This window comes from Lygodium microphyllum, chromosome 27, assembly GCF_053477565.2.
Source record: "Lygodium microphyllum isolate KBCC chromosome 27, Lygodium_microphyllum_v1.1.10, whole genome shotgun sequence".
NCBI lineage: Eukaryota > Viridiplantae > Streptophyta > Polypodiopsida > Schizaeales > Lygodiaceae > Lygodium > Lygodium microphyllum.
Window position 1 is genome coordinate 30,222,022 of NC_141161.1, and position 72,089 is coordinate 30,294,110.

A 72,089-nucleotide genomic window follows, 5' to 3' on the forward strand; every position below is an offset into this window, starting at 1 on the left:
TGGTGGAATAGTGGACATCGTATCAGTGCCACAGAAGCTTATATCATCATTAGTCTTATCATATGTCTTATCCTAAAAGATAAGAAGATTGGCATTAAGGTGATATGTAATGGTGGGGAAGATACTGGAACGTTGCTCTTGAGGAGAAGGAAACAAATGTAGTATGAAGGAAAAAGAAGATAGAGAAGCTGCTATGCTGAAGTTGGAGGAACTGGTGTGCTTATTATGCAGGCTTGTATTTGGGTTGCTATCTATGTGTTTTCAAAAAGGATTATTGTTTGAAGCTGATGAAGATTCCAAAACATGAGCTAGCTACAATATGCCAAGTTCTAGCATGCCTTTCAATGAAGGACCGACAGAATAGATGAGCTTATGAAGGAGCTCTCTACCACCTCACAAAGCCTATTGGAAGCAACTGAGCCTAGGGAGAAAATTGCAAGAGAAGGAGCAGCAATGTTGGCTTCCAAAGAAGCTGATCTTGAGGAGATCATGGAGGCTACCAGCAATGCGAGAGGTGAAATAGAGAGCTTGAAGGAGGACTTGGCAATAGCTAAGAAGTCGGTTTTGGCTTCCAATGCGTAAGCTTTAGAAGTGATGCTGCCAGAGGAGCTAAGACAAAGCTGGCGACTGCTGAAATTACGGGGGAGGGGGGAGGGAAGGATGATGCACACATTGACGTGAAATTGCCGAGAGAGGAGAATAGCTTTGTTAAAAGCTTTTCAAAGTCTTAAGCTTTTTTTGAAGAAAAATCTCCATGATTTTTGGGTAGTCGCGTGGACCCGCAGATTGGACAAGGGTTGATATGGGCGGGATGCAACCAGTTGGAGGAGGAGACGATCTCGCAGGAGGGGTAAAGACACTCGACTGTCGTTTTGGCTTTTGCGGTGCTTAGCGTTCGAAATTTCCAACGACATTCAGCAGCTTTAACTAATAATCATCACATTACAGCTCAAGATCATACCATATGCGGCTGCCATTTCTGCGCCGTCCCTGTTATTGTACCCTGGCCTTCCCTCGTACGTACGGCCGTCACTTGCACCGTTCATGCTTTGTCAAAGCGAGAAATCTCGGTCTCGGTTTGTGAAATTTGCAGAGCTAGGCCCTTGTTCGAGTCGTGTGTTGCTACATGGAGTTTATATTCATACGGCCTGCAACCTGCATTGCTTAGTGCTTACCAAAGTTGAAAATTTAGTCTCACTTTGCATAAATTTGCTGAGGCATGAGTGTTGTTTCCCTACTTGGAGTTTTAGCACATTTGATTTTTGGCCACAATGGTTTCATGGAGTAGAGTTGGCATCCTCCATCTTCTTATGATCATCTTACTTCAAGATTTCAACAAAAACGCTTTGTCAAGAAAAAGTTGGATTGGTCATCTTATGCCCATCAAACATGTCTTTTTCATCATTCGTCTTGTATGGTAAAGGCTCACCAACATTACACGTGTCTTTGAAGATTATATCATCTTTCTTCCCAAATATTCTATCCTCATGGATTCTGTAATCAGAGAGCTTGCCACCATCTTATATTTCATTCTTGAACAAACATGGAGAAAAACATGCCTCCATAATGAAAACACTCTAAGAGTTGGCCTTCAAATATCTATTGACAAAGTTGAATGATGTGTGAGAAGTCTTCATTCTTGGTCCATTGAGCGTAAGTACAAAATCAACTTGAAAGAAGGTGATGTATGATCTCACTGCCTTCACTTTGCTCCCAATCATCATCAACAACAATCAAAACATCTTCTTCATTATGGTCCTCAACATGTACAACAAATATACAATATCCTACTTTGAGCTAGCTTGTAGAACATCTCTCGATTGTGTTTCCAACATATCCTCATGACATCACTTACACCTTGAACTCTTCATACGTAAGTATGAACATATTCATCTAAATTGAAATGATGTATTGTGAAGATTGTAATCCTTGTATCCCCACCTTGCCTTACCTTGCCCACATATGTATTCGACTGAATGTGAAATCTAACCAATCTTCTTACTCCATGAATTTATCTTGAGTTGAATACTCTTCATCATTCTTTGCTCCCATCTTGCAAAGCATCCATGCGGCGAGCGACTTTCACGAACTCATGCGCGTATTCCATTCAACACCGTGAGTAGTACTAACCAAAGAAACTGGATTAACCTTTGACACAAAGGAAGCGAGGGAGGTAGTTGAAATATTAGATTTAGTAGAAAAAGTGGATGATGATGTACCGTATGGGGCTGAAGGTAAGGAACTACCTGACATTCTTCTTAAGTTGATTCTACATAAACAAGGGCTCCTACATTAAAGGTCGATGAAGGATGTGTGAGATAGAGACAGCTGCTAAGTATAAAAGAGAATGAGTGAAAGACAAAAACTTGCACGGTACGAGAAAGCAAGAAGAAGATTGGAAAAGAGAACTAAAAGGATAGTGGAGAAGTTAGAAAATTTGAACATTGAGTTACAAAATACCTTGAAAGTAAGTTAGATTTTGTAACGTGTCCACTTGTAACTTCAGGACACGTCTTAGCAATCCATCAGAAAGGATATCTAGAAAGCTCCGTTCGGCACTCCAATGGAATGTTACGGGGTTTGCGATCTAGGGCTTTCCGCGTCTGCCACGTAGCGGAAGTATTCCGGCCATTCCCATTTAGGATCGACCTGAATTAGGGTTTTCCTTATTGGTCATTTCCTAACGGTAACTAGCGTCAGACCCAAGTGAACTACTTTACGCAGATACGCCAGGTCCGAAGCGGATTCACACTGCACTTGGTTCAAGGAGAATGGGAAATGAGAGGGATGCAAAGCTCAACCTCTTTGCCATAAGGCATAGTCCCATTCCGTTCCCCTAAAACAGCGTAAATCAGGTTCAATCATAACTCTAGGTCAATGCTTTTGTTGTTCGTGTTCTTTGACGATCTTCCTGCTGTCCATCGTGATTTGAGAAAAGTTCCCGACCAACCAGGACCACCCATCCGTAGGACGGACCTATGGCCCATCCTCCGCACTTTCCTCAAGTTGTTTTAGTTATTTAATTACCTAACACATTAGTTGGACATGTAACAACCAGCTTCTTTAATTAACTTGTTAGGCACTGGTTCCTTCACATAATCTTATCACTTGACATAGAAAAACAATATCAAACAAGTTCCTTATTAACAGGTTATCATATTTATCTTTGAAATACAAAAAAGTCCAGCCCGTAGGCTTATCCACAATCCGCCCGAAGGCTATCGAGCAATCCACAGGGATCACTAATCCAAGTTTCCACCCATAGACTAGTATGCGGGCCTCGAGATCCAATCCCGAGTCACGTTACCCTCTTGTGCAGGGCCCGGAAGGCGAGGGATTTACATCCAGAGCCCCCTCTAGCACCCAAGCATCCTCCTGCTCCAAGTAGCGCTCAACGGAGAGACCTCTCGTGGCGGTTTTGGTCCACATGCCCGGTGCGGTTAACAACCCCCTTGGTTAGGGTCAGGCAGGCAGTCGGGTGTAACTGAAGCTGCCTCTCCCTTCAGGCCTTCAACCTGAAGTATAGATATCCATTTATCTTTTAATTCATTGATCAAACAAAGCCAAACAGTGCTCTAAAATCTGTAGCAAGCACAAACATTTCCATTGATCGTTTTTGTTGGCAAACTGCTAAGGAATGAATCCTTCCTTTCGAATGCATCCAGCACTCGATCTGGGATGACTTGCAACTTGGCAAGATCCCCTATATCCTGGGTTAGGGCGTACCCTATTAACCCGACTTGGTCAAACCTTAAGTTTATCACTTATTTCAGTTTATCGGCTGGTCTTTAGTTTCCAATCAATCTTCTTTACTCAAGAAAGATACTAAATTAGAATGATTATTCATCCTCTTGCAAGATAACTTGCGTAAGGACCTGCCAACCTTGTTGCGAGAATTTGGCCATTCCCTTGTGATCCAATCACAAGATCATATGACTCCACACTTGTCGCGCAAGTGTTGCATCGAACTATGAGACTTATTCTACTCATTGAATGGAGTCACCAAACAATATGTTCCTGATTATGTTAGGCTGACGTCGTTAGTCCTAGAGTTCCAAGTTCCATCTCGTAAGATTCTTAGGGACAAACCCTAGCTCACTTTCAAAATATGTTTCACTGTCCCTATGTTTCGGTAAAAGTGGGCAAGTATTTAGGGTATAGGAGTTTCAATTTTAGCAACATGTAGCGATTAGGTTACGTATTAATTCCTAGTGAATTTATTGGAATTTAACTTGTTCTAAACGAGTACTCCGCGGTTTAGGTGTTTTAGATTTATGCCAATTTGTTTAACTCTAGAAGATAATTTCGAGATGATTTCCACATGACTCGTTGTCTATGCGTAAATTACTTTTTTCAACCCTAACTTATCGATTTGAGGTCAGGCATATGTTAGGTTAATTTCAACTAATATCCCTTTACTTTGCGAACAAAATTCATGCTAAACAAGCAACCTTTTACTTGATAATTTATGCAATTGACAAACAATAATTTCCTAGAGTTTATGCATCGTAAGAATCATTTCATGCTTTGGACTTTCTATGATGATTCATTGTGAAGAGGATATGGGTTAATAGTGCGATATGAAGTTTATCCATCTAGGCTTAAACAAAGTATACTATTTTAATGGACAATAATCTAATTTTTAATTAATTTCAATGCATAAAGCTATTTTCTAGAAATGCATTTATGATTTCTTTATTTTGCATGTTTCATTAAAAGTATTAATGACTAAGTTTCTCCGTCGTGAACATCTAGGATAAAAATATATCCGATATCCTACAATTAACCTTGGATGATTGAATTACAACAATACCAAATAAAAATTAGGAAGGAAAACCTGGGCTTGGGGTGAGATGTCCACGTGGATGCTGGGAGACGACCCTCCCGTGGCTGCACCTTGGACTTTCTTAGGAGGCATCGCAATTGTAGTCTTTTCGACGTGGAAGAAGCTTTACAACTCCTTTTTTGAAATTCCACCGTGGCTCCCTTTGGCAAAAACTTGCACCATCCGTCAGAAGCAGTTTTAGAAGGCTCCCTCCTTGAAGTAGTGATTTCCAAAGAAGGGGTGTTTCAAAATCATTTGTGGATAAGACCCATTAAAGCCATGCGAAGGGCCTAATGGCCTTGTAATGACTTGCACAAACGAGGAATGAAAAGGTGTGGAATCCCTTACGAGGGTTTTTGCGTGGGGAAGTGTCAAAAGACCCTCAACACTCTCTTTTCATTTACGAGTGGGGGGGGGGGGGGGGGGGGGGAAACAAAGCTCCAACGGTAAAAAGGGCTAAGGGTTCTAAACACGGGGGGGGGGGGGGAGTGATTCCAAAGTCCAAGGGAAAGGCTTAAGGGTTTAAACACGGGGAGGCGGGGTGATTCAAAAGCCAAGGGAAAGGGTGCTAACAATTTTTTTTTAAAAGCATGGGGAGGGGGGGGTGGGGAGTAATCCCAAAGTCCAAGGGAAAAGGCTTAAGGGTTTAAACACGCCGGGGGGGGGAAGGTAGTTTGAAGATGCCCAAGGGAAGGGGGGGACTAAGGGAATTTAAAACACAGGAGGGGGGGATAATAAGACCTTTAAGCCCTTAGTTCTTTGGGGGGGGGGGAAAGGGGGCTTACAAAGCCCCCTTAGAAGCTTCCCCTCAAAAGCTTCTACAGCTTCTTTAAGACATGTGGCAGGACGAGGAAATCAAAACCAATGCCGAAGGCGGCGTTCTGACAGCTGGGTGTGGCCTGACAGCAGCAGAGGCGATGTCGTCCAGGCCTTTGGCGTCCATCAGCGCCTCACCTCCACTTCCCGGAAGCAGCAGCGAGTCCGTCCTCGATTTCTCTCTCCCCTCAGGATACTATAGAGTGTCCCTCTCTTCTCCTTTTTCCCCTCCCTCCTAGCGATTCCCCCCCAGTTTATATAGGTAAGGGGGAGGGAATCCTTCCTTCCCTATGTGCCTGCGTCATGGCGACTAGTAGCAGTGAGATCCACCGAGGAGCTTTATCATGCATTCTATTCCCCTCCCCTTCCAGCACGACAGTCGGCTGGGGAGGGGAATAAGGAAAACAAATTTGACATTAACCTGGTAATTTATCACAATGCAATATTATCATCCCCATTACTTAAAAAGGGGGTTCATGTGTATAGTATTCGGTATTTTACATTCTCTCCCCCTTAGAGGAATCGAGATGTCCTCATCTCGAGATAAACTGGGGATATTGATGGTTGAGAGTGCCTTTATCTATCCAAGTGGCATCCTCTTCGGGATAATCTTTCCACTGGACGAGGCATTCTCTCAAGGTTCTGGATCTCAGTTGTCTCTCCCTAACATCCAAGATCCTGTCAGGCCTTAGTTCAAGGACTCCTTGACTAGGCATTACAACTTGTTGGTCATCAAGTACATGGTTAGGATTAGGTGTATACTTTTTCAATAGGCTGATATGGAATACATTATGAACCTTTAGGTTCTCAGGGAGTTGCAGTTTATAAGCACTAGGTCCTAGGCACTTGAGGATCTTGTACGGTCCACAATAGCTTGGACTTAGCTTCTTGCAATCTCCTAAAGATAGGGAACTCTTTTTAGGGCGTACGCGAATGAAGACCATGTCTCCTTCTTTGAAGTTTCTATCTTAATGCTTCAAATCCGCGTATGCCTTCTGTCTATCCTTGGCAGCTTGGATGTCCTGTCTTATTGACTTTACTTGGTCATCCATCTCTTCCAACATCTGCCTTGAAGCATTAACCCTTAAGGTTGTATCTGAGAAGTTTAGGGAAGTTCGACAGTCATGACCATACAATGCTTGGAAAGGGGTCATCTGAATGCTTTGTTGGTAAGAAGCATTGTAGGTAAATTCAATCAAAGCCAAGTATTGAATCCACCTCTTTGGCTCACGACAACAGTATGCCCTAAGCATATCCTCGATGACTTGATTTACTTGCTCAGTTTGGCCATCCGTTTGGGGATGGTAAGAGGTGCTAAAGCAGAGGTGAGTCCCAATAGCTTCAAAGATAGCTCTCTAGAAGTGTGACGTGAAGAGAGAATCACGATCACTAATGATTCTTCTGGGTAAACCATGTAGCTTGAATATCTCCTCAATAAACAATCTTGCAATGTCTGAGGCTTTATAGTTTGTCTTTACTGGAATACGGTGTGCAACCTTAGTAAGCATGTCAACCACAACCATGATGGAGTTGTATCCTCCTTGGACTTGGGGTAGGCCTACAACAAAATCCATATTAATGAATTCCCATTTCATTAGGGGGATGTCAAGCGGTTGCAGCTTTCCTGGCATCTTGACATGTTTGGCTTTGATACGTTGACAAGGCAAACACTCCGTGACATATTTGAGAACGTCACCTTTAAGCCTCTCCCAATGGTAGCTCTTCCTAACTTCATTAAGAGTTTTGGCATAGCCAGGATATCCTGCGAAAGGGGAATCATGAGCTTCCCACAATATCTTCTACTTAAGTGATTGGCCTGCTGGTATACACAGCCTTGTTCTATAGTAGATAAGCCCATTATTAATTGAGAATTCATGATACTTAGCCTGCAGCTTTTGGTTCTGATCCTTGATAGAGATCTCCCTTAGCATTGTTTGGTAGGCCAGATCATGGCATGCATCCTTTCTAGCTAACTCAAGTATAGGGTTGTTTGGTATAGATACTTTCGTAGCTAGAGATCTGGCTATTGATGGATTCTGCAAGATTAGGGAATTAAGGAATGCCTTGTGACTAAGTGCATCGGCAACTACATTCTCTTTTCCTAGTCGATACTTGATTTCAAAGTCATACTCCTCCAGTACTTCTATCCACCGACGTTGCCTCATGTTGAGTTCGTTCTGGGTAAAGATCCATTTGAGACTCTTATGCTCAGTTACTAGAGTAAAATTGTTACCCAATAGGTAGTGTCTCCAAAGCTTTAGAGCATGGATGATAGCTAGCAATTCTAGATCATGGGTAGCATAATTCTTCTCATGACTCTTCAATTTCCTTGAAGAGTATGCTACAGGATGACCTTCCTGCATGAGTACACATCCCAAGGCAAGTATGCTAGCATCAGTTACTACCTCGAACTCTTTATTGAAGTCTGGAAGTTTTAGAATAAGTGCCGATACCAAACTTTGCTTTAATCTGTCGAAGCAATTTTGTTCGAGAGTTGACCATGCAATGGTTGTTTGCTTCTTTAGTAAGTCCGTCAGACGTGCTGCAAAATCAAAGCATAGTTTTTTATGAAGACTAGTATACCACCCTGTCAATCCAAGAAAGCTACGTATTTCTTTGACAGAAGTATGTATTGCCCATTTTAGCACATCTCTGATCTTGGCTTGGTCCACTGAGATTCCTTCCGCTGATACTATGAATCCCAGATATTCCATCTGACGTTTGAAGAATGCACACTTCTTCATCTTAGCATACAGCTTATGCGCACTCATTGTCTCAAGGACAATCGGAAGTTGGGGTTCATGATCTTCTTCATGTTTAGAATAGACTAAAGTGCCATCGAAGAAGAGGAGCACGAAGTCATCAAGATATGGCCTAAAGATATCTTGCATTAACCTGTTGAAGGTGGCAGGTGCATTCATAAGTCCAAATGACATAACTAGGAACTCAAAGTGCCCATATCTTGTATTGAAGGCTATCTTTGGGATATCTTCTTCCTTGATCCTTATTTGATAATAACCTGACCTAAGATCAATCTTGGAGAAGATCTTTGCACCTTGAAGATGATCAAGAAGCTCATCTATTCTAGGAATAGGGTACTTGTTCTTGACCATTGATTCATTCAATCCTCGGTAATCAATACATAGTCGAAGTATTCCATCTTTCTTTTTCTGGAACAGTACTGGAGCTCCCCACGGTGAAGTGCTAGGCCGGATGTAGCCCTGATCTAGTAGTTGCTTGAGTTGTTCCTTCAGCTCAAATGCTTCTGGTATGGACATTCTATAAGGTCTCTTTGCAATTGGCGCAACTCCTGATGCTAACTTAATCTCATGATCCACTTCTCTTTGAGGCGGGAGTTCTGTCAACTCTTCAGGGAATACATCCACGTATTCCTTTAGCCAAGAAGGTCCTTCATTAGACTCTTGCTTCTGATCTAACTTGTTGAGCCTAATTAAGTAGACAGGTAATCCTTTTCTAACTCCTTTTATGATCCGAGATACTTTGGCACTCCTTTTCTAACTCCTTTTCTAACTCCTTTTATGATTCTTGGCACTCCAGCCTCACCTTGAGTTGTGACTAATTCCCTTTCAGAGTTTCCAAAGGAAACTTGACCCTTTCCACAGTGAACGTGGGAGTCATTAGGCTTAAGCCAATCCATTCCGAGTAGACACTCATGGATACCTAAATTCATGACTCTGAATTTGACCAAAGTCTTCTTTTCTCCCAAAAAGAATTCCACCTTAGCAGTTTTCCTTGTACAAGTAACCTCACAACCATTTGCCAATTCCATAAGCAAGGTAAGTGCTTCTACTGTGGCTATTCCTAATCTTTTTGCACATGCTGGTGGATAAAGGAATGTGTACTGCCACAATCAATCAAGGTCTTGAAACTTTTACCTTGATAGTCCCACGATGTCTGAATCACCAAGAATTGGTGATTTGGGCCTTTCTTATGTAGAGCGGCATGGATTGTCGCCCTTTCGAACTCTACTTCCATGGTCGGATCTTCTTCTTCTCCTTCTTCGCACATTTGCCTATTGGCAACGCAGGCAGTTCTTCCTCTGCCTTGAGTAGCGGCTCCTTGACCACGGCCTCTTCTTTGGAAAGGCGCCTGGCGATGTCCTCCACCAAGCTTGGGACATTGCCTCTTGAAGTGACCGGGTTCGTTGCAGTGGAAACAACACAGGTTTCGGCCATTGCTTTGAGTAGGAACAAAGTTGTTGACATTGTTAGTCCTTGCTTTCTTTCTTTATCCCTAATTACGACCTTGAACTCTCTTCATTTGAGGTCTGAATGCGCCTCTGTTGGGGTCATTATAACACCAAGTTTTGTTACCCCTTGGTCTAGACTGTACCTCCTGAATTATAGGCGCTGCTCGAATGAGTGCGTCTTGAAGATCTAATGGACGCATAGATTCGAGACAGATATTTACTGGTGGATTCAAACCAGCGCAAAATTAAGACACCTGCTATGTCATGTCCATCTATGGTGCATACTTAAGAAGTGAGACAAATTTAGAATAGTATGCGTCAAGCGTGAGCCCCACCTGTTTTAGCTCGTAGAACTCATTCATTTTCTACGTGTGATATGCAGGTGGTAAGTATCTTCCCTACACGGCTTTCTTTAGCTTCTCCCAGGTAACGGATCCCTCCACGATCCCTTGATCCTTGCACCATTGCTTCCGCCAAAGGCTGGCTTCGCCGGTGAGCTTTAGCTTGGCGAGCATAGCCTGATTAGCGGGTACATTACCCACTACTTCGAAGTAATCCTCCATGGATTCAATCCAAATTTCAGCATCAGCTTGGATGGACCTGCCTCTCCCGTCAAACTCGGGTGGCTTGATCTGCTTGAGAAGAAACTTCTTCTCCTAGATTACAGCAGTACTTGATGTAAGAGGCAAACTAGGAACCTGTACCTAGGGTTGTGCCTGGATAAAGGTTTCTTAACGTCATTATACAATAAACGATATTGATTTATATTACATCTTCAGTTCCACTATCATTCAGGCAATCTAACCACTTAACTTTTTATCAATTCTAATGCACAATTAGACATTGATAGAAAGAAGTCTTATTTGTATTTATATGGGTATAGCCCTTTCAGAATACAACATTTCTTGCGATGATAAACCACTGCTACATTTAATTTGGGGAGAAGAACGTTGTATTACATTTATCTATAGGAACTGTATAATAGTATGGTTTCGGGTCATTGATCTTCAGGAACCAGTAAGTCATTGGAAGTTCAGGGCATCCTTTTCTTTGGAACCCATTCCTTTCATGTCGCCCCAACACTTTAATCCTGTCGATGGGGATTACACGGGTTACTTCCTCATATACAAATGAGTTCATCTCAACCATTCGACCTGGAATGATGTGTGAGAAGTCTTCATTCTTGGTCCATTGAGCGTAAGTACAAAATCAGCTTGAAAGAAGGTGATGTATGATCTCACTGCCTTCACTTTGCTCCCAATCATCATCAACAATAATCAAAACATCTTCTTCATTATGGTCCTCAACATGTACAACAAATATACAATATCCTACTTTGAGCTAGCTTGTAGAACATCTCTCGATTGTGTTTCCAACATATCCTCATGACATCACTTACACCTTGAACTCTTCATACCTAAGCATGAACATATTCATCTAAATTGAAATGATATATTGTGAAGATTGTAATCCTTGTATCCCCACTTTGCCTTACCTTGCCCACATATGTATTCGATTGAATGTGAAATCTAATCAATCTTCTTACTCCATGAATTTATCTTGAGTTGAATACTCTTCATCATCCTTCACTCCCATCTCACAAAGCGTCCATGTGGCAAGTGACTTTCATGAACTCCTACACGTATTCCATTCAACACTGTGAGTAGTACTAACCAAAGAAACTGGATTAACCTTTGACACAAAGGAAGCGAGGGAGGTAGTTGAAATATTAGATTTAGTAGAAAAAGTGGATGATGATGTACCCTATGGGGCTGAAGGTAAGGAATTACCTGACATTCTTCTTAAATTGATTCTACATAAACAAGGGCTCCTACATTAAAGGTCGATGAAGGATGTGTGAGATAGAGAAAGCTGCTAAGTATAAAAGTGAATGAGTGAAAGACAAAAACTTGCACGGTACGAGAAAGCAAGAAGAAGATTGGAACAGAGAATTGAAAGGATAGTGGAGAAGTTAGAAAATTTGAACATTGAGTTACAAAATACCTTGAAAGTGAGTTAGATTTTGTAGCGTATCCACTTGTATCTTCAGGACACGTCTTAGAAGTCCATCGGAAAGGATATCTAGAAAGCTCCGCCCGGCATTCCCATGGAATGTTAGGGGGTTTGCGATCTAGGCTTTCCGCGTTTGCCACGTAGCGAAAGTATTCCGGTCATTCCCACTTAGGATGGACCTGAATTAGGGTTTTCCTTATTGGTCATTTCCTAACAGCAACTAGCATCGGACCCAAGCGAACTACTTTACGTAGAAATGCCAGGTCCGAAGCAGATGCACGCTGCACTTGGTTCAAGGAGAATGGTAAACGAGAGGGATGCAAAGCTCAACCTCTCTACCATAAGGCATAGTCCCATTCCGTTCCCCTAAAACAGCATAAATCGGGTTCAATCATAACTCTAGGTCAACGCTTGTGTTGTTCGTGTTCTTTGACGATCTTCCTACTCTCCATCGTGATTTGAGAAAAGTTCTTGGCTAACCGGGACCACCCATCCATAGGATGGACCTATGGCCCATCCTCCGCACTTTCCTCAGGTTGTTTTAGTTATTTAATTACCTAACACATTAGTTGGACATGTAACAACCAGCTTCTTTAATTAACCCGTTAGGCACTGGTTCCTTCACATAATCTTATCACTTGACATAGAAAAACAATATCAGACAAGTTCCTTATTAACAGGTTATCATATTTATCTTTGAAATACAAAAAAGTCCAGCCCATAGGCTTATCCACACTCTGCCCGAATTCTATCCAGCAATCCACAGGGATCACTAATCCAAGTTTCTGCCCATAAACTAGTATGGGGCCTCGAGATCCAATCCCGAGTCACGTTAGCCTCTTATGCAGGGCCCGGAAGGTGAGGGATTTACGGCCAAAGCACCCTCTAGTACCCAAGCGTCCTCCTTCTCCAAGTAGCGCTCAACAGAGAGACCTCTCGCGGCGGTTTCAGTCCAGATGCTCGGCACGGTTAACAACCCCCTTGGTTAGGGTCAGGTAAGCAGTCGGGGGTCACTGAATCTTCCTTTCCCTTCACGCCTTCAACCTGAAGTATAGATATCTATTTATCTTTTAATTCATTGATCAAACAAAGCCAAACAGTGCTCTAAAATACATAGCAAGCACAAACATTTCCATTGATCGTTTTTGTTGGCAAATTGCTAAGGAATGAATCCTTCCTTTCGAATGCATCTAGCACTCGATCCGGGATGACTTGCAACTTGGCAAGATCCCCTATATCCTGGGTTAGGGCGTACCCTATTAACCCGACTTGGTCAAACCTTAAGTTCATCAGTTATTTCAGTTTATCGGCTGGTCTTTAGTTTCCAATCAATTTTCTTTACTCAAGAAAGATACGAAATTAGGATGATTATTCATCCTCTTGCAAAATAACTTGCCTAAGGACCTGCCAACCTTGTTGCGAGAATTTGGCCATTCCCTTGTGATCCAATCACAAGATCATATGACTCCACACTTGCCGCGCAAGTGTCGCATCAAACTATGAGACTTATTCTACTCATTGAACGGAGTCATGAAACAATCTATTCTTGATTACGTTAGGCTGACGTCGTCAGTCCTAGAGTTCCAAGTTCCATCTCATAAGATTCTTAGGGATAAGCCCTAGCTCACTTTCAAAATATGTTTTACTGTCCCTACGTTTCGGTGAAAGTGGGCAAGTATTTAGGGTATAGGAGTTTCAATTTTAGCAATACGTAGCAATTAGCTTACGTATTAATTCGTAGTGAATTTATTGGAATTTAACTTGTTCTAAACGAGTACTCCGCGGTTTAGGTGTTTTAGATTTATGCCAATTTGTTTAACTCTAGAAGATAATTTCGAGATCATTTCCACATGACTCGTTGTCTATGCGTAAATTGTTTTTTTTCAACCCTAACTTATCGATTTGAGGTCAGGCACATAGGTTAGGTTAATTCCAACTAATCTTGCTTTACTTTGCGAACAAAACTCATGCTAAACAAGCAACCTTTTACTTGATAATTTATGCAGTTGACAAACAATAATTACCTAGAGTTTATGCATCGTAAGAATCATTTCATGCTTTGCACTTTCTATGATGATTCATTGCGAAGAGGATATGGGTTAATAGTGCGATATGAAGTTTATCCATCTAGGCTTAAATGAAGTATACTATTTTAATGGACAATAATCTAATTTTTAATTCATTTCAATGCATAAAGCTATTTGCTAGAAATGCATTTATGCTTTCTTTATTTTGCATGCTTCATTAAAAGTATTAATGACTAAGCTCCTCCGTCGTGAACATCTAGGATAAAAATATATCCTATATCCAACAATTAACCTTGCATGATTGAATTACAACAATACCAAATGAAAATTAGGAAGGAAAACCTGGGCTTGGGGTGAGATGTCCACGTGGGTGTTGGGAGATGACCCTCCCGCGGTTGCGCCTTGGACTTTCTTAGGAGGCATCGCAATTGTAGTCTTTCGGACGTGGAAGAAGCTTTGAAACTCCTTTTTTGAAATTCCACCGTGGCTCCCTTTTGCAAAAACTTGCACCATCTATCGGAAGCAGTTTTAGAAGGCTCCCTCCTTGAAGTAGTGATTTCCAAAGAAGGGGTGTTTCAAAATCATTTGCAGATAAGACCCATTAAAGCCATGGGAAGGGCTTAATGGCCTTGTAATGACTCGCACAAATGAGGAATGAAAAGGTGTGGAATCCCTTAAGAGGGTTTTTGCGTGGGGAAGTGTCAAAAGACCCTCAACACTCTCTTTTCATTTACGAGTGGGGGAAAAAAAAAACAAAGCTCCAACGGTAAAAAGGGCTAAGGGTTTAAAACACGGGGGAGGTGGGAAGTGATTCCAAAGTCCAAGGGAAAGGCTTAAGGATTTAAACACGGGGAAGGGGGGGGGGGTGCGATTCCAAAGCCAAGGGAAAGGGGGCTAAGAATTTTTCTTTTAAAGCACGAGGAGGGGGGTGGGGAGTAATCCCAAAGTCCAAGGGAAAAGGCTTAAGGGTTTAAACACGACGGGGGGGGGGGGGTTTCAAGATGCCCAAGGGCAAGGGGGGACTAAGGAAATTAAAAACACAGGAGGGGGGAAAAAAATTAGACCTTTAAGGCCTTAGTTCTTTGGGGGGGGAAAAGGGGGCTTATGAAGCCCCCTTAAAAGCTTCCCCTCAGAAGCTTCTACAGCTTCTTTAAGACACGTGGCAGGATGGGGAAATCAAAACCAACGCCGAAGGCGGCGTTCTGACGGCTGGGCACGGCCCGACAGCAGAGGAGACGTCCTCCAGGCCTTTGGCGTACATTAGCGCCTCACCTCCACTTCCCGGAAGCAGCAGCGAGTCCGTCCTCGATTTCTCTCTCCCCTCAGGATACTATAGAGTGTCCCTCTCTTCTCCTTTTTCCCCTCCCTCCTAGCGATTCCCCCCCAGTTTATATAGGTAAGGGGGAGGGAATCCTTCCTTCCCTATGTGCCTGCGTCATGGCGACTAGTAGCAGTGAGATCCACCGAGGAGCTTTATCATGCATTCTATTCCCCTCCCCTTCCAGCACGACAGTCGGCTGGGGAGAGGAATAAGGAAAACAAATTTGACATTAACCTGGTAATTTATCACAATGCAATATTATCATCCCCATTACTTAAAAAGGGGGTTCATGTGTATAGTATTCGGTATTTTGCATTCTCTCCCCCTTAGAGGAATCGAGATGTCCTCATCTCGAGATAAACTGGGGATATTGATGGTTGAGAGTGCCTTTATCTATCCAAGTGGCATCCTCTTCGGGATAATCTTTCCACTGGACGAGGCATTCTCTCAAGGTTCTGGATCTCAGTTGTCTCTCCCTAACATCCAAGATCCTGTCAGGCCTTAGTTCAAGGACTCCTTGACTAGGCATTACAACTTGTTGGTCATCAAGTACATGGTTAGGATTAGGTACATACTTTTTCAATAGGCTGATATGGAATACATTATGAACCTTTAGGTTCTTAGGGAGTTGCAGTTTATAAGCATTAGGTCCTAGGCACTTGAGGATCTTGTACAGTCCACAATACCTTGGACTTAGCTTGTTGCAATCTCCTAAAGATAGGGAACTCTTCTTAGGGCGTACGCGAATGAAGACCATGTCTCCTTCTTCGAAGATTCTATCTTGATGCTTTGAATCTGCCTATGCCTTCTGTCTGTCCTTGGCATCTTGGATGTCCTGTCTTATTGACTTTACTTGGTCATCCATCTCTTGCAACATCTGCCTTGAAGCTTCAACCCTTAAGGTTGGATCTGAGAAGTTTAGGGGACTTCGACAGTCATGACCATACAATGCTTGGAAAGGGGTCATCTGAATGCTTTGTTGGTAAGAAGCATTGTAGGCAAATTCAATCAAAGCCAAGTATTGAATCCACCTCTTCGGCTCACGACAGCAGTATGCCCTAAGCATATCCTCGATGACTTGATTTACTTGCTCAATTTGGCCATCCGTTTGGGGATGGTAAGCGGTGCTAAAGGAGAGATGAGTCCCAATAGCTTCAAAGATAGCTCTCCAGAAGTGTGACATGAAGAGAGAATCACGATCACTAATGATTCTTCTGGGTAAACCATGTAGCTTGAATATCTCCTTGATTAACAATCTTGGAATGTCTGAGGCTTTATAGTTTGTCTTTACTGGATATTGATGGTTGAGGGTGCCTTCATCTATCCAAGTGGCATCCTCTTCGGGATAATCTTTCCACTGGACGAGGCATTCTCTCAAGGTTCTGGATCTCAATTGTCTCTCCCTAACATCCAAGATCTTGTCAGGCTTTAGTTCAAGGACTCCTTGACTAGGCATTACAACTTGTTGGTCATCAAGTACATGGTTCGGATTAGGAACATACTTTTTCAATAGGCTGATATGGAATACATTATGAACCTTTAGGTTCTCAGGGAGTTGCAGTTTATAAACATTAGGTCCTAGGCACTTGAGGATCTTGTACGGTCAACAATACCTTGGACTTAGCTTCTTGCAATCTCCTAAAGATAGGGAACTCTTCTTAGGGCGTACGTGAATGAAGACCATATCTCCTTCTTCGAAGATTCTATCTTAATGCTTCAAATCCGTGTATGCCTTCTGTCTATCCTTGGCAGCTTGGATGTCCTGTCTTATTGACTTTACTTGTTTATCCATCTCTTCCAACATCCGCCTTGAAGCATCAACCCTTAAGGTTGGATCTGAGAAGTTTAGGGGAGTTCGACAGTCATGACCATACAATGCTTGGAAAGGGGTCATCTGAATGCTTTGTTGGTAAGAAGCATTGTAGGCAAATTCAATCAAAGCCAAGTATTGAATCCACCTCTTCGGCTCACGATAGCAGTATACCCTAAGCATATCCTCAATGACTTGATTTACTTGCTCAGTTTGGCCATCCGTTTGGGGATGGTAAGAGGTGCTAAAGCAGAGGTGAGTCCCAATAGCTTCAAAGATAGCTCTCCAAAAGTGTGACATGAAGAGAGAATCACGATCACTAATGATTCTTCTGGGTAAACCATGTAGCTTGAATATCTCCTCAATAAACAATCTTGCAATGTCTGAGGCTTTATAGTTTGTCTTTACTGGAATACGGTGTGCAACCTTAGTAAGCATGTCAACCACAACCATGATGGAGTTGTATCCTCCTTGGACTTGGGGTAGGCCTACAACAAAATCCATATTAATGAATTCCCATTTCATTAGGGGGATGTCAAGCGGTTGCAGCTTTCCTGGCATCTTGACATGTTTGGCTTTGATACGTTGACAAGGCAAACACTCCGTGACATATTTGAGAACGTCACCTTTAAGCCTCTCCCAATGGTAGCTCTTCCTAACTTCATTAAGAGTTTTGGCATAGCCAGGATATCCTGCGAAAAGGGAATCATGAGCTTCCCACAATATCTTCTACTTAAGTGATTGGCCTGCTGGTATACACAGCCTTGTTCTATAGTAGACAAGCCCATTATTATTTGAGAATTCATGATACTTAGCCTGCAGCTTTTGGTTCTGATCCTTGATAGAGATCTCCCTTAGCATTGTTCGGTAGGCCAGATCATGGCATGCATCCTCTCTAGCTAACTCAAGTATAGGGTTGTTTGGTATAGATACTTTCGTAGCTAGAGATCTGGCTGTTGATGGATTCTGCAAGATTAGGGAATTAAGGAATGCCTTGTCACTAAGTGCATCGGCAACTACATTCTCTTTTCCTAGTCAGTACTTGATTTCAAAGTCATACTCCTCCAGTACTTCTATCCACCGACGTTGCCTCATATTGAGTTCGTTCTGGGTAAATATCCATTTGAGACTCTTATGGTCAGTTACTAGAGTAAAATTGTTACCCAATAGGTAGTGTCTCCAAAGCTTTAGAGAATGGATGATAGCTAGCAATTCTAGATCATGGGTAGCATAATTCTTCTCATGACTCTTCAATTTCCTTGAAGAGTATGCTATAGGATAACCTTCCTGCATGAGTACACACCCCAAGGCAAGTATGCTAGCATCAGTTACTACCTCGAACTCTTTATTGAAGCGTGGAAGTTTTAGAATAGGTGCCGATACCAAACTTTGCTTTAATCTGTCGAAGCAATTTTGTTCGAGAGTTGACCATGCAATGGTTGATTGCTTCTTTAGTAAGTCCGTCAGGAGTGCTGCAAAATGAAAGCATTGTTTTTTATGAAGACTAGTATACCACCCTGTCAATCCAAGAAAGCTGCGTATTTCTTTGACAGATGTATGTATTGGCCATTCTAGCATATCTCTGACCTTGGCTTGGTCCACTGAGATTCCTTCCGCTGATACTATGAATCCAGATATTCAATCTGACGTTTGAAGAATGCACACTTCTTCATCTTAGCATACAGCTTATGCGCCCTCATTGTCTCAAGGACAATCCGAAGTTGGGGTTCATGATCTTCTTCATGTTTAGAATAGACTAAAGTGTCATCGAAGAAGAGGAGCATGAAGTCATCAAGATATGGCCTAAAGATATCTTGCATTAACCTGTTGAAGGTGGCAAGTGCATTCGTAAGTCCAAATGACATAACTAGGAACTCAAAGTGCCCATATCTTGTATTGAAGGCCGTCTTTGGGATATCTTCTTTCTTGATCCTTATTTGATAATAACCTGACCTGAGATCAATCTTGGAGAAGATCTTTGCACCTTGAAGACCATCAAGAAGCTCATCTATTCTAGGAATAGGGTACTTGTTCTTGACCGTTGATTGATTCAATCCTCGGTAATCAATACATAGTCGAAGTTTTCCATCTTTCTTTTTCTGGAACAGTACTGGAGCTCCCCATGATGAACTGCTAGGCCGGATGTAGCCCTGATCTAGTAGTTGCTTGAGTTGTTCCTTCAGCTCAAATGCTTCTGGTATGGACATTCTATAAGGTCTCTTTGCAATTGGCGCAACTCCTGGTGCTAACTTAATCTCATGATCCACTTCTCTTTGAGGCGGGAGTTCTGTCAACTCTTCAAGGAATACGTCCACGTATTCCTTTAGCCAAGAAGGTCCTTCATTAAACTCTTGCTTCTGATCTAACTTGTTGAGCCTAATTAAGTAGACAGGTAATCCTTTTCTAACTCCTTTTATGATCCGAGATACTTTGGCCAATTGGATTCTTGGCACTCCAGCCTCACCTTGAGTTGTGACTAATTCCCTTTCAGAGTTTCCAAAGGAAACTTGACCCTTTCCTTAAGCCAATCCATTCCGAGTAGACACTCATGGATACCTAAATTCATGACTCTGAATTTGACCAAAGTCTTCTTTTCTCCCAAAACGAATTCCACCTTAGCAGTTTGCCTGGTACAAGTAACCTCACGACCATTTGCCAATTCCACAAGCAAGGTAGGTGCTTCTACTATGGCTATTCCTAATCTTTTTGCACATGCTAGTGAGATAAAGGAATGTGTACTGCCACAATCAATCAAGGTCTTGAAACTTTTACCTTAATAGTCCGACGGTGTCTGAATCAACGAGAATTGGCAATTTGGGCCTTTCTTGTGTAGAGCGGCATGGACTGTCGCCCTTTCGAACTCTACTTCCATGGTCGGATCTTCTTCTTCTTCTTCTTCACACATTTGCCTATTGGCAACGCAGGCAGTTCTTCCTCTGCCTCGGGTAGCGGCTCCTTCACCACGGCGTGTTCCTTGGAAAGGCGCTTGGCAATGTCCTCCACCAAGCTTGGGACATTGCCTCTTGAAGTGACCGGTTCGTTGCAGTGGAAACAACAGAAGTTTCGGCCATTGCTTTGAGTAGGAACAAAGTTGTTGACATTATTAGTCCTTGCTTTCTTTCTTTGTCCCTGATTATGACCTTGAACTCTCTTCATTTGAGGTCTGAATGTGCCTCTGTTGGGGTCATTATAAGACCAATTTTTGTTACCCCTTGGTCTAGACTATACCTCCTGAATTATAGGCGCCGCTCGAATGAGTGCGTCCTAAAGATCTGATGGACGCATAGATTCGAGACAGGTATTTACTGGTGGATTCAAACCAGCACAAAATTTGGGCACCTACTATGTCATGTCCATCTGTGGTGCATACTTAAGAAGTGAGACAAATTTAGAATAGTATGCGTCAAGCATGAGCCCCACCTATTTTAGCTCGTAGAACTCATTCATTTTCTACGTGCGATATGCAGGTGGTAAGTATCTTCCCTGCATGGCTTTCTTCAACTTCTCCCAGGTAACGGATCCCTCCGTGCACCCTTGATCCCTGCACCATTGCTTCCACCAAAGCCTGGCTTCGCCGGTGAGCTTTAGCTTGGCGAGCATAGCCTGATTGGTGAGTGCAGTACCAACTGCTTCGAAGTAATCCTCCATGGATTCAATCCAAATTTCAGCATCAGCTTGGACGGACCTGCCTCTTCCGTCAAACTCGGGTGGCTTGATCTACTTGAGAAGAAACTTCTTCGTCTGGATTACAACAGTACTTGCTGTAGGAGGCGAACTAGGAACCTGTACCTGGGGTTGTGCCTGGATAAAGGTTTCTTAACGTCATTATACGATAAATGTTATTGATTTATATTACATCTTCAGTTCCGCTATCACCCAGGCAATCTAACCACTTAACTTTTTATCAATTCTAATGAACAATTAGACATTGATAGAAAGAAGTCTTATTTGTATTTATATGGGCATAGCCCTTTCGGAATACAACATTTCTTGCGATGATAAGCCAATTGTTACATTTAATTTGGGGAGAACAACATTGTATTACATTTATCTACAAGAACTGTATAATAGTATGGTTTCGGGTCATGGATCTTCAGGAACCAGTAAGTCATTGGAAGTTCAAGGTATCTTTTTCTTTGGAACCCATTCCTTTCAAGGCGCCCCAACACTTTAAACCTGTCGGCGAAGATTATACAGGTTACTTCCTCATATACAAGTACAAAAGCAGCCTGAAAGAAGGTGATGTATGATCTCACTGCCTTCACTTTGCTCCCAATCATCATCAACAACAATCAAAACATATTCTTCATTATGGTCCTCAACATGTACAACAAATATACAATATCCTACTTTGAGCTAGCTTGTAGAACATCTCTCGATTGTGTTTCCAACATATCCTCATGACATCACTTACACCTTGAACTCTTCATACCTAAGCATGAACATATTCATCTAAATTGAAATGATGTATTGTGAAGATTGTAATCCTTGTATCCCCACTTTGCCTTACCTTGCCCACATATGTATTCAATTGAATGTGAAATCTAATCAATATTCTTACTCCATGAATTTATCTTGAGTTGAATACTCTTCAACATCCTTTGCTCCCGTCTCGCAAAGCATCCATGTGGCAAGCGAATTTCACGAACTCCTGCACGTATTCCATTCAACACAGTGAGTAGTACTAACCAAAGAAATTGGATTAACCTTTGACACAAAGGAAGCGAGGGAGATAGTTGAAATATTAGATTTAGTAGAAAAAGTGGATGATGATGTACCCTATGTGGCTGAAGGTAAGGAACTACCTAACATTCTTCTTAAGTTGATTCTACATAAACAAGGGCTCCTACATTAAAGGTCGATGAAGGATGTGTGAGATAAAGAAAGCTGTTAAGTATAAAAGTGAATGAGTGAAAGACAAAAACTTGCACGGTACGAGAAAGCAAGAAGAAGATTTGAAAAGAGAACTGAAAGGATAGTGGAGAAGTTAGAAAATTTGAACATTGAGTTACAAAATGCATTGAAAGCGAGTTAGATTTTGTAACGTGTCCACTTGTATCTTCAAGACACGTCTTAACAGTCCATCGGAAAGGATGTCTAGAAAGCTCCGCCCGGCACTCCCATGGAATGTTACGGGATTTGCGATCTAGGGCTTTCTTTGTCTGCCACGTAGCGGAAGTATTCCGGCCATTCCCACTTAGGATCAACCTGAATTAGGGTTTTCCTTATTGGTCATTTCCTGACGGCAACTAGCGTCGGACCCAAGTGAACTACTTTATGCAGAAACGCCAAGTCCGAAGGGGATTCACGCTGCACTTGGTTCAAGGAGAATGGGAAACGAGAGGGATGCAAAGCTCAACCTCTCTACCATAAGGCATAGTCCCATTCCGTTTCCCTAAAATAGCGTAAATCGGGTTCAATCATAACTCTAGGTCAACGCTTTTGTTGTTCGTGTTCTTTGACGATCTTCCTGCTGTCCATCGTGATTTGAGAAAAGTTCCTAGCCAATCGGGACCACCCATCTGTAGGACGGACCTATGGCCCATCCTCCGCACTTTCCTCAGGTTGTTTTAGTTATTTAATTACCTAACACATTAGTTGGACATGTAACAACCAGCTTCTTTAATTAACTTGTTAGGCACTGGTTCCTTCACATAATCTTATCACTTGACATAGAAAAACAATATCAAACAAGTTCCTTATTAACAGGTTATCATATTTATCTTTGAAATACAAAAAAGTCCAGCCCGTAGGCTTATCCACAATCCGCTCGAAGGCTATCGAGCAATCCACAGGGATCACTAATCCAAGTTTCCGCCCATAGACTAGTATGCGGGCCTCGAGATCCAATCCCGAGTCACGTTACCCTCTTGTGCAGGGCCCGGAAGGCGAGGGATTTACATCCAGAGCCCCCTCTAGCACCCAAGCATCCTCCTGCTCCAAGTAGCGCTCAACGGAAAGACCTCTCGTGGCGGTTTTGGTCCACATGCCTAGTGCGGTTAACAACCCCCTTGGTTAGGGTCAGGCAGGCAGTCGGGTGTAACTGAAGCTGCCTCTCCCTTCAGGCCTTCAACCTGAAGTATAGATATCCATTTATCTTTTAATTCATTGATCAAACAAAGCCAAACAGTGCTCTAAAATCTGTAGCAAGCACAAACATTTCCATTGATCGTTTTTGTTGGCAAACTGCTAAGGAATGAATCCTTCCTTTCGAATGCATCCAGCACTCGATCTGGGATGACTTGCAACTTGGCAAGATCCCCTATATCTTGGGTTAGGGCGTACCCTATTAACCCGACTTGGTCAAACCTTAAGTTTATCACTTATTTCAATTTATCGGCTGGTCTTTAGTTTCCAATCAATCTTCTTTACTCAAGAAAGATACTAAATTAGAATGATTATTCATCCTCTTGCAAGATAACTTGCGTAAGGACCTGCCAACCTTGTTGCGAGAATTTGGCCATTCCCTTATGATCCAATCACAAGATCATATGAGTCCACACTTGTCGCGCAAGTGTCGCATCGAACTATGAGACTTATTCTACTCATTGAACGGAGTCACGAAACAATCTGTTTCTGATTATGTTAGGCTGACGTTGTCAGTCCTAGAGTTCCAAGTTCCATCTCGTAAGATTCTTAGGGAAAAACCCTCGCTCACTTTCAAAATATGTTTCATTGTCCCTACGTTTCGGTGAAAGTGGGCAAGTATTTAGGGTATAAGAGTTTCAATGTTAGCAATATGTCACGATTAGGTTACGTATTAATTCCTAGTGAATTTATTGGAATTTAACTCGTTCTAAACGAGTAATCCGCGGTTTAGGTGTTTTAGATTTATGCCAATTTGTTTAACTCTAGAAGATAATTTCGAGATGATTTCCACATGACTCATTGTCTATGCGTAAATTGCTTTTTTCAACCCTAACTTATCGATTTGAGGTCAGGCATAGGTTAGGTTAATTTCAACTAATATCCCTTTACTTTGCAAACAAAATTCATGCTAAACAAGCAATCTTTTACTTGATAATTTATGCAATTGACAAACAATAATTTCCTAGAGTTTATGCATCGTAAGAATCATTTCATGCTTTGGACTTTCTATGATGATTCATTGTGAAGAGGATATGGGTTAATAGTGCGATATGAAGTTTATCCATCTAGGCTTAAATGAAGTATACTATTTTAATGGACAATAATCTAATTTTTAATTCATTTCAATGCATAAAGCTATTTGCTAGAAATGAATTTATGATTTCTTTATTTTGCATGTTTCATTAAAAGTATTAATGACTAAGTTCCTCCGTCGTGAACATCTAGGATAAAAATATATCCTATATCCAACAATTAACCTTGCATGATTGAATTACAACAATACCAAATAAAAATTAGGAAGGAAAACCTGGGCTTGGGGCGAGATGTCCAGGTGGATGCTGGGAGATGACCCTCCCGCGATGCGCCTTGGACTTTCTTAGGAGGCATCGCAATTGTAGTCTTTTGAATGTGGAAGAAGCTTTATAACTCCTTTTTTGAAATTCCACCATGGCTCCCTTTTGCAAAAACTTGCACCGTCCATCGGAAGCAGTTTTAGAAGGCTCCCTCCTTGAAATAGTGATTTCCAAAGAAGGGGTGTTTCAAAATCATTTGCGGATAAGACCCATTAAAGCCATGGGAAGGGCTTAATGGCCTTGTAATGACTCGCACAAACGAGGAATGAAAAGGTGTGGAATCCCTTACGAGGGCTTTTGCTTGGGAAAGAGTCAAAAGACCCTCAACACTCTCTTTTCATTTACGAGTGGGGGAAAAAAAAAACAAAGCTCCAACGGTAAAAAGGGCTAAGGGTTTTAAACATGGGGGGGTGGGGAGTGATTCCAAAGTCCAAGGGAAAGGCTTAAGGGTATAAACACGGGGCGGGGGGGGGGGGATGATTCCAAAGCCAAGGAAAAGGGGGCTAAGAATTTTTTTTGTAAAGCACGGGAAGGAGGGGGTGGGGAGTAATCCCAAAGTCCAAGGGAAAAGGCTTAAGGGTTTAAACACGAGGGGAGGGGGGGGAGGGGGAGTGGTTTCAAGATGCCCAAGGGCAGGGGGGGACTAAGGGAATTTAAAACACAGGAGTGGGGGATAATAAGACCTTTAAGGCCTTAGTTCTTTGGGGGGGGGAAAGGGGGCTTATAAAGCCCCCTTAGAAGCTTCCCCTCAAAAGCTTCTACAGCTTCTTTAAGACATGTGGCAGGAGGGGCAAATCAAAACCAACGCCGAAGGCGGCGTTCTGACAGCTGGGTGTAGCGCGACAATAGCAGAGGCGACATTGTCCAGGCCTTTGGCGTACATCAGCGCCTCACCTCCACTTCCCGAAAGCAGCAGTGAGTCCGTCCTCGATTTCTCTCTCCCCTCAGGATGCTACAGAGTGTCCGTCTCTTCTCCTTTTTCCCCTCCCTCCTGGCGATTTCCCCCCCAGTTTATATAGGTAAGGGGGAGGGAATCCTTCCTCCCCTACGTGTATGCGTCATGGTGACTAGTAGCAGCGAGATCCACCGAGGAGCTTTATCATGCATTCTATTCCCCTCCCCTTCCAGCACGACAGTCGGTTGGGGAGGGGAATAATGAAAACAAATTTGACATTAACCTGGTAATTTATCACAATGCAATATTATCATCCCCATTACTTAAAAAGGGGGTTCATGTGTATAGTGTTCGGTATTTTACATTCTCTCCCCCTTAGAGGAATCGAGATGTCCTCATCTCGAGATAAACTGGGGATATTGATGGTTGAGTGCCTTCATCTATCCAAGTGGCATCCTCTTCGGGATAATATTTCCACTGGACGAGGCATTCTCTCAAGGTTGTGGATCTCAGTTGTCTCTCCCTAACATCCAAGATCCTGTCAGGCCTTAGTTCAAGGACTCCTTGACTAGGCATTACAACTTGTTGGTCATCAAGTACATGGTTAGGATTAGGTACATACTTTTTCAATAGGCTGATATGGAATACATTATGAACCTTTAGGTTCTCACGGAGTTGCAGTTTCTCAGCATTAGGTCATAGGCACTTGAGGATCTTCTACGGTCCACAATACCTTGGACTTAGCTTCTTGCAATCTCCTAAAGATAGGGAACTCTTCTTAGGGCGTACGTGAATGAAGACCATGTCTCCTTCCTCGAAGATTCTATCTTGATGCTCCAAATCCACGTATGCCTTCTGTCTATCCTTGGCAGCTTGGATGTCGTGTCTTATTGACTTTACTTGGTCATCCATCTCTTCCAACATCTGCCTTGAGGCTTCAACCCTTAAGGTTGGATCTGAGAAGTTTAGGGGACTTCCATAGTCATGATCATACAATGCTTGGAAAGGGGTCATCTGAATGCTTTGTTGGTAAGAAGTATTGTAGGCAAATTCAATCAAAGCCAAGTATTGAATCCACCTCTTCGGCTCATGACAGCAGTATGCCCTAAGCATATCCTCGATGACTTGATTTACTCGCTCAGTTTGGCCATCCGTTTGGAGATGGTAAGTGGTGCTAAAGGAGAGCTGAGTCCCAATAGCTTCAAAGATAGCTCTCCAGAAGTGTGACGTGAAGAGAGAATCACGATCACTAATGATTCTTCTAGGTAAACCATGTAGCTTGAATATCTCCTTGATAAACAATCTTGCAATGTCTGAGGCTGTATAGTTTGTCTTTACTGGAATAAGGTGTGCAACCTTAGTAAGCATGTCAACCACAACGATGATGGAGTTGTATCCTCCCTGGACCTAGGGTAGGCCTACAACAAAATCCATACTGATGAATTCCCATTTCATTTGGGGGATGTCAAGCGGTTGCAGCTTTCCTTGCATCTTGACATGTTCGGCTTTGATACGTTGACAAGACAAACACTCGGTGACATATTTGAGAACGTCACCTTTAAGCCTCTCCCAATGGTAGCTCTTCCTAACTTCATTAAGAGTTTTGGCATAGCTAGGATGTCCTGCGAAAGGGGAATCATGAGTTTCCCACAATATCTTCTGCTTAAGTGACTGGCTTGCTGGTATACACAGTCTTGTTCTATAGTAGACAAGCCCATTATTAATTGAGAATTCATGATACTTAGCCTGCAGCTTTTGGTTCTGATCCTTGATAGAGATCTCCCTTAGCATTGTTTGGTAGGCCAGATCATGGCATGCATCCTCTCTAGCTAACTCAAGTATAGGGTTGTTTGGCATAGATACTTTTGTATCTAGAGATCTGGTTGTTGATGGATTCTGCAAGATTAGGGAATTAAGGAATGCCTTGCGACTAAGTGCATCAGCAACTACATTCTCTTTTCATGGTCCGTGCTTGATTTCAAAGTCATACTCCTCCAGTACTTCTATCCACCGACGTTGCCTCATGTTGAGCTCGTTCTGGGTAAAGATCCATTTGAGACTCTTATGGTCAGTTACTAGAGTAAACTTGTTACCCAATAGGTAGCGTCTCCAAAGCTTTAAAGCATGGATGACAACTAGCAATTCTAGATCATGGGTAGCATAATTCTCATGACTCTTCAATTTCCTTGAAGAGTATGCTACAGGATGACCTTCCTGCATGAGTACACACCCCAAGGCAAGTATGCTAGCATCAGTTACTACCTCGAACTCTTTATTGAAGTCTGGAAGTTTGAGAATAGGTGCTGATACCAAACTTTGCTTTAATCTGTTGAAGCTATTTTGTTCAATAGTTGACCATGCAATGGCTGTTTGCTTCTTTAGTAAGTCCGTCAGAGGTGCTGCAATCAAAGTATAGTTTTTTATGAAGACCCTATACCACCCTGTCAATCCAAGAAAGCTGCGTATTTCTTTGACAGATGTTGGTATTGCCCATTCTGGCACATCTCTAACCTTGGCTTGGTCCATTGAGATTCCTTCCGCTGATACTATGAATCCCAGATATTCAATCTGACGTTTGAAGAATGCACACTTCTTCATCTTAGCATACAGCTTATGCGCCCTCATTGTCTCAAGGACAATCCAAAGTTGGGGTTTATGATCTTCTTCATGTTTAGAATAGACTAAAGTGTCATCGAAGAAGAGGAGCATGAAGTCATCAAGATATGGCCTAAAGATATCTTGCATTAACCAGTTGAAGGTGGCAGGTGCATTCGTAAGTCCAAATGACATAACTAGGAACTCAAAGTGCTCATATCTTCTATTGAAGGCCATCTTTGGGATATCTTCTTCCTTGATCCTTATTTGATAATAAAATGACCTGAGATCAATCTTGGAGAAGATCTTTAAACCTTGAAGACGATCAAGAAGCTCATCTATCCTAGGAATAGGGTACTTGTTCTTGACCGTTGATTGATTCAATCCTCGGTAATCAATACATAGTCGAAGTGTTCCATCTTTCTTTTTCTGGAACAGTATTGGAGGTCCCCATGGTGAACTACTAGACCAAATGTAGCCTCCTAGAAAGAATTCCACCTTAGCAGTTTTCCTGGTACAAGTAACCTCACGACCATTTGCCCATTCCACAAGCAAGGTAGGTGCTTCTACTATGGCTATTCCTAATCTTTTTGCACATGCTGGTGAGATCAAGGAATATGTACGGCCACAATCAATCAAGGTCTTGAAACTTTTACCTTGATAGTCCGACGGTGTCTGAATCACCAAGAATTGACGATTCGGGCCTTTCTTGTGTAGAGCGGCATGGACTGTCGCCCTTTCGAACTCTACTTCCATGGTCGGCGGATCTTCTTCTTTGCACATTTGCCTATTCACAACGCAGGCGGTTCTTCCTCTGCCTCGGGTAGCGGCTCCTTGACCACGGCCTGTTCTTTGGAAAGCCGCTTGGCGATTGTCCTTCACCCAGCTTGGGACATTGCCTCTTGAAGTGACCGGTTCATTGCAGTGGAAACAACGGAGGTTTCGGCCATTGCTTTGAGTAGGAACAAAGTTGTTGACATTGTTAGTCCTTGCTTTCTTTCTTTGTCCCTGCGTATGACCTTGAACTCTCTTCATTTGGGGTTTGAATGCGCCTCTGTTCGGGTCATTATAAGACCAAGTTTTGCTACCCCTTGGTCTAGACTGTACCTCCTAAATTATGGACACCGCACGAATGAGTGCGTCCTGAAGATCTGATGGATGCATAGATTCGAGACAGGTATTTATTGGTGGATTCAAACCAGCACAAAATTTGGACACCTGGTATGTCATATCCATCTGTGGTGCATACTTAAGAAGTGAGACAAATTTAGAATAGTATGTGTCAAGTTTGAGCCCCAGCTCTTTTAGCTCGTAGAACTCATTCATTTTCTGCATGCGATATGCAGGTGGTAAGTGTCTTCCCTGCATGGCTTTCTTCAACTTCTCCCAGGTAACGGATCCCTCCGCGATCCCCTGATCCCTGCACCATTGCTTCCACCAAAGCCTGGCTCCACCGGTGAGCTTTAGCTTGGCGAGCATAGCCTGATTGGCGGGTGCAGTACCGGCTGCTTCGAAGTAATCCTCCATGGATTCAATCCAAATTTCAGTATCAGCTTGGATAGACCTGCCTCTCCCATTAAACTCGGGTGGCTTGATCTGCTTGAGAAGAAACTTCTTCTCCTAGATTACAACAGTACTTGATGTAGGAGGCGAACTAGGAACCTGTACCTGGGGTTGTGCCTGGATAAAGGTTTCTTAACGTCATTATACAATAAACATTATTGATTTATATTACATCTTCAGTTCCGCTATCACCCAGGCAATCTAACCACTTAACTTTTTATCAATTCTAATGCACAATTAGACATTGATAGAAAGAAGTCTTATTTGTATTTATATGGGCATAGCCCTTTCGGAATACAACATTTTTTGCGATGATAAGCCAACTGTTACATTTAATTTGGGGAGAACAACGTTGTATTATATTTATCTACAGGAACTGTATAATAGTATGGTTTTGAGTCATGGATCTTCAGGAACCAGTAAGTCATTAGAAGTTTAGGGTATCCTTTTCTTTGGAACCCATTCCATTCATGGCGCCCCAACACTTTAATCCTGTCGGCGGGGATTATACAGGTTACTTCCTCATATACAAATGAGTTCATCTCAACCATTCGACCTCGAATGATGTGTGAGAAGTCTTCATTCTTGGTCCATTGAGCGTAAGTACAAAAGCAGCTTGAAAGAAGGTGATGTATGATCTCACTGCCTTCACTTTGCTCCCAATCATCATCAACAACAATCAAAACATCTTCTTCATTATGGTCCTCAACATGTACAACAAATATACAATATCCTACTTTGAGCTAGCTTGTAGAACATCTCTCGATTGTGTTTCCAACATATCCTCATGACATCACTTACACCTTGAACTCTTCATACCTAAGCATGAACATATTCATCTAAATTGAAATGATGTATTGTGAAGATTGTAATCCTTATATCCCCACTTTGCCTTACATTGCCCACATATGTATTCGATTGAATGTGAAATCTAATCAATCTTCTTACTCCATGAATTTATCTTGAGTTGAATACTCTTCAACATCCTTTTCTCCCATCTCGCAAAGCATCCATGTGGCGAGCGAATTTCACGAACTCCTACGCGTATTCCATTCAACACCGTGAGTAGTACTAACCAAAGAAACTGGATTAACCTTTGACACAAAGGAAGCGAGGGAGGTAGTTGAAATATTAGATTTAGTAGAAAGAGTGGATGATGATGTACCCTATGGGGCTGAAGGTAAGGAACTACCTGACATTCTTCTTAAGTTGATTCTACATAAACAAGGGCTCCTACATTAAAGGTCGATGAAGGATGTGTGAGATAGAGACAGCTGCTAAGTATAAAAGAGAATGAGTGAAAGACAAAAACTTGCACGGTACGAGAAAGCAAGAAGAAGATTGGAAAAGAGAACTAAAAGGATAGTGGAGAAGTTAGAAAATTTGAACATTGAGTTACAAAATACCTTGAAAGCAAGTTAGATTTTGTAACGTGTCCACTTGTAACTTCAGGACACGTATTAGCAATCCATCAGAAAGGATATCTAGAAAGCTCCGTTCGGCACTCCAATGGAATGTTACGGGGTTTGCGATCTAGGGCTTTCCGCGTCTGCCACGTAGCGGAAGTATTCCGGCCATTCCCATTTAGGATCGACCTGAATTAGGGTTTTCCTTATTGGTCATTTCCTAACGGCAACTAGCGTCGAACCCAAGCGAACTATCTTATGCAGAAACGTCAGGTCCGAAGCGGATTCATGCTGCACTTGGTTCAAGGAGAATGGGAAATGAGAGGGATGCAAAGCTCAACCTCTCTACCATAAGGCATAGTCCCATTCCGTTCCCCTAAAACAGCGTAAATCGGGTTCAATCATAACTCTAGGTCAACGCTTTTCTTGTTCATGTTCTTTGACGATCTTCCTGCTGTTCATCGTGATTTGAGAAAAGTTCCCGGCCAACCAAGACCACCCATCCGTAGGATGGACTTATGGCCCATCCTCCACACTTTCCTCAGGTTGTTTTAGTTATTTAATTACCTAACACATTAGTTGGACATGTAACAACTAGCTTCTTTAATTAACTCGTTAGGCACTGGTTCCTTCACATAATCTTATCACTTGACATAGAAAAACAATATCGGACAAGTTCCTTATTAACAGGTTATCATATTTATCTTTGAAATACAAAAAATTCCAGCCCGTAGGCTTATCCACAATCCACCCGAAGGCTATCCAGCAATCCACAAGGATCACTAATCCAAGTTTCTGCCTGTAGACTAGTATGCGGGCCTCAAGATCCAATCTTGACTCATGTTAGCCTCTTGTGCAAGGCCCGAAAGGCGAGGGATTTACGGCCAGAGCCTCCTCTGGCACCCAAGCATCCTCCTGCTCCAAGTAGCGCTCAATGGAGAGACCTCTCGCGGTGGTTTCGGTCCACATGTCCGGCGCGGTTAACAACCCCCTTGGTTAGGGTTAGGCAGGCAGTCCGGGGTAACTGAAGTTGCCTCTCCCTTCAGGCCTTCAACCTAAAGTATAGATATCCATTTATCTTTTAATTAATTGATCAAACAAAGCCAAACAGTGCTCTAAAATCTGTAGCAAGCACAAACATTTCCATTGATCATTTTTGTTGGCAAACTGCTAAGGAATGAATCCTTCCTTTCGAAGGCATCCAGCACTCGATCCGGGTTGACTTGCAACTTGGCAAGATCCCCTATATCCTGGGTTAGGGCGTACCCTATTAACATGACTTGGTCAAACCTTAAGTTCATCAGTTATTTCAGTTTATTGGCTGGTCTTTAGTTTCCAATCAATCTTCTTCACTCAAGAAAGATACTAAATTAGGATGATTATTCATCCTCTTGCAAGATAACTTGCGTAAGGACCTGCCAACCTTGTTGCGAGAATTTGGCCATTCCCTTGTGATCCAATCACAAGATCATATGACTCCACACTTGCTGCGCAAGTGTCACATCGAACTATGAGACTTATTCTACTCATTGAACGGAGTCACGAAAAAATCTATTCCTTATTACATTAGGCTGACGTCGTCAGTCCTAGAGTTCCAAGTTTCATCTCGTAAGATTCTTAGGGACAAACCCTAGCTCACTTTCAAAATATGTTTCACTATCCCTACGTTTCGGTGAAAGTGGGCAAGTATTTAGGGTACAGGAGTTTCAATTTTAGCAATATGTAGCGATTAGGTTACGTGTTAATTCCTAGTGAATTTATTGGAATTTAACTCGTTCTAAACGAGTACTCCACGGTTTAGGTGTTTTAGATTTATGCCAATTTGTTTAACTCTAGAAGATAATTTCGAGATCATTTTCACATGACTTGTTGTCTATGCGTAAATTGTTTTTTTTCAACCCTAACTTATCGATTTGAGGTCAAGCATAGGTTAGGTTAATTCCAACTAATCTTCCTTTACTTTGCGAACAAAATTCATGCTAAACAAGCAATCTTTTACTTGATAATTTATGCAGTTAACAAATGATAATTTCCTAGAGTTTATGCATCGTAAGAATCATTTCATGCTTTGCACTTTCTATGATGATTCATTGCGAAGAGGATATGGGTTCATAGTGCGATATGAAGTTTATCCATCTAGGCTTAAACGAAGTATACTATTTTAATGGACAATAATCTAATTTTTAATTCATTTCAATGCATAAAGCTATTTGCTAGAAATGCATCATGCTTTCTTTATTTTGCATGTTTCATTAAAAGTATTAATGACTAAGTTCCTCTGTCGTGAACATCTAGGACAAAAATATATCCTATATACAACAATTAACCTTGCATGATTGAATTACAACAATACCAAATAAAAACTAGGAAGGAAAACCTGGGCTTGGGGTGAGATGTCCACGTGGATGCTGGGAGACGACCCTCCCGCGGGCTACGCCTCGGACTTTCTTAGGAGGCATCGCAATTGTAGTCTTTCGGACGTGGAAGAAGCTTTACAACTCCTTTTTTGAAATTCCACCGTGGCTCCCTTTTGCAAAAACTTGCATCGTCCGTCGGAAGCAGTTTTAGAAGGCTCCCTCCTTGAAGTAGGGATTTCCAAAGAAGGGGTGTTTCAAAATCATTTACGGATAAGACCCATTAAAGCCATGGGAAGGGCTTAATGGCCTTGTAATGACTCACACAAACGAGGAATGAAAAGGTGTGGAATCCCTTACGAGGGCTTTTGCGTGGGGAAGTGTCAAAAGACCCTCAACACTCTCTTTTCATTTACGAGTGGGGGGGGGAAAAAAAACAAAGCTCCAAGGGTAAAAAGTGCTAAGGGTTTTAAACATGTGGGGGGGGGGGGGGGGGGGGGGGAGGGAGTGGTTTCAAAGTCCAAGGGAAAGGCTTAAGGGTTTAAACACGGGGAGGGGGGGTGATTCCAAAGCCAAGGGAAAGGGGGCTAAGATTTTATTTTTTTTAAGCACGGGGAGGGGGGGTGGGGAGTAATCCCAAAGTCCAAGGAAAAAGGCTTAAGGGTTTAAACACGGGGAAGGGGGGGGTTTCAAGATGCCCAAGGGAAGGGGAGGGCTAAGGGAATTTAAAACACAGTAGGGGGGGTAATAAGACCTTTAAGGCCTTAGTTCTTTTGGGGGGGAAATTAGAAGCTTCCCCTCAGAAGCTTCTACAGCTTCTTTAAGACACGTGGCAGGAGGGAGAAATCAAAACCAACGCCGAAGGCAATGCTATCAATGTCCGTCTCGTCTCCTTTTTCCCCTCCCTCCTGGCGATTCCCCCCCCCCCCCCAATTTATATAGGTAAGGGGGAGGGAATCCTTCCTCCCCTACGTGTCTGCGTCATGGCGACTAGTAGCAGCGAGCTCCACCAAGGAGCTTTATCATGCATTCTGTTCCCCTCCCCTTCCAGCACGACAGTCGGCTGGGGTGGGGAATTTGACATTAACCTGGTAATTTATCACAATGCAATATTATCATCCCCATTACTTAAAAAGGGGGTTCAAGTGTGTAGTGTTCCAAATTTGTCATTAGAAATTAGAAAAGTCATTGGAGAGACATCTTTTGTTGAAACTAAGTCAGATTACAATTGGGAGAGGCAAGCAAGGAGCCCTGAGGGAGAACAAGTGATACCAATAAGGGTAGCTTGAAGAAGGTCTCAACTATGAGTGAAAAAAGAAGATACAAGAGAAGAGGGTCAAATCAAGGACAATTTTTTGGGTTTTAATAATGATTCCATTGAAATTATAGGATATTGATAAGAGGAAACCTCCACTAATCATATAATGGATGATAATAATATAGATAAGATAATTTTACAAAATATTGGGGTCTTAGGAGACTATTTGTTGACCCAAAAGAGCAAGTTCTAATATTTGAAGATCTAGAGGAAGTACTAAGAGTGTTATATATGGTTATGAGAGCACTTGTGCGACTTATATATTTCACACAAGATTTTGGTTACTAGGATGATGATCCAGATATCCATGTCGAGAAGTTTGAAGTGACATCCGTATAAAATGAGATAATTGATGATGATGATTAAAACTTCATAGGTTCCTAGCAACACTGAAGGAGGTGCAATATGGGAACCTTCTTGCTACCACAAAGGCTACCTATGAAATGTTAAGAGAGGCATTCTTAAATAAATTTAGGTGACAAGGGTTTCAAGACCGTTTAGGTTTAGAGTTTGACTATCTAACACAAAACCCAAGAGAAACTATGGAACATTATATTGAAAAGATGGAGACACTAATTAGAAAGATGGGACAAAATGCCCTTTGTGAAGAAATGCAAAAACGAAAATTTATTGAGGGATTACATGAAATTGTTAGGGAATATGTAAGTCTTAAGTGGCCAACAAATTTGACAGATGCAAAGACAGAAGCATGATGGTGGGAGGAAGTTCAATTAGGACAATTGAGGAGGATGTTGTTATACATTGACCTTAGATTAGTTCCCTCAAGTATTTTACCATCCATGGCAGCTAGCACGCCATATGTGAGAGCTCCAATAGCTCATTAGGCTACGTATATGACAAGTGTGGGGCATGTCAATAGTCATTGCATCTATAGGATGGAGTCTAGATAAGTTTAAGGTGGCTGTGTATATGACAAGTGTGGGTGTGGCACCATCATTAATGCCATACTAAGAATTAAATTCATATCTAGTACCCCCAATATATCTCCACCACCAACAGTCATTGCATCTATAGGATGGAGTCTAGATAAGTTTAAGATGGCTAGTCTGATAGACAAATCTTTGTTAGACATGAAAAAATAGATTCTAGCTAAGGCAAAACTTAACATGAAGGAAGTTTACAATGTCAACCAACCTACTAGTACAATGGGACCAAACTCAATATCTAGTTAAAGGAATCCCACACTACCAAGTTCCAATACCTAGTGCAAGAAATGTCATGGTTTTGGTTGCTTAGCCAGTGGACTACCCCACAATGAGTAGAGTGGTCCCTAATCACCCGATGAATTTGTTTTGTGGGTATTGTTTGAGAAACAATCATGTGGAATAATCAGTGTTGGGTTAAGCAAACTCATCTATGACAGCATGTAGCCCAAATGTAAACAAATTATAACTATATGGATAGTCAAAATGTGACTTCTGTGATAAGACCTCCTAATAGGCCATTTATGTCGAGTGGTATGCTAGTCAAAATGTGACTTATGTGATAGGACCTCCTAATAGGCCATTTATGTCGAGTGGTATGCCTACTCAAGGTACACCTCCCATGCCAACAAATCAAGGATAGGGAGAATATCTTGGAAATGAGAGGAGGCCCTCACCATATAGAAACCTTAATTTCAGAAGAAATAATAATGCAAGAACAAGTGTAGTGTATTCAAGATGTGAACAATGTGGACACATGTCTAGCTTTTTTCCAAATGAGTAGAAGAGAAAGGATTATGCTCATTTGTGTGCCAAGTGTGGTCATGTGAAGGCCATTATGAAAATTTTGTTCAAGGGAAGGTACATCTTCACAAAACCAAGATAAGGAAAAATGCATTACTAACTCGATAGCAAACTTAGTAAAATTGTAGAGAACTTGGAAATAAGACCAACTAAGAAAAAACATGTCACCTTTAATTCGGATGTAATGATTGGGGCATTCAAATGTTCCCAATTTGAATCAAGTAATTATTCTAGAGAAGGAACAAGGTCTGGGGTTGCCTGAGCCTAACAATGACGAGGTTGGGACTCCAATGAGGGGGAGTCCCCTATCAAAACATTTAGAAGGTCATCATATAGAGAAAGAAGTGATAGAGTCCCCTATCAAAACATTTAGAAGGTCATCATATAGAGAAAGAAGTGACATATTTGCCACCTAATTTAGAAGATCAACCTACTTGCCAATCCCTTTAAATCCCTCCAAAGATTAAGGAGGGAGTAGCTTCATTTCCTCTAAGACTAAGAGGCTCAAAAGTAGCTAAAGAGCATGACAAGGATAATGGGAAATCTTTTGATATTTGGGACAAATTGGAAAGTTTACAATTGTATATTAACTTGCGACAATTGCTAGAAACATAGTTGCAAACCTTTTGAATAATATTTTGTCTTAGGAGAAATATTTGGAATTTTTTAAAACATTCTCTTAAAATTTGATTTTATATCATATGATTTTGAAAAACTTGATGTTTTTGAGTCAATATTTCCAAAAAATAAGATGAAAATATATAAATTTTTAATGTTTAAAAAATATATTCTTCTTGAAAAATGGACTATTTTTATATGTAATATAGAAAATCATAATAAACTACAATCAATTTTTCAAAATGATAGATGTTAAATATTGTGAAACCCTAACAAAGCATCAAAAGGAAATCTACTAACCATTGATAAATCATTAGTATTATATGATGAAATATGTTTTCTGAACTATAATGAAATATGATTGATAGATCATTAGTATTATATGATGAAATGTGTTTTCTGAACTACGAAAATTTAGAAATATTATAAATACTTATTACTACAATAGCTACACACTTCGTGTTGTCTTTCCTCTTGAGTTGCACCTTGCTAACTTCTCTCTAGTCATCATTGATGCTACATCCTCCTTACTACTATCCACATTATTATTGCTTTTATCTCAATTTAGACCATGCTTTTGCAAGTCTTGAACTCTAATTTGAGTGTTTTCGTTTCCCCTTGGGTTCACTAAAGCTTTGGTATTGGTTATTAAGTCACTTGTAGTAAAGACATTATCCATTCATGACATAGAATGTATCCATTTGGAGTGAGAAGATGATATAACTTACTAGTTAAGCATACTCCTTCTATGAGCCATATCAGTCAATCTTACAACCTCATATGAGATTGAGATCCTTCTTATAAATCTATTGCACAATCATAAGATCTGTGTTCTTGTAGCATATCCACATTCTTCTTTTCAAACACATCCTTGAATTTTGCATATTGAGCTAGGAGTGTGTCCATATTTTCATCCTTTGGCTTCTCCATTGGAATTGCATAAATAAAGAAGGATGGATTCTTCTTTGCTTGACACATGAACACCTTTGTCCCAATGTATATTGGTTGAGAATTCTATTAGATATGCTTAATGCCCCACCCTCGTAAGGTGCCACCAATGATCCATGGTGCTCAAAGTTGTAAGGCCCCCATTATGAGGAGAAGCCATGTGTAAGTATGGACTTTGGGTGGGTCCTGACTTATATGTCAAATGAGGTCTATGTGATTAGATAGCAAAAAGGTGATCTTTGTGGATCTAGCCTTTGTGTTAAATTAAGTAGTTATGCTTGTAGCAACTTGAGGCACAATGCATCGAGTTGTGGGGTGTGGTCAATCTATCTTTCACCCAGTCAAAGTTCTTCCAGCTACCCTAAGCTCTTTGCATATCATCTATCTGGATCACCATCTAAGCTTCACAGTGGAAACGTACGATGTCATGCCGCTACGCACACACCATGTTAAAAAAATCTAGAATGTGGCTTTCTTATTGATTTAGAGAGCCAATGACATTTTAGACATTAGTGTTAGTGTCCATGGTTCAAAATATTAGATTTTTGGACAAGTTTAGTCAATTTTTAATATTCTAGATATTATCTCTTGTAAAAATCCATAAAACTATAGGCAATTTCTAGATTAGGATGACATGTAAATGTAGCTTTCAGCCAATTTGAGAGGATTTTATGAAAAAAGAGAGATTAACGAAATCGCACAATGCGCAATCGCTATTTTTAGGCATTGATCAGCACTACGAAGGGGGAGATGAAGGAGTGATTTGGCAGAATTCTGGGCAGGTGTGCTAGTATTTTACCTCCCTTTCGGAGCCAATGGAAGCATCAGATTGGTGATCTGAGCAACATAGAAGAATGTATTATTTTATATACATTTTTGTCTATTAGAGTTATATCTTCTCGTAATGCTAAAAGAAATTGATAAGCTTCATCTCTGTTAGTATTCTTCTACATTTTCTAATTCTTTTTTTTATTATTCTTCTATGTCTTCAATTTCTTCGAACCCTTCTCTTCCGTCTACTCCTCTTCCTGAATCTACCTTCACCCTAATGTCTCTTATCTTCAAGAACTTGGCTTGAAACCTTCAACCCTTCTCTTATCTCTACCATCTCCAGAGTCTAAGCTCTTGAACCCCCATACATTCTTCTCTTCCCAAACCCATGTGGTGACCTTCAACCCTACGTGTTGCAACATTGGTGAACCCGATGTGAAGGTCGATGTAAGAGAACTCCAAGATGGGGGATTCTTCAAGGGATACTCTACAACAATTGGTGTGCATACTACAGCAGACTCAGCAACAACAAATCTAAATGTTACAACAACAACAACAACAACAAAGGCAAGACAAAGAGAAGATTGATTCCACAGCTATCAAGGCCCTAGAGGAAGTTGGGTGTGAATTAAAAAATTTTAATGGTCAGAATGTCTCTGTTTTTATTCGCTTGTATGTTGAGAAAATGCTCTTTGGTGTACCGCAACATGCATGGAGTCGCTATTTTGCGAGACTAGCCAAGCATGGTCTTCAAGAAAGAATCCAATGTGTTTTTCAACAAGATGCGGATTGGGCTGCATTCAAAAAATTCCTACGTGAATAATTCTTCTTAGAAGACTCTGGCCTAATGACAAAGAAAAGTTTCACTGATTGGGTTGAGAAACCCAACAAAGGTTTAGTTGCAACCACTTTGTACCATGAGTTTGAAAGTAAATTTGGACAACTTGATGCTGACCACCAACAAATTATGGAAGGTCAGAAGATTGAATTATTCCTTAAGGTTGCAGATCCCATTCTGCAAGAGAAGCTTACTGATCACCCAGAAGATGCTACCTCTGAATCAGGAGTGAAGACTTCGTGGACAGATATTATTGATGTAGTTAACATGATTGCTCAAAGAGAGCAAATGCCACTAAGATTGGGCTCTACTTCAACTTCAACAACTCTATTGATGGAGCTTGTTCCACCTTTAAAATCCCCTATTTCTTTGACTAATCAACCAACTCTTTCTTCTTCTGTTCCTTCTAAAAAGGATGTCATGGATGAACTCATTAAAAGCATGTGAGACCTTCATCTGAATCTTATAGAAATTAGTTCCAAGGTGGAGAAGCTAGATGTCAAAGTTCAAGAATGAGGACATTCATCAACTCAAAGACCCATGAGAGAAGGCTTTAAGAGGCGCTGTATTTGGTGTGACAGCCAACAACATGACAAGAGAGAGTGTTCTGCCTTCTGTGAGACTAAAGCACAAAAGCTCGTTGGTGCATAGATCGAATGATGTATACGTGCGAAGCGAGTGCCGGAAGGTCCCCAAGAACAAAAGAACTCTATTTTTGCACACAAAGCAAGAGAGAAGACTTGCACGACATGAAACAAAAGACTAATTGGGTACAATCTCCCCCCATGTCTTGTGTGAGTGCTCCACAAAGCATGCATTTGATATATTATTCATTTCCAAGCTCAAAAAATAGCCCAATTTACAATTAAAACGCTTTAGCTTTTGTGTTTGCTTTTGTCCCACTAAAGAATTAAAGCGATTGGGCGCCCAAAGAGTTGGGCTATGTCCAAATACAATGTCTAATAATAAATATTTAAATCATGTGCCCATGCACATACAAAATAATAAATAAATATCAGGCGCTTCAATAAATAAGCGCGTCAAAATAAATATTGGCACCACGCCTAAGATGCATGCCCGTCAAAAATGATAATTTCTTCTAAATAGCTTGAATACACGCTATCGCCCAGTGCTTCCCAACGCCACCGCTGCCTGCTCTACACATCAACTGAAGCATTCACAATTGTTAGAAAATAATAAAATTAAACCAACAAAAGTGAATACCTAGCAATCTTCAACTACAAAATAAATAAATTGGTTAGAACTCAATCCTAACCTTAATTTATTATGAGTATGCACTCTAAGCTCATAAACGCCCATTAATATAAATATGTATTTTATGGAATCACGTGCTATGGAATCACCCACTCGCACATTAAATTAACAAGATGCCCGAAAAGAACAGGCGTCCCCATAGACTTTTCGCACAAGGAATCCACCTTGTGTATGAGCCCCAGCAACAAATATAATTTTATGGAATCCACCACAAAATCTCAGGAATCCACCGTGGAAACCTGATGCACAGATCGGATAATGTATGCATGCGTAGCGAGTGCCGAAAGGTCCCTTAGAACAAAAGGACTCTACTTTTGCACAAAAAACAAGAGAGAATACTTACACGACATGAAGCAAAAGACTAATTGGGTACAATCTCCCCCCATGCCTTGTGTGAGCGCTCCACAAAGCATGTATTTGATATATTATTCATCTTCAAGCTAAAAAATTAGCCCAATTTACAATTAGTATGCTTTAGCTTTTGTGTTTGCTTTTGTCCCACTAAATAATTAAAGCAATTAGATGCCCAAAGAGTCGAGCTATGCCCAAATACAATGTCCAATAACAAATATTTTGATCGTGCGTCCATGCGCATACAAAATAATTAATAAATATTAGGTGCTTCAATAAATAAGCGCGTCAAAATAAATATTGGTGCCACGTCTAAGATGCCTGCCCATTAAAAATGATAATTTCTTTTAAATAACTTGGATACATGCTATCACCTACTACCAGTGCTTCCCAACACCACTGCTGCTTGCTCTACACATCAACTGAAGCATTCACAATTGTTAGAAAATAATAAAATTAAACCGACAAAAGTGAATACCTAGCAGTCTTCAGCTACAAAATAAATAAATTGGTTAGAACTCAATCCTAACCTTAATTTATTAAGAGTGCGCAGTCTAAATACTACAAGGATATGGAGGTATAGTGATGACGCTTTGTGACGCAAAATAGCGGTGTCACTATTAGCGTCGCTAATAGCGATGCAAATAGCGATGGTACTCAGACGAAAAAAACGCGGGCCGAAACCCGAGCGCGTTATTTTGTGCGCATACACAAAAGAGAGAGCGAACATCTTGCATTTGAGAGGGAGAGCGAGAGAAAGAGAGAAAGAGAGAGAAGGAAAGCTTCTCACCGCCGCTACCGCCATTCGCGAAGAAGAGGAGGAAGTGTACGGAGGGCAAAGAGGAGTCACCGTCGCAAAGAGGAGCCGCTAAACCCTTCTTCGAGCTTTTACGGTGAGTGCATTGTTCCTTCTTGCTTTGTTTTTGTGTTTTCTCTTTCTCTTTTACTTATTTTTGTTAAAATTCATGTGTATTAAGAGAGGAAGAGGAAATGAGAGAGGGAGAGAAAGAGGGAGAGGGAGGGAGAGGAAATGAGAAAGGGAGGGAGAGGGAGAGGGAGAGGGAGGGAGAGGAAATGAGAGAGGGAGGGGGAGGGAGGGAGGGAGAGGAAAGAGAGGAAAACATTAAACATAATAGAGAAAGAGAGGGAGAGGAAAGAGAGGGAGAGGAAGAGAGAAAAACTTTAAACATAACAGGGAAAGAGAAAAAGAGAGGGAGAGGGAGAGGGAGGGAGAGGAAGAGAGAAAAAGAAATGAGAGAGGGAGAGGAAGAGAGAAAAAACATTAAACATAATAGGGAAAGGGAGAAAGAGAGGGAGAGGGAGAGGGAGAGGGAGAGGGAGAGGGAGAGGGAGGAAGAGAAAATGAGGGAGGGAGAGGAAGAGAGAAAAGAAAAGAATGAACGAGAGAAAGATGGAAAAAACATTAAACATAATAGGGAAAGAGAGAAAGAGAGGGAGAGGGAGAGGGAGAAAGCGGAAATGAGAGAGGGAGAGGAAGAGAGAAAATAAAATGCAAGAGGGAGAGGAGAGAGAAAAAACATTAAACATAATAGGGAAAGAGAGAAAGAGAGGGTGAGGGTGAGGGAGGGAGAGGAAATGAGGGTGAGGGACGGAGAGGAAATGAGAGAGGGAGAGGAAGAGAGAAAAGGAAATGAGAGAGGAAGAGGAGAGAGAAAAAATATTAAACCAGTTTAGGGAAAGAGAAAAAGAGAGGGAGAGGGAGAGGGAGAGGGAGGGAGAGGGAGAGGAAATGAGAGAGGGAGAGAAAGAGGAAGAGGGAGGGAGAGGAAAGAGAGAGAAACATTAAATATAATAGGAAAAGAGAGAGGGAGAGGGAGAGAGAAAAAACATTAACCATAAGAGGGAAAGACAAAAAGAGGATGAGGGTGAGGGAGGGAGAGGAAATGAGAGAGGGAGAGGGAGGGAGAAAAGGAAATGAAAGAGGGAGAGGAGCTAGAAAAAATATTAAACATAATAGGGAAAGAGAGAAAGAGAGGGTGAGAATGAGGGAGGGGGAGGAAATGAGAGAGGGAGAGGGAGGGAGAGGAAAGAGAGGGAAACATTAAACATAATAGGGAAAGAGAGAGGGAGAGAAAGAGAGAAAAAACATTAAACATAATAGGGAAAGAGAGAGAGAGGGAGAGGGTGAGGGAGGGTGAGGAAATGAGAGAGGGAGGGAGAGGTTGTTGTTTTCTTGTTTGTTGTTGTTGTAGTAGTAGTAGTAGTTTTTTTTTCTTTTCTTGTTTATTATTGTTTAGTTTTCTTGTTTTTTGTTGTTGTTGTTGTAGTAGTAGTAGTAGTAGATTTTTCTTCTTTTCTTGTTTATTGTTATTGTAGTAGTAGTTGTTGTTGTTGTTGTTGGTTTTTTCTTTTTCTTTTCTTGTTTATTATAGTGGTAGTGATCGTCGTAGACGTAGTGGTAGTCGTAGTCGTAGTGGTAGTCGTGGTCGTAGTCATAGACATAGTCATCGTTGTGGTCGTAGTCGTAGTCATGGTCGTAGTCGTAGTGGTCGTAGTTGTGGTTGTATTAGTAGTGGTGGTTTTCTTGTTTGTTACTGTTGTTGTTGTTGTTGTTGTTGTTGTTGTTGTTGTAGTAATAGTTTTTTTTGTTTTCTTGTTTATTGTTGTCTAGTTTTCTTATTTGGTGATGTTGTTGTAGTAGTGGTAGTAGTAGTAGTTTTTTCTTATTTTCTTATTTATTATAGCGGTAGCGGTAGTGATAGTGGTAGTGGTAGTGGTAGTGGTAGTCATACTCGTAGTCGTAGTCATAGTCGTGGTCGTGGTCGTGGTTGTAGTCATGGTCGTAGTCGTGTTTGTAGTAGTAGTGGTAGTTTTCTTGTTTGTTGTTGTTATTGTTGTTGTTGTTGTTGTTGTAGTAATAGTTTTTTTGTTCTCTTGTTTATTGTTGTCTAGTTTTCCTATTTGTTGTTGTTGTTGTAGTAGTGGTAGTAATAGTAGTTTTTTTTTTAATTTTCTTGTTTGTTATTGTAGTAGTAGTTGTTGTTTTTGTTATTGTTATTGTTATAGTAGAGAGAGATATATATGTTTTGTTAAAGAAAATGAGAGAGGGGGAGAAAGAGAAAAAGGAAGAAGGAACAAGAGAGAGGGAATAAACATACAGATAAAGAAATAGAAAAAGAGAGAGAGATGGAAGGAGAGGAGATAATGAATGGATACAAAAAAAAAGAGAGTGGTGGCAAGGTCCGGTGAGGTCCGATGCAACACCACGAGACGGAAAACACTCCGACATATGTTAATTTTTGCTGAGTTACAAGAGAAGAAATCCCTTCTCAAACAATTTAAGAAAAGAAAAAAGAATGATAACAAAAACAAATTGTTTGTCATAACATAGACAAAATGGAAAATGATGAAGGTCTTGATGTTCAAGATCACGAGGCATATCTTAATCAGCGTGTCCCATGCCCTTGCTCTCAATGTAAGCTAGCAATTAGACGAAAACGTCGATTGTCTATAGAACACGTACGACACTTCGGCAAGTTTCAATCTGAGATCATTGATCAAGCGATCTTGGATTTTTAGCAAATGGTAAGAAAAGTTAATATCAATCATTCATTGTTAATGCAATCTAATTGAATACCATATACAAAAAGATTGGGTGTGGCTTGCAAATTTTCTATCCAGGGAGGTGACGTCTCGTCCCAAGGAGGAGTACACCCTTTGCGGCCAATTAGAAGAGTTCGTGAGCGTGCGATGGATGGAGTGCCTAAGCCAATCCACCACTTGGAAGGTACTACCCAATCTATATCATCAATACCAGAGGAGACAGACAACCTTCGAGACTTATCTACAATCTTAGAGCCTGAGATGGAGGCAATGATCGATACATTGATTCCCATGGATGTTGAGACTTCTGATCCGCTTAGAGAGGAAGCATCCATACCATTATATGATGGGTGCCGAGTATCTCGCCTGAAGACATTGCTTGCACTCCTAAGTGTGCAATCAAAATACGAGTGGAGTGATGCGAGTGTAACCGAGTTGATCAGGTACCTTGTACGTACGCTTCGTTGATTTCTTTTCGATACTATCATTAAAAACATTTGTGCTTTTTCAAGGTATTTTATGATTTTTTTCAGATTACTGAAGTATCATATATTACCACTTGCAAATACCATGCCTCAGTCTCGTGATGATGCATGACATGTTTTATGAAAGCTTAGCATGGACTACAACAACATCCATGTATGTATCAAGGATTATATACTGTTTCGAGGAGAATACGAGACTATGGAGACATGTCCAAAGTGTGGTTCTCACAGGTATCAACAGGACTTGCAAGGGAAAACTATCCCTCAAAAAGTTATTAGACACTTTCCGCTTATCCCCCGCATAAACCACATGTTTCATACGTCCGGCATGGTGAGCTTGACAACGTGGCATACGCAGAATAGGTCCATAGATGGAGTTCAATGAATATCAACGGATTCATGCACATGGAGCCACATTGACTCTACCTTCCCAGGCTTTGCTCGAGAGCCAAGGAATCTTCGACTCGGTCTTGCAATGGATAGCGTGAATCCATTTGGTATGCGCTCAACTTCTTACAATGTGTGGCCTACAGTCCTTGTCAACTACAATATCCCTCCATGGCTTTCTACGAAGAAATGACATCTCATCCTTAGCTTACTCGTCCCGGCCGCTACAAAGTCAAAAATATGGACGTGTATTTTTGTCCATTAGTCAATGAGCTTAAGATTTTGTGGGAGGAGGGGGTCACCATGCAAGATATGAGCAAGCGCAATGGTCGACGGTCCGCCAAATATCGAGCCATTCTCATGTGGACTATGCATGACTTTTCGGGATTCGAAGAGTACTCAAGTAAATAGGTTTCTGTTCTCGTTGGTAATATCTATCATAGCTCGTTCAAGTTTATATTCACTGGATAGAGGTGTTGGGACAGGTCTGGTTACCTCACGTTATCATGCATGTCCATTGTGCGGACCGCAGTTAGACTCTCAAAGGTCACGAACCATGAAGAAGATGGTATATCAAGGATACGCCGCTTTCTTGCCAAAGGGTCATGAACTCAGAGAAGATTTTCTTGGACGACCTCCAACACGTATAAATTCCCAAAGCTAGTACGATGTCGGAGGGGTTTTTGTCGAAAGGTCGAATCCACCGGGGATTAGAAGTAGAAGGAAGTAGAGATAGGAGATGGAATAGAAGATAGAGAATACCCAAGTGGTAAACACGACAAAAACAAATCACAATGAATTGAATCAATATGTATTGAAAGAACCTGGAATCTTTGCACTACTCAGAAGTAATCTCCAGGCATTAGTTCTCCTGGAGCTCCTTTGTAGACCAAAAATGTAGATAAGAAAAATCAGCTCTTTCTCTGTTGCCCGGAACCCGAATCTGATGGCTCCGTTGGCTCCAAAAGGGGGGTAACACTGCAGATCGCCTAATCATGGATCTCCCAGATCACTCCTTCTTCTTTCAGTTCAATCTGCAGTTTTCAGCCTATTTATAGCGATCGCGACGCGCGCAATTTCGTCAATCTATCTTTTTTATGAAAAATCTCCTAATTGGCTAAAAAAGCAACTAGCTTTTTGCATGCCATCCTAATCTAGAAGCTTTTTCTAAATTTTTTGGATTTTTACAATAAATAATATAAAAATAGACTAAAATTATCCAAAAATCTAGTATTTTTGGATAATCCATGCAACTCACACTAGTACTAATGGCTCAGATCACATTGACTCTCTAGATCAATAAAGAAGTCGAATGATGATGCATTCCATACTTTTTCACACTGTGCCCTCATAACATCACGACATCCACCCCCTCTGAACCTGCACATCCTCTGGTATGTGTCAAAATCCTAGTTGTCACCGAATTTTGAGTCCTCCTCATCCTCTGCAACTATATCCTTAACTTCTTCATCTTCCATATCTTTCTGGCTAGCCCCTATATCATGGCCACTATTTTCTTCTAATTCTGGCAACTCATAGGCAGTAGATTCCTGCCTTTTGAATAATTTGATTCTTTTCCTAGCTACCAGAAGTTTTATGGCTGTCCCATCCAGCTCATTTAATGTATAAGTAGCATTATCAAACACTTGTCTTACCACATAGGGTCCAAACCATCTTTTGGAAACTTTACGCATGGCACTATGCTGGTTCTCTAAACTGCTATCATAAATCAATACCCAATCCCTGTCTTGTATGGTTCTTGGTCTCAGTCTATGTATTTTGTCAAACCGTTTCTTGTTCTGTATCCTTGCTGCCCTTAACTTTGTAGTTGCTGCCTCTATGTCTTCTGACTTTCTTTCCAACTGTCTAATGCGTAAGGCCAACAACTCCTCTCAACTCAACTCCTCCTCCCAAGGTAACACACTCCATGTGACTATCATCTCTTCTATCAGCATGATAGGTTTTTGACCATACATCAATTCTGCAGGCATATATCCTCTAACATCACTATGAGTTGTTCTATCTGCCCACAATGCATAAGGGAGCAATTGTGGCCACTCTTTTATCTTCTCTCCACATGATTTTGCCAATGCCTTCACAATAGGTGGATGACCTCTTTCACTTTTGCCATTTCCTTCAGGGTTATAGGCTGAAGTTAAAGCAAGCTTTATCCCCAACCGTGCAAAGAAATCATAAGCTTCATTTGCATCAAACTCACCCTATCTGCTGTTATTTTTCCCACATAGCCATATCGACAAAAGATCTCTTCTAAGAGAAAAGTACATACGGCATTTGTCATCTTAGTATGTAGAGCTCTCCCTTCCACTTGATTAGTCAAGTCTTCACGAGTAAGCACAAGATACCTCATTTGCCAAAGACTTGTAGGCATTGTGACCAAATCCACCACCCACTTAAAATGAAGAGACAATGGATATTGTTGAGAATCAGAGTTTGCAGCATTAGAATGTGTGCACAAGAGGGAGAAGAGAGCTCAAAGTACAAGAATGAAATCTTGCTTACTAAGTTGCTTAGAGTACAACTTGGGTACACTCTCTCACACTTGATAGTGACCCATAGGCTATTTATATAGCCTTTTCCAAGCTAGGGTTAGGGTTTTCCCTGCCCCTAGGGCTATTCACACTCATCTGCCCTTATACTCCCTTGCTTACAGTGGGTTTCTATGCCTGTCTTCTAACACCCCCCCTCAATGCCAAGGTGGCATTGGATTACAAAGCATGTGTGAGATTCCCCCCCTTTTTGGGATGCCTTTATAAATCAGGCTTACAAGGTTGTTTTAGGTAGATAATTTAAATAGTCAAAACAATCGATCTTCAGATGGATTGGAGACATAGTTGGCCACCAATTCTTTGGGTATTTCAGGAGTGTTGGGGCATTTACTAGTGATATGCCCTGTCTTCTTGCATTTGTTACATTTCATCTTCTCGGGATACTTCTTCCAGCAGTTGTTTACAAGATGTCCTTTTTTCTTACAGAAAGAACATCTAGTGAGAACTGTATGAACCAATACTTGTTCACGGGAATTTGAAGTTGACTGACTGTTGCTGCTTTCTTTGTGGTTTCTCTTTTCTTCATCCAAACAGGATTGAATGGTACTTGCCAAAGTAGGATGTGGAATGTTGGTGAGAGTGGTGACAAGAGTAGGAAACACCTGTTTTACAGCTTTTAGGAGAATAGCAATAGCATCTTCTTCATGTATTGGAGCTTGTACAGAAGCAAGCTGTGCCATAAGTCCCTTCATATGAGAAATGAATTTTCCCAAATCTTCTCCTGAACGATATTCCAAGCTAAAGAATTCAATTTTAAGGAAGATTTTAGTATTTTTGCATGTGGCTCCATAGAGCTTTTCAAGTTCATCCCATTTTTCTTTAGTAGTGTTTAGTTGATCAACATGATGAATCAGGGATTCATCTAAGTGTAGCATTATGATTGCTTGAGCACGTTGGTCATCCTCTATATCAACCAGATTTGCAGAGTTTACAGATCTACTACCTTGAATGAGAGGCCAATACCCTCTCTCCATCATTTTGTATTTTATAAGTACCTGCCATGGGTGGAAATCCTTACCATCAAACTTTCGAATTTGAGGACGGACATCAGCATATATTGTGGTCATTGGGAAGGTCTTACCACTTGTTAGGACAAGGGCAGTGTCTAGTCCCTTACAAACTTTTCACTGAATGCGGAAGCAAATTAGACAATGTGAAGTCAAAGTTGCAATGAAGAGAAAGGCTGAAAATCATATAAGTGTAATATTTCAAAGTATGACTTTGGTGGTCCTTTCTTATGTGCAAGCTTCTTTCGAGGTTTAATAGTCTTTTTAGGTTTTAATGAAGTAAACCTAGACTGGACTTCAAGCTCCTCCTTGTGGTATGGCTTAGTGGATGAAGCTTGTGTTGGACATGGTTTGTCTATGATCTCAATGCTTGTTGTTGATGATTCCGACGAGAGTATGATGACACTCATGCTACTGATTTCACTGACCAATGTACTTGAGACAAAGTCACTCACGGTATGCAATACACTTCTAGTGCATGATGGTCTATGTGTTAATTTTACACATAACCTTACAATAATATATGAAGAGGAATAAAAAACTCGTTGGGTTTTAGTGAATGCCCAGCAAGCAATTAACCTAATGATTCATGATTAGTGTTTAGAAAACACTATTGTCAATCTTAGTGAAGTGCTTGAATGGAACCCGGTTGGAAGTCAGCTTCCCAATGCTTAGTGATGTCCATTGAGCATGCCCAAGAGCTTTAGAATCTGGAATAGGCTTCAGAGACTCTGCTTCAATGATTAGAATCACTGTTAATAAAGCTCAGAGTGAAAACATGACAAAATGTCAAGCTTGGAGCTTGTTGGCTATGGCTGCCCAAAAAAACACAGTTAGGGCTTGGCAGAGATCTCTCTCTGTGAGAGGAATTTCCAGGAACCCTTTTAGCTGAGGATAGCCCACTTGGGGGGCTATCAAAGCCCCAAGATAGCTATACGGATTGCACCGCCTGCTGCGTGTATGGCAGCCCGAATTCTGCGCTGTCAGAAACTACACCGTTTCTGGGATTTTCGCAATGCTGGCCTCACACGTGGACAATTTCAGGGGTAGACATGAAGAGGAGCTGCGCCTTGATGTGGGGAAGAGATCTCCAAAATAAAGCACAGGCTGATATGGTCTCCTTTGTCCTCCCCAAATCCTCCAATGGAGGTAGGTTGTAGGCAGCTATGGAGGAAAGAAGGATAAGATGAAGGAAATGATAGCTCATGTGCACTTAGTGATAGCTGATGCTGAGCGAAGCTGAGGAGATCAGAGATGGCTCTGATACCATGTTGAGAATCAGAGTTTGTAGCATTGGAATGTACGCACAAGAGGGAGAAGAGAGCTCAAAGTACAAGAATGAAATATTGCTTACTAAGTTGCTTAGTGTACAACTTGGGTACACTCTCTTACACTTGATAGTGACCCATAGGGTGTTTATATAGCCTTTGCCAAGCTAGGGTTAGGGTTTCCCCTGCCCCTAGGGCTATTCACACTCATCTGCCCTTATACTCCCTTGCTTATAGTGGGTTTCTATGTCTGTCTTCTAACAGATATGTGGGTTGCAATCCATCTCGATGTCTCACAGTGGAATACATTTGACATACTGTACATGTTTCCACAAAGTGAGCAACATCCTTATACATACCCTGCCACCAATATCTTTCTTTGATTTTTGTAAAAGTACCCCAAACACCTCTATGACCAGCTCACAAGCTTTCATGAAATTCTTGCATTACTTTTACTTGTGAAGCTTTGTCACCCAAAACTCACAATGGCATACCCTATTTCTTTTTAGCATGTTTCCATAAGTATCCATCTTTTAAGAAATATCCATAGGCTTTCCTTTTGATCTTCTTAAACTCCTCATCTGACCATTCATCTCTCTTTGTTAATGTACTGAGATATTGACCAATTCTCAGCCACTCTCCTGCATATTTGTCTTCCAGAAACACTTCTACACAAGATGCAAAACATCTAAAGTGTCTTCTCTTTGTTGTCCAAGCTTCTGTTAATGCACCTTGCATTGCTAAATTCACTTTTGTAACATCATTTTCAGCCATAAGAAAGTCATCTTCTTCCTCCTCATCCATCATCCCATCTTCATTCTCATAGCGTGCTCGAGATAACATGTCTGCCCACTGGGTTATCTCTTCTTGCAATATGCTGAAATTCAGGGTTCAAAGATTTGATGTATGCAATCCACCGGAGCATAGCAATGTCTAGAGTAGCACAACTAGTAATCATACCCAATACCGGTAAACAATCAGTGTCAATGACTACATGAGCACCCATAAAATACTCCTTATCACATTTAAGGGCTGTCACAATTTCCCATAATTCTCTTTTTACCTATGGATATCTTCTCTGTCGTTCAGTCAATACTTTTGCACCAAAGCGAATTGCATATCTTTGCCCTTCCTCATCATCTTGCCCAATTGCCCATCCAATCCCGATTGGGCTTGTATCAACAGTAATAATGATAGGCTTTCCGTGTGAATAGTCAGCCTTTCTCAACGTTGGAGCAAATTTTAAGAGTTGCTTCAATTTCTTCATTGCTTTCTAATGCTTCCTTTCCCAATGAAATTTCTGACCTTTCCTTAAAAGCTGATAAAGAGCATCGGCTACATGTGCAAAGTGAGGAATCCATATCAAATAAAACACACATGCACCCAAGAATCTATGCACCTCTGATATATTCGTGCATACATCTTGCATTCTATCAATCCCATCTATTTTTGCTGGTGATGGCCTTCGCCCATAAGGCCCACACATATGCCCAACAATCAAAACCTCTTCAACTCCAAAGACAGACTTTTGTCCAGAAAGAGTTAAATGCACCTCTTCTAGACGTGTCAAAATCCTCTCAAAATCCACAATATGATCTGCAACAAACTATCTGCATCCATGAGCATCCATCTCTTCATTCTTTTCATCCATTGCACACCCTTTGATTGGAACATCATCCAAGAAGGGCATAGTCAATTGTGGTAATAAATCCCTGAGTACCCTATTCATAGCATTTGTCATGTGCACCAGTGAGTTTGTTGCACCCTGTGGGAGAGTACGCATCCGTACTAACCCCAAAGGAGTCTTCATAGTTGTGATATCCCTGCTTTCAATTGCAAGCTGAAACTGATCATACCCTGAGTAAAGATCACACAAAGAATAGATCGCTCTGCCTGCAAAAGCCTCTGCAAATTCATCAACCACAGGACCTGCACCCACATTTCTTATGGTCACTTTATTGACCGGTTGCATGTCTTGAATAAATCTCAAAGCCCCATTCTTTTTGGGCACAGTAAACCAACGATTTGAGTACGGGGCTAAAGAAGGCTCCAAGATCTTCATGCGAATCTTTTCATTTAGCAAATCCATCAGCTTTGGCAAGTAAGCTTTAGGCACTGGAATAGGCCTCAAGTTCCATGGTACATGTGGCACAATAAATATGACCATAGGAGAGACAACATTTGGATCCACACAACCTATTTCACTTGGTTGAAATGCAAATGCCTTCCCATGTCTAGCCAACATCTGCATAAAACAGTTTCTCTCAACAGGCAAAAGAAACCCTTCTACACCAACTTTCAATTCCTGTAATGTTTCAGATGTAAACTGATGACCTATATCTTTAGGATCCCGTAAGCTTGGCTGCCTTGACACTTTTTCATACATACCCTCACTCTCTGGTGGAAGTGGCAAAGCAATTGGTTTCACCTTTTTGTCAAGTATCTTATATTTTGTCTCCACAAGTGCTTCAGCCCATTGTAATCCTTCCTGCTGAGCAAACAATGCTATAACATCATACATAACCAAAGAACATACTAACAACACTCTATTTTCAGCCTCATTTTCTGCATGTATAGTTATTGAAATTTCAACCATAGTGTCCGTAATATTCAGCCCATAAAAGATGCCTGAAATGCCATCATTTTTAGCTAACAGCCCCAATGATCTCAGTTTCTTAATAGCTCGTTTCATAGATATGTGTTCAGCCCTACACATAGCTTCCATAAGCTTAAACCAACATGAATTGTTTGTTGTAAACTGAGAATTACCAATAGTAAATACATGCTTCATTTTATCAAGAGGCGAGTACACCCTCTGAATAGCACTATTGTAGCCCCACATTACAGCAGTGCTTAATGAAATTCCAAGTCTTTGAATTCCCTTGCATTTGGAACCAAAGGAGACTCTCGAAGCGTACCACGATTTCTAGGATGATTAACACAAACAGTAAGAAATTGGAGTGCTTTCCTCCCATCTATGCTTTTGACTCTTGCATAAGCAGAACCATCATCAAGTACCTTTGTTTCCATACACTACAAGGGTACACACATATAGTGACGCTAAGTAGCGACGTTTTTTTTCGGCATCGATATTAGCGTCGCTATCTGCGTCGTTAAAAACGTCGCTATTAGTGTCGTTATTTAGCGACGCTAATAGCGACGTCTTACTGCGGTAACATTTCGCGAAAACCCGAACATTTCTTTCAAATGAGCGCGCGAAGACAGAGAGAAAGAGAAAGGGAGGTGAGCAAGAGAGGGAGGTGAGCAAGGGAGGTGAGCAAGGAAGCAAGCCGTGAGCTGCACGCGAGGAGAGGAGCGTCGCCCGCAGGAAGAGGTCGTGGAAGAAGAAGAGAGCACGTCGGTATGCCCTGTTTTGGTTTCTTTACAATCTTTGTTTTGCTTTGCAATGTAGGTTAGAAAGTGTTGGTTTCTCTTCGATCTTTGTGTTGCTTTGCAATGTAGGTTAGGAAGTGTTGAAAGAGAGAGAAATGGAAGCAAGTGTTTGCAATTTTTTTCTTGTGTTGGTTTTTATTCTTTGCAATGTAGGTACGAAAATGTATATGTGTGAGCATAGTTTAGAGCCGACCTCAAAGATAGATAAGTTTAGAGCTGAACTCAAAGAGATAGGTACGAATATTTTAAAAAAAAGACCTAAAATATATATAGTGGAGTGGTCCCAATATACAATATAGAATCGTTATTAAATTATCATTCCATTACATCGCAGTGAAGATGTCTAGCACTCACGACCAACATGGTGGTGATCGTGAGGCTTGGCTCAATCAATGTGTCCCCTGTCCATGCACGCTATGCAAATTGGCCATTCGTCAAAAATGTCGTTTGTCCATAGAGCATGTGCAATGGTATGGAGAGTTTCGAGTTGAGATAATCGACCAAGCAGTCTTGAATTACGAGATTGCGGTAAGTTCTCTCTCATTACTATATGACATGTAATTGATTTATGTATAACAGTTTGGGGTTATCTTAGAAGTTAGCTCCTTAATGTCCTTTACAAGGTCAGGGCCATGTCGATACATTGCAGTCCGCATATCTCTTGCATCCAGTAAGAAGGGTTCGTCTACACTCTATACAAATGCCGTCCAAGATAACTAACTGTCTCATAGAAGGTGATAACTCTCAATCCCTTCTATGGGTGAGAATGCTGGAGACATGGACGATCCTCCTGCTTTTTTGGAGCCCGAGTTAGAGGACATGATCGAATCATTGCTTCCGACGGACTCGGAATCCCAAGATCCTTTAATTGCGGAGGCTGCCATTCCATTGTATGATGGGAGTCGGGTATCCCGTTTGAAGACACTTCTTGCATTGTTAAGCATACAAACAAAGTATGGATGGAGCGATGCGAGTGTGACAGAGCTATTCAGGTATATTATGATGTGTATGATTCTTTATTGAAAGCCATTAAAATGTGCTATGTAGTACTCTAATAACGTGCTTCATTGCAATTTGTAGAACGTTGAAATCTTACATTTTGCCTAGCCAAAACACGATGCCTGAGTCTCGTGATGATGCAAGACAAGTGCTGCGAAAGCTAGGCATGGATTATAATTGCATTCATGCTTGCCCCAATGATTGTGTTCTCTTCCGGGGAGAGTTTGAATTGTTGGCCACATGTCCCAAGTGCGGTGCGGACAGGTATTGAAATGACTTGCAAGGACAGACTATTCCGCAGAAGGTTTTGAGGCACTTTCCGTTGATACCGCGTGTTCGTCACATTTTTTTGACCAAGAGTTTTGCAAATTTGACTACATGGCATGCGAAAAATCGATCCATTGATGGTGTAGAGCGTGCATCAGCTGACTCGGAAGCATGGCATCACATTGACTTTGCAAAGGAGGCAAGGAATCTACGATTCGGTCTTGCCATGGATGGGGTAAATCCTTTTGGTTTACGTTCCACCTCCTATAGTGTATGGCCTGTGGTCCTTGTTAACTACAATATACTGCCATGGCTTTCCACCAAGAAAGGACATCTTTTGCTCAGCTTGCTTGTGCATGGACGATACAAAGTCAAGAATATGGATGTCTACCTCTCTCCACTGATTGATGAGCTAAAGGAGTTGTGGGAGGGAATTGTAGTGGAGGACATGAGCAAACATATTGGTAGGCGATCCGCAACTATAAGGGCAATTCTTATGTGGACCATGCATGACTTTCCAGGTTATGGAGAATGCTCTGGTAAAGCATGTTTTCTTATTTTGCTAGTTTTCTTTAAGCGATGTTGGTGTTATGACATGCCTCATTGTACATGTGTATTCTGTAGGGCTAGTCACATCAGGTTACCATGCATGTCCTCTGTGTGGACCAAGGTTAGATTATGTCAAAATCTATGAAGAAGATGGTATTTGAGGGACATTGGGATTTTTTGCCAGAGGGTCATGTCATGAGAGAAGGATTTCTTGGTCGCCCTCCTGCGAGAATGAATGCACTGAGCTGGTTTGATCGCAAGATGGTGGACCAAGACTCGCTTCCCAGTGGAATGCACATTTTTAAGAATGTGGGTAGCTTGCTATGGGACCACCTCACTGGGCAGCAAGACACACTAGGAGCAAGGATGGATTTGAAAGCAGTGGGAAATATGGAACCATATTGGCTTGTAAGTGGCGTCAATGGTCGAGTGCAATTGTCACGCGCTCCTTGGGTTTTGTCTGGCAATGAAGTGCGACGAGTAAAGGAAAACATCAAGTCCTTTCACACGCCGACTAGCCTAATGCGTTCTCTCAAGACAGCATTCACAAAGGATGACCAAGTGACAGGACTCAAATCCCATAATTGGCATAAGATGTGTCAGGGATGTACAGTATGAGGCTACGTATGGCATGATTCTGCATATTAGATTTCAGAATCTCCATTTGTTTATACACAATATTAATTACATGGTTTTCACAGTTCGTATTGCCGATTGTTGCAATCACGAAGTCTCTGACATCGGAGGTATGGACAGCCATTTACAAATTATCCGAGTTGGTTCAGTTTGTCTCCCAAAAAGAGATTCACACATCATCGATTGAATCCGTGAAATGCATCGCAGTAGAGACTGCTTGTCTTTTGGAGAAGTATCTTCCCACTAGCATGCTCACGATACAAACCCATCTTCTAGTGCATATTGTAGATGAATTGCAAGTTGCAGGTCCAGTCCATAGTCGATGGATGTTTTTCCTTGAACGGTTCATGAAGACCTTAAAGGGATTTGTGCGACAATGGGCTCGTCCTAAGGGTAGCATGGCTGAAGGTTGGTTAGTGTCGGAGGCCTTGGTATTCATTTCTGAGTGGTTGTCCACTGTGGACCGGGACAAAGGCTTGATATGGTCACTTAAGGAGGATGATCGTCTGAATGGAGATGTCCTAGTGGGAAACGGAATAGAGAAGAAGATGGACGCATCCATGGAGTCCAAGGTGAACCGATTTTGTATGTTGCATAGCGCTACGATGGAGAAGTGGCTGCAACGGTATGAGGATGCTCGAGCTGAGCGAGAGTCTACAAGATCACGCAGCAACGGCCCATTCGATATCCGAAGGGCTTAGAGGAGATTCCTCTACTCATGTCCACTAGATGGCTACATGAGGCCCTAACCAAAGCATCTCAAGATGGAGAAACAGTTACTGAAGAAGAGTGGGACTTCTCACGTGGATGCAATCCCAAGGTATGGATACAATCCCAAAGTATGCAATCCCAAGAAATTACAATCTATACTGCAAATCACAACTAATATACTTGTTCTTCTCCCAGTATAAGGGCCATAGTGCAGCATGGTCACGTGGACGATATTTCAGAGTAGAGCACACCGACAAGTTACGCTCGACAATGGACTGTGGAGTGATGGCAATGTTTGAGCAGGAAAGTCGACGACATGCCACATATCCAAACCGTGTAGTTGCAGAGATGGAGTATTTCGGATGTTTATAGAGTATCCTTGTAGTGGACTATCGAAGTTTCTCCGTGACCATATTTGATGTGCAATGGTTCAAGGTTACTCTCGAAGGAGCAGGTGCAACTGTTCGGCGAGGGCCAAGTGGCTTTGTTGAGATTGACTCAACGAAGAAGTGGACTGATTTGAGTGATACATTTGTTTTGCCAAATCACTGTGAGCAGGTAAGAGTCCCTAATACTTGACGCGCTTTAGCAATCTCAAAGTGGACTTTTATACTAATCGTAATATGGATCAGGTCGTCTTTTTCCCTAATCCGCAACAACCTCAATGGTGGTATGTCATTCCCATGACATCTAGGAGTATCCCCGTGTTTGCCAGAACCCCCGTACCGATCATAGAAGAGACACCTTTAATAGTGGCAATGACAGAAGGCATACAAGAAACTAGGATGAAACTCCTGGAGGACCAAGACATCTCACCTATGGAGATAGAGGAGATAGAGGAGATAGAGGATGGGTTTTTTGAAAATGAAGCAGAGTCCTCATTTTGTGGAGAATTTTGTATAGATCTCCCGGTGTATACTGAGCTATGTCAAGATGAGATTGTGGAACCCTAAACAAAAGTGACTCGATCAAAATGTTCCTTCCACTACAGCAATGCCACTTTTTGCAAATCGGTTTGGACAGTTTGTATGTTTTTGGAGTATGGTGTTTTGTATTATCTAATTTTTTTTATTATTTTAAAATGAAGTCTTACAAATTAAGTCTTAGTTTTATTATGTCTTGCAATTCATTATCTAATTGACTTATTTTTCCTTATATGTGCAGGTTTAGGATTTGGGCACGGATGGCAAGATGAGTCGGGATTTTATAGATGACGACATTGACACGATGCTAGCGCGTTTCTCACCAGAGCAGCTAGCACGGGTCAGAGATAGAGCCGATGCACATCTTTCCCATTCCACCTTAGCACAATCGGCAGACTCTAGACAGTCCGATGCTTCGGTCTCTAGTAGACGCAGTCGCAGGTCTCGCTTTGCTTCAGAGTCGCGTAGTCGAGGAGGAGGTAGCTCCTATTGTGGGGATACAGATACAGTCTCTCCCACTCGCATTGCCACCAAGGAGTCGACACCGTCTTTCATTGGTGGTGGCGGGCAGACGTCTACTGCTCCCACTCCTTCACGCACCCCACCGATCACTCCCAGGGCCGACAAGAAGTACACGAAACCCACTCCTCCAGTATGTATTTTCACATCCTTTTTCGCAGTAGCACTTATCAATTCAAGTTGTGTTTGACACATTTGTATTAATGTCATGAAAGTACCCGTTTGCAAAATCTTGCAGGTTACTCGTATCTCATAGATAAGGCCTCTAGCCATTTATACATGAATGATGATGGAAAAGCTGTCATCTCTAGGATGCATGAGTTGTGCCAACAAGTATTTCGGCACAACATTACAGACAAGTGGAAGGAGATCCCAGATGCCAACAAGGAGTACATAATCGATACATTGTATCGAGAGTTCCCTCAGCCCTCTAGCAATGATAGATTTTTGAGAGGGTGGATGATGACGCATATGCGTGACTATCAGTCACATAGGTGGTCTGATGCACGGGAAGCAGTCAAGCAGGACAAATCGAAGCCGAAGTGGCTGGATACAAAGGACTGGAGTAATCTCCAGGATGAGGCAACATCCACTCCAAACAAGTGGAAGCAGCAAAGGCACACTTGGACGCAGGATTGGTGCATCACCTTGATAGCGGCGGCCACGCAACATTCCTGGCAGATTTCGTAAGTATTAATAGGGTAGAGTACTCTAATTTAATGACATCCATGTTGATGTATGTATTTCGAACATGAATCTCAAGTACATTGTCGAAGGGTTTTCGAAAGCAAAGTCACATCTACAGAAGACCTTAACAAATTTCAAGATAGAAGATCAATCTATCGAGATCAGATTCAATTTGAAAGCTCAATTTCAAATAATATGAGACATACAGTCAGCTACATCTGATTGAGAACAAAGTGAAGGTAGAGAGATCACCTTCTCTTCTTACGAGTTTCCTTTGCATTTATCTTTCACAAAAGATATTCAAAGATTCTTGCTTACAAGAGAGGTTAGTTTGTTATGGTTAAACATGAAAGTGGGGCAATTGAAGTGATGGAACTTCCAAATAAGGTCCCAAAGGAGGAGTTTCATTCGAATACCTTCAAGATAAGGCTCACCATGTAACACCTAAAAATATGTCATATAGATTAAGATAAGAGTCTCGTTTTGTGCTCCTTCGAATTCTTAAAGTGGAAGTATGATGATAGAATGCTTGATTCAGCTTATCCTTGACATCATTCAAGCTTGACTTAGACTTCATAAGATCATCCTCGATCTTCTGTTTTGATGAAATCAATGGCTATTTTTCAACCACCGAGGCTTCCAAGCACTTAACTGTCGAAACTCACTTTGAGACATAATAATGGTGAAGTTGTTGAAGTGGCTTTAGAAGGTGGCCTGGCCCGAGGTGGAATGCAGCTCTTGGTCGCCGACTGCAGCAGCCCCTAGTTGCCCTACAGGTTGAGGTAGTTCTAGTTGTCAAAGGCATTCTGTGATATCAAATCTAGCAGGGCCACCACGTTCGTATTTCCGCCCTCAGTGCACATGACCTAGACTGACTGTCAATCGGATCTTCTCCTCCTTGACACCTTTCTGCCGTCGCTCCAGGCACTTCACCGTCATCTTTGCTTCATCAGCAAGTCTTCTAGTCTTCCTTCTTTATCTTCGTCCGCTTCATCTTCGACTTCTTCATCTTCTCTCCCTTCGGCTTCACCTGTAGCAACGTCATCACCTTCAGAGCTTTTCTTCGTCACTTTCTTCGTCCCGTCTTTAGAGCTTCATCCCATGTTCCTACCATCATCGCCTTCTGCACTTCGTCTATTGCTCGCAGCCATGTCGTCTTCGTTGTCACCACCTTCTGGACTTTCTCTATCGCAACAACATCGTCACGAGAACGTCTTGATCCTCTGTAATCGTCATGTTCCTCTGTCTGCCTTCGGCTGGTTCTTCCACTTCGTTTTGTTCCACCTTCATCTTCATCGTCTCATCTTCTCATAGTCTGCATCGTCTTGCTGTAGAGCTTCGGCTTTTCCTTCGCCTTCTTTGCTCTCTGTCTCTGTCACCCAGCCTCTGCGCCCCCAGTAATCTCTAAAAGCTTCTCCTCCTTTTCTTTTGTTGTTACAACAATTTTCAATTTCTCCCCAAAAAGCCCCTTTTCCAAAATAGCCATCCGTGGCTTTATTTCTTTCTTTCCCCAGGCATTTGATCCTTCACAATAGGCTCTAGAAAAGCGGCCCCTAGAAAAGCATACAAGCCCTCATCTTCATGCTCTAACCCACTGAATGATCTCATAAATTTGCCAATAAGTCAACCATAAGCTGCCCCTGCTATAATTTCTGGTATAAACAAACCCGAAGGAATTGCAGTGCCATAGGTAATCAGAGCTAGGAGGAAGGTTGCAGGCAAAAAGAAATAACTAAAGAGCTGCAGGACATGTGAATTGCTTGTACTTTCCTTCGGTCAAGGGACACTCTTCACTGTCACCAGTGAGGTCAGAAGGGCAATGCATACATGTGGCCACCCATGGTAATCCAAATAAGATCACAGAAGTGAGCATGGCCACACCAACCGCATGAACTTCCTACTGAGTTTTCATACCTTGTATGCCAACCAGAGTATTATGGATAAGTTCCTCTTGCACCAAACCCCTCTTCACTATATTACCCATGCAGAATAAAAGTGCAAACATAACGACTAAGTATGTACAAAGTAACAAATGTCACACACACAACTTTTTGGTGGATTCCACACCTCGGATGCGTAGCAGTACGACATCCCCCCTCTAATCCTGCGCATCCTCCAGATGGGCCAACTACCCATGATCATTGTCGTCAAGATCCATGAACAGATCAATCTCTTCATTGTATATTTCCAGTATTTCACCAAGATTATTTGTCATATCATCTGTCTCTTCTATTGGAATTTCTTCTTGTTGCTCTTCTCTTGCAAATTCTTCCAATGCATAATCCTCATTATCTCTTTTCTTGAAAATCTTGATTCTTTTTCCTGCAATAGGCACTCTAAGCACTGTCCCATCCAATTCTGTCAACTCATATGTTGCATTATCAAAGACATATCTGACTATGTATGACCCAAATCATCTTTTCACCATCTTCCAAAGAATCTGCAATAACTTCCTTATTTTCCGCATGGCTCTAGTGTGGTTCTCATCCCAAAATAATTTCTTCCCCTTTTGAAACAGCTGATATAAACAATCTGCTATGTGTGCAAAATGGGGTATCCAAATCATATAAAACACACATACTCCAATGAATCTCCGTACCTCTGAAGTGGTAAAACAATACTCTATAATCTTGCCTATAGAATCCACCTTCTTATCCACAGTCTTGTATTTCATGTCAACCCTGGCTTCATTATGATCCTCTGTATTACTCAAATCTTGCTGTAAATCAGCAATTCTGCACTCTGGTGGGGCTGAATATCCTCAGCCCTCTGCTCTATGGATTGCATAGGAACAGCCCTAAACTCTGGATGCTGAAATATTTCAGCAGTAAACTCTGTTGGCTGAAAGTTTTCAGCCCTCTCTGTCTCTGTAAGCTGATCATAATCAACCAAAAACTCTGTTTGCTGAATTTCTTCAGCACTCAATACTTTTTGCTGAGTCACCTCAGCCTCTGACTCTATCTATGACACAAAATCTACAATTTCATGAAACATGTCCAGGGATTGCACTAATACATTACTGTGACAACTCTGCATATCAGTTTTCAGCATATTTTTCTTCTCTGTCATCATATCTGCACAAATCATACTATCATGCATCCCATCTATATGCTCATCATCCTCTAAAATACCTGCATTTTTCAAAATTTTCTCCTTCCTGCATATGTACTGCCTGGCAGCTCTAGGCAACTTAGAAGTCTTTTGATAGCTCATCGAACTGTTTGCTGAAATCCCAACAAAACTGGAGGAGAAAACGTTGTTGCCAGGAGGCGAGAACTCTAATCTCCTCTGCTCTGTACCACTGTCGTCTCCCGAAACAGCGGTACCTAATGAAAACCCGAATCCCTCACATTGGGCAAAGGTGCATCTCTAAGAGTATCCCTGTTTCTAACATGGTTCACACACACAGTCATAAACTGAACTGCTCTCATACCATCTTTACTGCGAATCCGTGCATAAGCTGATCCATCATCCATTACTTTTGTTTCCATGCGCATCTCTGTGATGAATGGCTGTCCAAGAATTATGGGATAAGAGCATGAATCCTGCACAAAGAAATGGAAATCCTCCTCTACATCTCCAATAGAAACCCTAACACTGGGACATGCAGCATACAAATCACCTGCAGTGTTGTTGGCGGCTCTCATACGCCACCCATGCTCTACATCCATAGGCCATCTATTACTTTCATAAACTCCACGAACTATGAGATTAATCTCTGAACCATGATCCACCAAAGAAACATAAGGCACTTGTTTCTCTCCAATTTTTACCATCGTTTCTGTAGTTGCCCTAGCCCAATGACTCCGCGAAAAGTGACTACGCGGTATCAAGACAGGCTCATCAGTTTGAGCATAATGCATAGGCTGAACCCTCTTCTCTATCTGTGGAAAAACAGAAGCATTCTCAACCATAACCTCATCCTCATCCTCATCCAACTCCCCAATCAAAACTCCCTGTGTATCAGTAGTAGGCAATGCATGTCTTTTCCTCTTCAAGACCTCTTGGAACTGATCTTGAAACTCTCTTTTCGAGATACCCAAAGCCTCAAAAATAGTAAAAGTCACCTCACTGCCAAGTATCTTGTCATTAAAGATTTTCTTCAGTCCGTAGATGTCTCAATATCGGACATCAATCTAAACCATGGCTGCTTTCTCTCTCTAGGCTCTTGCCTCTTTTCTTTCTTCTGAGCATCTTCCATCTGTCGTTCTGGCCCTGGTCTCAAAGACGGTCCTGCAGTAGGTGGAGTAACAAACTCACCCCATCTAGTCTTTTTAGCTACACTTGGATTTTCTTCATCCCTCTTACGCTTCTCCTCAACAAGTACATCTGCTCCCTGAGACTTAGCTAAGTAGGCATAAATAGTGTACCTATCAACAGGCGAATCCCAACCTGTCTCAGATCTGATGCTAGAACTTGCACTAGTCAAAACAGTCTGCTGAATTTTTCCCTTGTTTGCCGTCTCCATAGCATAAGTCCATAATGCTGACTGATCCTCTGATCCTTTCTCAATCTGGACTCCATATGCAGAAGCATCTCCTCTAGCTACCACATAAGAAGTACGTGCAGCCATGTCATCCACTAATTTCTTCATTCCGCCTTTCCCAAAATTGGTAGCAAGCGAAGCTCCTGTTTCAGTCAACCAGATCTTACCATCTTGTCCCCAAAATACCAAATTCTTCCTCCTTGCATCCTGAAAAGATTCACAATCCCTGCAATGCTGATGGTCCGTACTATCACACCAAATACATCTTTGATCTCTCCTAGGTGCACTAGGAGCACTCCTAGGTGCACTAGGAGCACTAGAAGAAATAGTAGGCGCAATCGAAGCAAACTGCTCTTTCAATTTTCCCACCAATTCTACTTTAACTGACTCCAGTGTCAAATCCGTTATGCCTTTGATTATGTCATCAAGAGAGGAAGGCACTGACAGAGCGGATGGTTTTGGAGCAGAAGGAGCCGGCATCGGTCTTGGAATAGGAGGAACAGGAGGAGTAGAAATGGTAGGCACTAGCATAGGCCAAGAAACTGCATATACAATTGTGTCTGCTGATTTTGAAGCTGCATATACATAGACATATTCTGCAAAATCTGCTTTAGATCATCCGTTGAAGTACTTGAAGCAGCAATCAATGATGGAGCTGAAGTAGAGGACACATCAGGAATCGTAGAAGAGGCTGAAATGGATGCTGAAGTATCTCCCATCCTGAAATTTATGCGACGCTTTCACGTCGGGTTCACCAAAGATGTCGAAGGGTTTTCGAAAGCAAAGTCGCATCTACAAAAGACCTTAACAAATTTCAAGATAGAAGATCAATCTATCGAGATCAGATTCAATTTGAAAGCTCAATTTCAGATAATATGAGACACACAGTCAGCTACATCTGATTGAGAACAAAGTGAAGGTAGAGAGATCACCTTCTCTTCTTACGAGTTTCCTTTGCATTTATCTTTCACAAAAGATATTCAAAGATTCTTGCTTACAAGAGAGGTTAGTTTATCATGGTTAAACATGAAAGTGGAGCAATTGAAGTGATGGAACTTCCAAATAAGGTCCCAAAGGAGGAGTTTCATTCGAATACCTTCAAGATAAGGCTCACCATGTAACACCTAAAAATATGTCATATAGATTAAGATAAGAGTCTCATTTTATGCTCCTTAGAATTCTTAAAGTGGAAGTATGATGATAGAATGCTTGATTCAGCTTATCCTTGACATCATTCAAGCTTGACTTAGACTTCATAAGATCATCCTCGATCTTCTATTTTGATGAAATCAATGGCTATTTTTCAACCACTGAGGCTTCCAAGCACTTAACTATCGAAACTCACTTTGAAACATAATAATGGCGAAGTTGTTGAAGTGGCTTTAGAAGGTGCCCTGGCCTGAGGTGAAATGCAGCTCTTGGTCGCCGACTGCAGCAGCAGCCCCTGGTTGCCCTGCAGGTTGAGGTAGTTCTAGTTGTCGAAGGCATTCTGTGATATCAGATCCAGCAGGGCTGCCACGTTCGTATTTTCGCCCTCAGTGCACATGACCTGGACTAACTGTCAATCGGATCTTCTCCTCCTTGACACCTTTCTGAGGTTGCTCCAGGCACTTCGCCGTCATCTCTGCTTCATCAGCAGGTCTTCTAGTCTTCCTTCTTTGTCTTCGTCCGCTTCGTCTTCGACTTCTTCATCTTCTCTCCCTTCGGCTTCACCTGTAGCAACGTCATCACCTTTAGAGCTTTTCTTCGTCACTTTCTTCGTCCCGTCTTTAGAGCTTCATCCCACGTTCCTGCCATCGTCGCCTTCTGCACTTCCTCTGTTGCTCGTAGCCATGTCATCTTCGTCATCACCACCTTTTAGACTTTCTCTATCGCAGCAACGTCATCACAGGAACGTCTTAATCCTCTGTAATCATCATGTTCCTCTATCTGGCTTCGGCTGGTTCTTCCACTTCGTTTCGTTCCACCTTCATCTTCATCGTCTCAAATTCTCATAGTCATCATCCTCTTGCTGTAGAGCTTTGGCTTTTCCTTCGCCTCCCTTGCTCTCCATCTCTGTCACCCAGCCTCTGCACCCCCGATAATCTCTAAAAGCTTCTCCTCCTTTTCTTTCGTTGTCACAACAATTTTCAATTTCTCCCCAAAAAGCCCCTTTTCCAAAATAGCCATCCGTGGCTTTATTTCTTTCTTTCCCCAGGCATTTGATTCTTCACAATAGGCTCTAGAAAAGCAGCCCCTAGAAAAGCATACAAGCCCTCATCTTCATGCTCTAACCCACTGAATGATCTCATAAATTTGCCAATAAGTCGACCATAAACTGCTCCTACTATAATTTCTGGTATAAACAGACCCGAAGGAATTCCAGTGCCATAGGTAATCAGAGCTAGGAGGAAGGTTGCAGGCAAAAAGAAATAACTAAAGAGCTGCAGGACATGTGAATTGCTTGTACTTTCCTTCGGTCAAGGGACACTCTTCACTGTCACCAGTGAAGTCAGAAGGGCAATGCATACATGTGGCCACCCATGGTAATCCAAATAAGATCACAGAAGTGAGCATGGCCACACCAACCGCATGAACTTCCTACTGAGTTTTCATACATTGTATGCCAACCAGAGTATTACACATAAGTTCCTCTTGCACCAAACCCCTCTTCACTATATTACCCACGCAGAATAAAAGTGCAAACATAACGACTAAGTATGTACAAAGTAACAAATGTCACACACACAACTTTTTGGTGGATTCCACACCTCGGATGCGCAGCAGTACGACAACGTTGTTTTTCAATGTTTGTGTGCCAAGCAAGGTTTTACGAATCGCGACCCGACTGCACTAGAGATGACATACAGGGAGAAGCATGGCTTGAGTGCCTTGATCGAGAAGCTCTATGCTCGCAGAGGACCGGTAAGTAGTAATAAATTATATCATTCCTAATTTGAGAAATCTGTCATTATATGTCAGTTTGTATTTGGTACTTATATATGTATTTGCTGTTGCAGACTCCCTTCGATATGCCACTATAGCGATGAGAGGAGTTTTCTGATGCGGATGAGTCTTAGAGAGTAGATTAGGCTACATAGGATTACTCCCCATCTTGTATTATGTAAGGCCTTATAGCCTCTATCCTCCATATGTAATAGCAAAGTGTATATGATTCAGACTTCTATGTTGTAGCATGACTCCATATTTGCTTTGTCGCAGTAGCACTTCTCAATTTAAGTTCTGTTATTTTCTTTATCAATGTAGTGCACATTTGTGTTAATTAATGTCATGAAAGTACTTGTTTGCAAAGTCTTGTCATTATTTGGAATCGATTGTCTAACTTCTTTGACAGCAAGAATTGTCTCTTAGCCCTGTGTGGCTCTAACTGTGGCAGGGTTGTATCTGCAGCTCTGCCACAAAAAAAATTTATTCTCTGCAACTGTCGGTATCAGCGTTGGAAAATAATTCTGCAATCGTCGATATTAGCCTCGAAAATTCCTCTGTAACCGTTGTCGAAGGATTTTTGAAAGCAAAGTCGCGACCACAGAGGTTCTTGAAAATCTCCAAGATAGAAGATTCCTCAATTCCGAAGGTCTATCTCAATCTGCATAATTCTCATAGCTGAAGACTTTTCACAATTGTCAGAATTGGCATTACAGCTCAAGCAACAGTCAAAGTCACTCAGAAATACAGCAGTTGCTTCCTTCTATAGTTTCTGATCCTCAATTTCCATAGATCTTAGTTACTTTGGGTGCATTCCTAAAGAGCACAATGATGTAGAAGAAACTGGTACCTCTTGCAATTCTCAAAAGATCTTCAATGTTTTTTTTTTTTATAACCATGTGTTGGCTTCACAAAGACATACTCAAAGAGACTTTGATTTTTGAAATAAGACAGCTTTCTTCACTTTCTGTACCCAAGCCTGTATATCCAGAACCCACTACAATGCAGTGAAAACAATTTACTTATCCACAAAGACATAAGACATTTCCTTTGCAGGTATAGTAAATTACTGCCAATAAAAATTGTAACAACTAAATGTTTCTCTGTTTTCTTTCAGTCCATAAGTCCTGATAGAGAAGAAGTAATGCACATCAATCGTTTGACTGATCATTGGTCTTTAGCTTTCATTGTCATGTGTTGTAGAACCTTTAACAAAATGGAGAGCCACTGCCACAGCACGTTTTGCATCAGCTTACCCAACAATAAAGCGATCCAGTATTTCTACAACCTTTACAGGTGTCAAACTTGAATCACCTGCCGAAGCAACATGAAATTCAACTTCTGAAGTCTCCACAGTTTCAGCTACTCCATCAGACTCTACAGAGATGGAAAAGGTTCGTGGCCCCTATGAAATCCATGCTTGCTGTCGGCTGTAGCACCGGTTTGCCCCGATTAAGCCCACCCGCAGACGCTGCAGCATCAACAAACTCACTCTACCCTATCTTGGATTTCGTGCTCTTCCTTCTTCAAATCTTATGTTGCAGCAGAAGAATGCATGCCAATTCTCCACTGTTCACTCTCGCCCCCAATTCTTTATAGAGCTGCTTGCAAGGTTCATCAATTCTGCGCGACCGGAGATCCATACGATGGTTTCTTTGGGATGAAAAACTCGAGGGTGGTAGCGAGGATCAACCACAGATGAGATTATACACCCCGGCCTACGGGCTGCCTGTCAAAGTTACTTCACCCTGGAAGAATTTCTCCAAGCGAGCGATTAGCATGGACGGCCTTTTGTTTTTTTTAGTTCGTTGCACACGTCCAGGCTATTAAAGCTCCTCCTTGTGCTATATTGATGATCATCTGGTGTTGCTCCTTTTCTGCTTTTCTTCCCCCTTTCGTCGTTTTCTTCCGCCTTCTGATTCCTCCTCCTGCTTTTGTAGCAACAGGTCTTTGCCTCCTCAATTCACACCCTCATCCATGATTCCTGTTGGTTTCAACCACCGATCATGAGCATGAATGACAGAATCAAACATTGATTCACGAACAAGGAAGTACCCCATCCACTCAGATATGAAGACATCAACTTGTTCAGGTAGATCTATTTCTTCGACAGATCCTTCTATCACTTCGACAATGTTTTCAACACCATTGCCTGCCACTAGTTGATGAGCATGTTAAGCCATTTTTGTAGCTTCAACGGCATATACCTTCCTTGCACCTGCTTGAGCTGCCCAAATAGCCAGAATCCCATTGCCAGTTCCGTCATCCAATACAGCCTGTTGAGTCCTGCCAAGCTCGCACAACTCCTCTAAGATCCCATGCCCAAGCTCCTTGAGAGTCCTAGATCTATTTCTGAAAGAGTGCCCCCTCCTCCGTATGCTCTGATCTTCTTCACTTGTTCTCTGCGCTTTTTTTTTTTCGAATCCTCTGTCCTCCTTTTCCTAGATTAGTCTTTGCCTCTTTTTCTGTCCCGCCCTCTTTAGCTTTTTTAAAATTCCCCTCTTTTACCTGCGTCATAAACCAGAAAAAAAAACCCACTTATTTAGCCACACTTTCCTCTCTTACACACACAGGAAAGCAGCATCTTTTCCTCTTCACGTTGCATGTCCCTTCAACTCTAGGTCTTTTGCTTTACTTCAAGCTTGGTAAAAGTACGAACACAAAGCATTTCACAAGAGCATCTGCACTCCCATTGCAAAGCACCTCCCAGTCGGATCAATGGCAAAACAATAACAACCTGCTGTGTGAGCATCAAGTGTGTGTAATGTAGAAAGAGATGGATAAACAAGATATCCACCGTTCCATTCTCAGTTGTGAGGAAGAACAGTTCACCTCTTAAGGAACTTACGCTTGTTTCTTTTGTAAAATTGAACATGAACCAACTGAAAGAAAAATGTTCAAGCAAAGCAAAGCACAACGTCTACGTCAAAGTATGTACAAAGTAACAAATCTCATGCACAACTTTTGGGTGGTTTTCACACCTCGAATGCGCAGCAATACGACACCATCGCTATTTTCGTCGCTAATTTTGTCGGTATTAGCGTCGCTATTTGGCGACTCTAATACCAATGAAATTAGCGACGAAAATAGCGAGGCAAATAGCGACGGTTTTGTAGCGACGCTAATACTGACGCTAATAGCGACGACTGGGATATTTTTTATATATAAAGAAAACGTCGTTATAGCATGTATATGTTGTCTGCATATGAGGAATTATCTTGTACAAAGAAGTGTTGCTCTTCCTGTACATCACCAATTGTCACTTTTACATTAGGACATGCGGCATAGAGCTCCCCTGAAGAATTATTTGCAGCCCTCATATGCCAACCATGATCAGTGTCCGCAGGCCATGCACCATTTTCATACAATCCCCGCTCAATGACATTTATCTCAGACCCATGGTCAAGAAAAGCAACACAAGGAGTTTCACGCTCCCCTATTTTCACTACCGTTTCAGTGGTAGCTCTAGCCCAATGATTTCTTGTGTAGTGACTTCGAGGAATAAATCCTAGAGTCTCTTCTCCATATTGTTGCATTTGCCTTACTCCACCATGCATATTTGATGCTAGGAGGCATATTCCACGGTGGATTCCGTGAGGTTTTACGGTGGATTCCGTAAACTTAGATGACCGGGGCTCATACACAAAGAGGATTCTTTGTGCGAGAAGTTGATGGGGACGCCTGTCCTTTTCGGGCGTTTCATTAATTTAGTGTGTACATGGGTGATTCCATAGCGGGTGATTCCGCAAAATGCATATTAAATTAATAAACGTTTATGAGTTTAGAGTGCGCACTCGTAATAAATTAAGGTTAGGATTTATTTCTAACCAGTTGATTTATTTATGTAGCTGAAGACTGCTAGGTATTCACTTTTGTCGGTTTAATTGTATTATTTTACTAACGATTGTGAACGCTTCAGTTGATGTGTAGAGATAGCAGCAGTGGCGGAGGAAAGCATTGGAGTCTAGCGGGTATTCGACATTTGGACTATATTTTGATAGGCGCCACGCCTATATTTTGTTATGTCTATTGAGACATTGATTATCGATTATTATTTTGTATGCGCTTATGCGCCCGGATATGTTATTTCTATTTGGACATTGAGATTGGGCGTGCCAGACTCTATGGGCACCGTCCATTAGCTTTGTTTTCCTATTTTTGTAGAAAGCAAACTCAAAAGCTAAAAGCTTGTCATATTTTTGTAATTGGGCTATTATTGAGCATGAAGATTGGAAATATACATAAAATACATGCTTTGTGAAGCGCTCACACAAGGCATGGGGGAGATTGAACCCAATTTGTCTCTTGCCTCTTGTCGTGCATGCTTTTACATGGGTTTTTGTGCAAAAAGGTAGAGTACTTTGTTCTTGGGGACCTTTCGGGATTCACCACGTGAGCTATCTGCGACCGATCTGCGCACCAGTGGTATCAGAGCGGAGCAGAGATCAAGAGCTTCCAATCGCTACCAATCTCGGGTGAAGGCGGAGCTCCAGAAACAAATGGACAAACAGAAGCCACAAATAGCACTATTTTAGATCTTTTATGTGCATACACTATCTCTAAACCTCGGACATGGGATACTCATTTACATTTATTACAGTTTGCATATAACAATACACCACATACATCTACAAAGAAAGCACCTTTTGAAGTTATTTATGGATATAGATTATCTACACCTGTTGCATCTTTGTCTAATAGAATTCAGAGTGCTGATGATATTGCTACTATGCATAATAGTATTTTTGATGAGGTAAAGGATATGATTGCTAAAGCCCAACAATCATATACCAAACAAGCCAACAAGAAAAGACAATCTATGAATTTCAAAGTTGATGATTATGTTTGGCTTAGAATAGAAAAGCGTAGACTGCAAAGTGTAGATAGACATCCAGTTGTCAAATTAGCTCCTAGATTCTATGGACCATTTAGAATCATTCATAAGATTAATGACAATGCTTTCAAGTTAGAATTGCCATCTCATTGGAAAATTCATAATACATTTCATATTAGTTTATTGAGACCATTTAGAGGCCAATTACCTATCCACCCTGTCTATGAAAATCCACCTTTACTAGAAGAAGAGATTGAAATACTTGAACCAGAAGCCATCATAGACACTGACTACATGACCACTAGAACTGGCCGAAGGTATTCTAGATATCTAGTAAAATTTAAGAACCATCCTGTAGAGGAAGCACAATGGATGCACGCTAGAGACTTAAATGCTTTCCCCACTCTGTTAGCTCCACATTGAGCTAATAGCAATTGAGGTCAATTGCTATCCCACCCCGGGGGTATAATGCCAGGAGGCATATTCCACGGTGGATTCCGTGAGGTTTTACGGTGGATTCCGTAAACTTAGATGACCGGGGCTCATACACAAAGAGGATTCTTTGTGCGAGAAGTTGATGGGGACGCCTGTCCTTTTCGGGCGTTTCATTAATTTAGTGTGTACATGGGTGATTCCATAGCGGGTGATTCCGCAAAATGCATATTAAATTAATAAACGTTTATGAGTTTAGAGTGCGCACTCGTAATAAATTAAGGTTAGTATTTATTTCTAACCAGT